At 36.5% G+C, this 72,089-nt stretch overlaps 4 protein-coding genes across 5 annotated transcripts; 2 read left to right on the plus strand and 2 right to left on the minus strand.

Annotated features, from left to right (window-relative positions):
* Window positions 1-23,096: 23,096 nt before the first annotated feature.
* Window positions 23,097-36,716, plus strand: LOC104107226 (heat shock 70 kDa protein 16). Its single transcript, XM_009615960.4, has 10 exons — window positions 23,097-23,298; window positions 23,484-24,784; window positions 26,354-26,566; window positions 28,700-28,795; window positions 28,911-28,979; window positions 33,293-33,493; window positions 34,053-34,199; window positions 34,295-34,423; window positions 34,506-34,636; window positions 36,253-36,716. The coding sequence occupies exons 2-10, from the start codon at window positions 23,615-23,617 to the stop codon at window positions 36,356-36,358; spliced, it is 2,262 nt and encodes a 753-aa protein (XP_009614255.1). The 5' UTR covers window positions 23,097-23,298; window positions 23,484-23,614; the 3' UTR covers window positions 36,359-36,716.
* Window positions 36,717-36,925: 209 nt separating this feature from the next.
* Window positions 36,926-40,949, minus strand: LOC104107227 (protein DETOXIFICATION 40). Its single transcript, XM_009615961.4, is given in 7 exon segments — window positions 36,926-37,247; window positions 37,331-37,417; window positions 37,554-37,672; window positions 39,107-39,345; window positions 39,479-39,535; window positions 39,829-40,460; window positions 40,551-40,949. Coding segments are annotated over 7 exon segments (1,512 nt in total). The 5' UTR covers window positions 40,863-40,949; the 3' UTR covers window positions 36,926-37,181.
* A 6,757-nt stretch (window positions 40,950-47,706) lies between these two features.
* LOC104107228 (protein DETOXIFICATION 40-like) lies at window positions 47,707-53,213 on the minus strand. Of its 2 annotated transcripts, XR_011414026.1 has the most exons (8): window positions 52,574-53,213; window positions 51,533-52,164; window positions 51,384-51,440; window positions 51,071-51,309; window positions 50,542-50,584; window positions 49,176-49,294; window positions 48,370-48,456; window positions 47,707-48,165 (listed from the first exon to the last, which is right to left on the minus strand). XR_011414026.1 is itself a non-coding variant. In XM_009615962.4 (7 exons), exons 1-7 carry the CDS (start codon window positions 52,895-52,897, stop codon window positions 48,094-48,096), a joined length of 1,530 nt encoding a protein of 509 aa, XP_009614257.1. In that variant the 5' UTR covers window positions 52,898-53,187; the 3' UTR covers window positions 47,707-48,093. The 2 variants fall into 2 exon arrangements, 1 of the variants encoding a protein (XP_009614257.1); XM_009615962.4 differs by lacking the exon at window positions 50,542-50,584 and having other exon boundaries at window positions 52,574-53,187.
* A 515-nt stretch (window positions 53,214-53,728) lies between these two features.
* LOC104107231 (uncharacterized) lies at window positions 53,729-54,469 on the plus strand. Its single transcript, XM_009615965.1, has 2 exons — window positions 53,729-53,920; window positions 54,032-54,469. The coding sequence occupies exons 1-2, from the start codon at window positions 53,729-53,731 to the stop codon at window positions 54,467-54,469; spliced, it is 630 nt and encodes a 209-aa protein (XP_009614260.1).
* The last annotated feature ends 17,620 nt before the right edge of the window (window positions 54,470-72,089 follow it).

The raw sequence follows: 72,089 nt of genomic DNA on the forward strand, positions 1-72,089 counted from the left end.
GCATGATTTCTGTTTGTCGAAACCTGCCTGTGCAGCAGCCAAGTCCCGCACTTGACTTCAGCCTTCTCACAACACTCGGCCAAAATTACAGAAACTTTGGACTTTGAATAATTTCGGGCAGCTTCAACGTAGTAAGCCTTTTTGAACTGATAGGCAACGAATTAAAAGTAAGGAAACGGTAAATTAACAAGAACACAAGGCACAATTTACATGAATCTTTTCCCAACTTTGTATTTAACTCGACCATATAAAGAAACCCAAACTCAAAGTACAACCGCGTACAAAAGAAGATCACTCTTGACCCTCAGGTTTTCTCTCAAAGACTACTCTGAGCCTTAGGTATTTTCACTCTTGAAAACAGACTTAGAAACTCTTTCCTAATTTAATCTTACATGTTTTTAGGTATCTCTTAAGACTACTCTTAGTCTTAGATCTCAAGACGGTTTCTGAGTGTTTCCAAAAGTGGGCTAAGGCTGGGCATTGGCAGGTCTTAGTGTGACAAGATCTATTTGTGATCTTGGCCAGACGAAGTGGGATGTGAACAGTTTGTGTTCATGGCAAAGAGAGGTCCTTTGTATATTTTGAAATTAATACAAAGGTTGCGTGTTAGACCCCTAACTTAACTGATCGGCATATTGCACGGTTGTGTCAAGGATTTGGCATGATGGCCTTGCCATTGGCGTATGTGCAGGAAAATCAACATGCAAGACAATGGGGGCGTTGTCAATAAGCAACAGATTGTTGCAAGGCTAAGGTGTGACAGACTACACCAAAGCATGAACGGGGCTATGTTCAAGCAAAGGCCAAGGTCTTTAAGGGCAAGACAAATTGGGCAGAAGCTTGACAAAGCAATCGAGGGAAAAGACCTAGGCGCTAAGACGAGGAGACTTGGTGCCGAGGCAATGGCATTGGAGACTTGGTGTTGCCTTGGCTTAGGTGAACGGACTAACACCTAAGTATTTTGTGGGCAAATGACTTAGCAACCGAAATGGCATCATAGCTTGGTGACTTGATGCTAATATCAGCTATGGTGTTGGCAATGGCAAATTTGATCAAGTAGGGGCGACTTGATCCTGAACAAGCGACTGTAGTAGCAGGAGCGTATGGCTAAGTCATGGAGACAAGCTGTACAAATGACATGGCGGAGTTGTGTCAAAAGGGAATGCAAGGCTGGGCGCAATGTCAGCCTTGGGTGCGTGACAACTGGGCACATGATAGTGCACATGATGGGACTACTAAGTGTGTTAAGCACATGGTTAAAGTGGCAGTCATATTTAGTGCGTGGGGCTCACAGTTGAGTGGAAGACAAGCTTAGTGTGTAGGGCACTACTAAGTGGTAGACAAACTTAGTGTGCGGGGCTCACGGCTAATTGGCAGACACATTGAGTGTGCGGGGCACACCATTAATCATGGATAGCAATGGGCAAAGTTGTATGCACGTTTTTAATATTATCTTATGAGTTGGGGTGTCAACTGAAATAGGATAGCTGATGGTGCTGACTGCACTATAAATATGTGTGCCAGCAGCTCCTAAGAAAGATGTCTAAGTACCTGGTGAGGGAAAAACGGGCAAGATGTAGGCATAGGGTTGTCTATGTCAAGACTTGAGCATAGAAAATTATGTTCCATTGCCTTGTCAAAATCTGAGGGTCGGGAATGATCTTCTTTAACTTAGGAAGGGGTTCCTAAGTGTGTTTTCAAGAGTGAAAACACCCGAAGGCTAATAGTTAGTCTTGAGGAAAAATCTGAGGGAAAATCTGAGGGCGATCTTCTTTCAGTGCATGTTCAACTTAGGAAGGGGTTCCTAAGTGTGTTTTCAAGAGTGAAAACACTTAAGACTAGGGGTATCCTTGCTTTTGTACACGAAATACTTAAAGAATGAGCTTCTTTGTATGCTCGAGTTAAATACAAAGTTTGAAAAAAATTCCTGTAAATGTCGTGTGTGCCTTTACTTTCCTTGTTGTCTAAATTCATCTTTAAAGACTAAAGCGTCCCTGAAATAATCTAACTGTTGGATAGGCTGAGGTCAAGACTGGGCTTGACTGCCGCACAAAGGGTGAAAACTCGGACGGGACTCGAGTTGCCGAAATTAACCCTTGGTCAGCTATTGCACGCCTCAAGGCATGGCATTGCGCCCAACCTTGGCTGATTTTGACATTGCTCCACGCCAATGCCTTGTCCGCAACCTTCTATCCATGATTTTACCACACACGCTCGACACCACTGTCGCCCACACATTGCCTTAACTGTATTTCTGCCTTGTCTTTGTCAACACTTGTTTCACCCGTGCCATTGCTTGTCTTTTGTCTCACATAGCCTCGTCTTAGGTATTAAAACCCTTTGCCATCATTCTGTACTGTCATGATTTAGCTTAGCTTGTACATCGCGCTACGGCCGTTGTATTTTTGTTATGACTTGTACCCATATATGTTTAGTGCTTGTAGCTAATATCATTTCGTGTAAGATAATGGCCTATGTAGTTGGGGGATGTCACCCTTGCTCGTATGATTGAACCCAAGCCATGCTCATAAGTCGACACATGATGCCCCTAAGATAGGTGTATTAAGTATCCAATCGGCATGGAGGTCTCCTTCCAACATTTTGGCAACCCGCAGGGTAAGTCGTCCCACACATCGAGCCTTCAGCGCCTACTTGATGCACAACGCTAGCCTGAAGGCGTCGCACCATCCATAGAGTTTCCTAACTCGTATGGATATCTAAGACACTCCTTTGAGTCATCCAGACATGCCTTTGAGGTTCCCCCTCAAGCTAGCTCATTCAATACGACTTGGTGGCAGCACGTATGGAGGAGGCAGGTCGGAGCTTTTATCACCTATCCCCCCTTACATATGCTTAAAATTTAAAAAGCCCAAGTTACCTGAGTAGTTGTCACGGGCATGGTTTCTGTCCGTCGAAAGCTGCATGTGCGGCAGCCAAGTCCCGCACTTGACTTCAGCCTTCTCACAACACTCGGCCAAAAATACAGGAACTTTGGACTTTGAATAATTTCGGGTAGCTTCAATGTAGTAAGCCTTTTTGAACTGATAGGCAACGAATTAAAAGTAAGGCAACGGTAAATTAACAAGAACACAAGGCACAATTTACATGAATCTTTTCCCAACTTTGTATTTAACTCGACCATATAAAGAAACCCAAACTCAAAGTACAACCGCGTACAAAAGAAGATCACTCTTGACCCTCAGGTTTTCTCTCAAAGACTACTCTTAGCCTTAGGTGTTTTCACTCTTGAAAACACACTTAGGAACTCTTTTCTAAGTTAAACATGCACTCTTACATGTTTTTCCCACTGTTGGGTCTCTCTTAAGACTACTCTTAGTCTTAGGTCTCAAAGACTACTCTCAGTCTTTGATCTTTGGAAGAATCACATCTGAGCTCCCTCTCAAGACTGCTCTTAGCCTTGATGCCCTTAATCACGAAATGCCCCCATATATATAGATATAGGGGCTGTCATTGGCAGATTTGAAGGGGCAACTTATAAAGGGGCAATTCCATCCTAGTGTTTTTCTCAGTCAAAGCACTAAGTAAGCACTTAACCATTTAATGGGGAACTCACCCACGAAATGGCCCTCTTCAGCACTTAGCTCTGTTTTGTGGAGCACTGGTCCCATCACCCACTGAAACAAGCCTTACATACAGCATTGCTAAATCTGTCCTAACTTGTAGTTGACATCCCCCAACTACTTAGGCCTTTTCCCACACGAAATGATATTAGATACAAGCACTACACAGACATGGGTACAAGTCATTACAAAAAGGTAAACGCCTACTACTTTGGCATATGCACTGCATGTGCCCTTTTCACTTGGTCAGTTGTTGCACACCCAAGGCTGGCATTACGCCCAACCTTGGTGACTTTTGACATTGCTCCGCACCAATGCCTTGTCTGCAACCTGCTGCCCATGATTTTGCCGCACATGCTCGACACTCTTGTCGCATGCACATTGCCTTAGCCGCGTTTTTGCCTTGTCTTTGGCAACACTTGTCTCACCCGTGCCATTGTTTGTCTTTTGCCTCACATAGCCTTGCCTTAGCTATTGAGACCCCTCGCTATCATACCGCGCTGTCTTGATTTAGCTTAGTATGTACTTGGTGCTACCACAAACCGAATCTCCCGCACCTTTGTATTTGGCGCGCATGTCGTGCCATGCCACACCAACTTGCCCACATTGCCTCGTCAAGCCTTTGCCAAGCCTATCTTTCCTGTCCCAAGACCTTGGCCATCGCTTGCCCATTTCTCTTTTGCCTTGGTGCTAGCAAACGCACCTTAGCTTGAAAACACTCTTGCTGCCTTGACAACGCTCTCGTTGCCAAATCTATCCCAAAGAGGCAGAGGTCGTCTATCAGAGCGGTTCTGCTAAGCTCTGATATTAGTTTATCAGAGCACTCCCTGCTAAGCTCTCTGCTTCGCTCTGATACCAGTTTATCAGAGCACTTCTGCTTAACTCTAAGCTCTGATACCAATTGTCACATGGTCAATTTGGGTCAAAAGTAATATTGGGACAGTAGAGCCATCATCCTTTCAATTCCTGGATGACCAGCCCATAAGGTATGTCATGGGCGGCTTTTCAACCATGCCCCATGACCCCTTGGACGCGCCCTGTGGCGTCCTGGCCAGCCTCCCAACGCCCGTCGCCACGGTCGGCCTCGTGGTCTCGGCAGCTCCAAGTGACAAGCGCGCATGTACCTCTATCGCCCCACCGATAGCCATCGCCAGCACCCAGCCACAGGCAGATGCCAACAGCGCCGCGCGCGTAGACAATGCCGCACGCGCAGACCCTGATGCTAAAGACAAAGTTGCTGCCAACGGACTTGTTGCTACTTTGTAGAAGACTAAGTCCTTTTCATTGTAAATATAGAGTAGTTTTGCTGCATTTTCTTTAAGTGTGATTTTTCAGCTTTCATAGGTCTAGTCATGTAACTTTGGTTTATTTTTTTAAGCATTATTAAGGGGGACCAAGCAATCAAAACTTTCAAGCAAGCAAACAATTCTTTGTACTGGTGTCTCTCCCCCCCGACACCGTCTTGTTTTCTGTAATAACTTTCATTCAATGCAATCAAGCTTTCTTTCATTCTCAATTCTCTTTTCTGCTCTCTTTCAATTGCTCATGACATTGGTTTTCCCGTACGGCACTGACAATCTAGTCTAGCGTACGGAGGGGACCTCAGTTGGCGGACAGCAACCGTACTGACATCGGTTGCTTAGCCTTACATCGCCCTTCCAAGGAACTTCAGGAAGGCGCCGCGTAACAGTTGGTATCAGAGCCTAGGCTCGACATCGGACGAGGGATTACATTGCAATTACCACCATTTCTGACCATGGTGAATTATGGGGATCGCATCGCGACCCTTGAGGGAACGGTTGACGCATTACGGCCCATCGTGGAAATGGTGCCTGATCTAAATACCAGCCTAGTGCAAAGGTTGGACGACCTGGACCGCAGACTCATCCAGGCCGAAGTTGACATAGAAAACATCAGTCGCGACTCTGAAGGAGACCGGCAAACAGCAGCCACAGAGGCAGCTGAAATTTTTGGTAAATTTGAGGTCCTCCAGCAGAAGCGTGCCGAGGATTTAGCCAACAGGGAATAAGAGGCAGACATGGTGACTGCCATGCAACAAACTATAGACAACTTGACAGGCCAGCTCAATGTTGTCAATGCTGCTTTACAAGGCCTACTTCGTGGAGGCGAAAACCAATTTGGGGGTGGTGTGAACCTCGCCCCTATGGAACAAAAGATAAAAATTCCTGAGCCAAAGCCATATAGTAGAGCTCGGAATGCCAAAGAAGTGGAAAATTTCATTTTCGATATCGAGCAATACTTCGATGTCGTGGGAGGCCTAGAAGAAGCTAAGAAGGTAGCAACTGCTGCCATGTATCTTCAGGGTGATGCCAAACTCTGGTGGCGGGTGAAGTACGAAGCCATCAAGGCTGGTGAAGATGCCCTCGAGACATGGGCGGAACTGAAGGCAGCCATACGCCTACAGTTCTTCCCCGAAAATGTTGAGTACAATGCCAGGAGAAAGTTGCGGGAGCTCCGCCAGACCAAATCAGTGCGAGATTACGTGCGGGAATTCTCCGCGCTCATGCTGAACATCCGTGACATGGGGGACAAAGACAAACTCTTCACCTTCCTGGAAGGGTTGAAACCTTATGCCCGGATGGAGTTGCAGAGACAAAGGGTAGACACGTTGCCTAAGGCAATCCAAGCAGCAGAGTGCCTTGGGGATTACCAAGTGGAAGCCCGGAAGGATAGGCCTCAACAGCCTGTCCGAGGAGGATACAAAGGGGGCCAACCAAACACTAGTGGCCCTAGCAGAAGTGGAGGAGACCGGAGTGCACCCAAATCCAAGACTCCCTCTTCCGGCAGTACTAGTGCTGCATCTAACAACAATGATCGGGGGAGGAAGCCCCCCTCAGGATGTCGCCATTGCGGCGGACCACATTGGAATAATGAATGTCCACATGCACAGATGAATGCCCATCAAGCTTTTGAGGATGGGACGGATGACGACGCCGATGATGCGGACCAGACCGAGCCAGTAGGTGCATTCAATGCAATTGTTGGCTCCATTTCTGAGCCCTTAGCGGGTACCAGTGCCGGTATCCGCAAGAAGAAGGACCCCTGTCCAATTGCCAGGAAAGGAAATAAGAAGGCGAATTTGAGGACTCCTCCTCATCAAGAGAGGACCCTAATGTTCGTTGACATGAAGGTAAATGGCAAGCCCATTCGGGCAATGATAGACACAGGTGCCACCCACAACTACTTAGCCTCGACTCAGGTGGAGCGTCTTGGACTAGTCGTAGGAAAGGGCAAAGGTCGTGTGAAGGCTATCAACTCACCACCTCAACCAGTGGGTGGAATAGCCAAAGAAGTACCAGTGAAGCTTGGCCCTTATGAAGGAAAGTTCAACCTGTGCGTAGTGATCATAGATGACTTTGAGTTAATAGTGGGGTTGGAATTCCTGAGACAGACCAATACCATGCCCGCATCGTATGCAGATATGCTACTGATGATGGGAGCAAATGGGGCCAAGCCCTGCATTATTCCGTGCATTCCCATGAAGATGGCAGCCGAGAACATCTCGGCCTTGCAGTTGAAGAAGGGGGTAAAAAGACATGAACCCACGTTCCTGGCTACCCTTTGCATGGAAGATATAGAACGCTCCTCGGGTCCCATTCCTGCACCCATGAAGGAGTTGCTTCTGGAATTTGAAGACATCATGCCACAAGACATGCCAAAGCGCCTTCTGCCTAGGCGAACTGTGGACCATGAGATTGAGTTGGTGCCGGGAGTGAAGCCACATGCCCGGGCGTCGTACAGAATGTCACAACCCAAACTCTCTGAGCTTCGGAGACAATTGACGGAAATTCTAGACACAGGGATCATCGTGCCCTCCAAGTCCCCATACGGGTCCCCTGTGCTATTCTAAAAGAAACATGATGGTAGTTTACGACTCTGTGTGGATTACCGGGCTCTAAACAAAATCACCGTGAAAAACAAGTATCCTATTCCGCTAATGGCAGACTTGTTTGATACACTGGGTGGTGCGACGGTATTCACCAAAATAGACCTGAGGACAGGTTATTGGCAAGTTCGGATTGCAGATGGTGATGAGCACAAGATAACCTGTGTGACAAGATATGGGTCGTACGACTTCCTGGTTATGCCCTTTGGCTTGACTAACGCGCCAGCCACATTTTGCACCTTGATGAACCAAGTCTTCCGAGAATACATTGATGAATTCGTCGTGGTTTATTTGGATGACATTGTGGTATATAGCCAGACACTGGAAGAACACCTGGAGCATTTGCGGAAGGTCCTAGCCCGATTGCGGGAGCACGAATTATATGCGAAGCTATCCAAGTGCTCCTTTGCTCAGAAACAAATTGACTTCCTCGGACATGTCATCGAGGAAGGGAGGATCAAGATGGACCAGCAGAAGATTCAGGCCATTACAGAATGGCCGCCTCCTAAGGATATACATGCCTTGAGGTCGTTCCTTGGCCTATGCAACTTCTATCGGCGGTTTGTGAAAAGTTACTCCCTCATTGCAGTGCCGCTGACAGAACTTCTCAAGAAGGCCACCCCGTGGGATTGGGGCCCCAAGTGGGCAGAGGCCTTCGACGCATTGAAGATGGCTATGTCTAGTAGCCCAATCTTGGCCCTCCCTGACTTGGCCAAGCCATTCGAAGTGCAAACGGATGCCTCCGACTATGCATTTGGTGGAGTATTGCTACAAGAAGGGCATCCCGTAGCGTACGAGAGCCGAAAACTGAAGGATGCAGAGCGGCGCTATGCCGCCCATGAGAAAGAATTATTGGCTGTCGTTCATTGCTTACGCCTTTGGAGGCATTATCTACTGGGAGACCCATTCGTGGTCAAGACAGACAACACAGCCGTTAGCCATTTCATGACCCAGCCAAAGCTGAATGGTCGACAGGCTAGGTGGCAGGAACTCCTAGCGAAATTTCACTTCAACCTGGAGTACCGAAGTGGAAAGACTAATCATGTTGCTGATGCACTCAGTCGGAGAGCTGATCTAGCATCGATGTGTGTACTCGCCACCCTAAAGGGAAGCGAAGTAACCACCACCATAAAAGACCAGATACAGGCTCTACTCATCAAGGATCCTGCTGCACAGTATTTGGTTGATTTGGTAGGACAGGGCAAGACTCGCCAGTTCTACACCGAAGATGGTTTCCTGAAGGTGAAAGGGAATTGACTTTATGTTCCTAAAGGAGGAGATCTGCGACGGGCTCTTCTTGCAGAATGCCACGATACTTTGTGGGCCGGTCATCCCGGCGAGGAACGCACCATGGCATTACTTCACCGTGCATATTATTGGCCTCAAATGGTCGATGACGTCGCTCAGTATGTGAAGACTTGTCTAGTATGCCAGAAAGATAAGTCAGACCGCTTGACGCAGACAGGGCTCTTAGAACCACTAGCTGTCCCAAAAAGACCTTGGGAAAGCGTTTCCCTGGACTTCATCACCGGATTGCCCAAGGTCGGAGATCTCACAACTATCTTGGTTGTGGTGGATCAGTTTTCCAAGTATGCTACCTTTATAGCAGCCCCACCATATATATCAGCAGAAGATATAGCTCGATTATTCTTCTCTCATGTCGTCAAATATTGGGGCTTACCTAAAGACATTGTTAGTGATCGCGACTCACGCTTCACTAGCAATTTTTGGACCTAACTCTTGGGTCAAAATTGAGTCATAGCTCAAGTTTTCATCTGCAATCTGATGGCCAGACGGAGCGATTCAATGGCATGCTAGAGGAATATCTCTGGCACTTTGTGACCGGATCGCAGAAGAATTGGGTGAAGCTTCTGGATGCTGCTCAACTGTGTTTCAATTCACAAAAGAGCTCAAGTACCAACAAAAGCGCTTTTGAAATTGTTACCGAACAGCAACCACTACTCCCACACACAGTGAATGCACCAAACATGTCAAAATCTCCTCGGGCTGCTAGCTTCTCAAAAGAATGGAAGCAAAATTTGGAGATAGTGTGGAGCTATCTTGTCAAAGCCCAAAAGCGGATGAAGAGGCATGCTGATCAGAATCGCCGCTTTGTTGAATACCAGGTGGGAGACAAAGTGATGGTCAAAATCCCAAAGCGGTACTTGTTTGCAGGGGTCCATGACCCTCGCCTATTGCAAAAATATATTGGACCCTTGTCCATTGAAAGGCGCATTGGGAAAGTTGCATACCGGGTGGATACCCCAGCTTGGTGGAAAATCCATCCTATTTTCCATGTCAGTCTCCTGAAACCTTTTCGGGAAGATATGGAGGACCCTTCACGAAGCCAACTCACAATACCAAGTATTCGAGGCCCCAATTCAACCGGGAAAAGGCGTGCTGAAGTTATTCTTAATGATTGAGTGATTCACGCCTCAAGAAAAGATCACCAGGAGATCTTGGTGAAATGACAGGGTTGTGATACAGAGGAGAATACTTGGGAGAGGGGAACAAACCTCAAAGCTTACAAGAGCCTGATTGATGATTACCTTGCAAAGAAGGCGCCGAGGACGTCGCTAACTCAGGTGGGGGAGAATGTCATGGGCGGCTTTCCAACCATGCCCTATGACCCCTTGGACGTGCCCCGTGGCGTCCTGGCCAGCCTCCCAACACCCGTCGCCACGGTCGGCCCCGTGGTCTCGGCAGCTCCAAGTGAAGAGCGCGCATGTGCCTCTGTCGCCCCACCGATAGCTATCGCCAGCGCCCAGCCACAGGCAGATGCCAACAGCGCCGCGCGCATAGACAATGCCGCGCGCACAGACCTTGATGCTAAAGACAAAGTTGCTGCCAACGGACTTGTTGCTGCTTTGTAGAAGACTAAGTCCTTTTCATTGTAAATATACAGTAGTTTTGCTGCATTTTCTTTAAGTGTGATTTTTCAGCTTTCATAGGTCTAGTCATGTAACTTTGGTTTATTTTTTTAAGCATTATTAAGGGAGACCAAGCAATCAAAACTTTCAAGCAAGCAAACAATTCTCTGTACTGGTGTCTCTCCCCCCTCCCCCCGACACCGTCTTGTTTTCTGTAATAGCTTTCATTCAATGCAATCAAGCTTTCTTTCATTCTCAATTCTCTTTTCTACTCTCTTTCAATTGCTCATGACATTGGTTTTCCCGTACGGTACTGACAATCTAGTCTAGCGTACGGAGGGGACCTCAGTTGGCGGACAGCAACCATACTGACATTGGTTGCTTAGCCTTACGTCGCCCTTCCAAGGAACTTCAGAAAGGCGTCGCGTAACAGGTATCATGCGTCTCTTTCAACAGCTCACGAAGTACCCCATCGCCAAGTGGTACTACGATTCTCCCCCCTTTGAAATAGAGAAGATCGTCCTTAGAAGGTCTTCAAAGAAGAAGAGGGTCTCCGAACAGAAGGAGAGGGTCTTCAAAGAAGAAGAGGTTCTCTGAGCAGAAGGAGGGGGTCTTCGAATGAAGAAGATGGTCTCCAAGATGAAAAGTTGGCTAAGTGTTGGGAAATGCTGAGTAGCTTGAGTGTCAGGCTGCTGCCGCGCAGTGTCAATCAATTGCGCAAAATTGACCCAGTGACAACTGGTATCAGAGCGAAGCAGAAAGCTTAGCAGGGAGTGCTATGATAAACTGGTATTAGAGTTTAGAGTTAAGCATTTCTCTGATAAACTGGTATCAGAGCGAAGCAGAGATCTTAGCAGGGAGTGCTCTAATAAACTGATATCAGAGCTTAGTAGAACTGCCCTAATAGATGAGTATCGGAGCAGAGCAAGATTCGTGGCGGTGGTAAGACAATCAGTAGCAGATTTGATATTGTTGTTTGAGAACATGGCTTGTGGAAAAAATGCTGAACTGCGCCAAGGATGGAACAGTTTGTGAGAGCAAGAAGTGCCAAAGCCCGGGAAAATTTCTTGTGGAATGGAGAGTTGTCACGGGCGCGGTTTCTGTCAGTCAAAACCTGCATGTGCGGCAACCAAGTCCCGCACTTGACTTCAGCCTTCTCACAACACTTGGCCAAAATTACAGGAACTTTGGACTTTGAATAATTTCAGGCAGCTTCAACGCAGTAAACCTTTTTGAACTGATAGGCAACGAATTAAAAGTAAGGCAGCGGTAAATTAACAAGAACACAAGGCACAATTTACAGGAAACTCTTTTCCCAACTCTGTATTTAACTCGAGCATACGAAGAAATTCAAACTCAAAGTACAGCCGCGTATAAAATAAGATCATTCTTGACCCTCAGGTTTTCTCTCAAAGACTACTTTTAGCCTTAGGTGTTTTCACTCTTGAAAACAGACTTAGGAACTCTTTCATAAGTTAAACATGCACTCTTACACATTTTTGGGTCTCTCTTAAGGCTACTCTTAGTCCTAGATCTCAATACTCCTCTCTCTTCTCTCTTGATCAGGAAATGCCCCCATATATATAGATATAGGGGCTGCCACTGGTAGATCTGAAGGGGCAACTTACAAATGGACAATTCCATTTTAGTGCTTTTCTCAGTCAAAGTACTAAATAAGCACTTAATAATTTAATGGGGCACTCACTCACGAAATGGTCCTCTTCATCACTTAGCTCTGTTTTGTGGAGCACTCAGCCCTCTTGGCGGAGCACTTAGCCCTTTGGTGGAGCACTGGTCCCACCATCCACTGAAACAAGCCTTGCATACAGCATTGTTAAATCTGTCCTAACTTGTAGTTGGCATCCCCCAACTACTTAGGCTGTTTCCCATACGAAATGTTATTAGATACAAGCACTACACAGACATGGGTACAAGTCATTACAAAAAAGTAAACGCTCACTACTTTGACATGTGCATTGCATGTGCCCTTTTCACTTGGTCAGTTGTTGCACGCCCATGGCTGGTATTGTGCCCAGCCTTGGCGCCTTTTGGTATTGCTCTGCACCAATGCCTTGTCCGCAACCTGCTGAGGGTACTGAACTATTTCTCCCTAATACGATCAGGAATTCAAGGCATATTGAATTGCATATTTTGAGATATCATAATCGTCAAATTTCAATCGGTAAGCCTTCACAAAAAATATTAAACCTATTAAGGATATTGGTCTTTGTTGCTTTTGCAGGATGATGAGGCACTTGTTGATGCTATTTATTGTGTCGACTGGGTAGTCATGATGCCAATCTTATCATAACTGTGTATGGCATTATATAGTAACTTCTTCTTGTATAAATCATCAGTAGTCACCCGCCAAAATAAAAATAAAAATCAAGGAAGCTGTCATGTAGAAACTTCTAACTTGAGCATGGTGTGTCACTCAAGTCTGATGATAATTCACTACGCTTGTTTGATTGGCGTCATTTAAGTCGGAATAGAGTTTTGTCACCAGTCAATTAGTTTAAACATCACACAGCCGTAGTTCTCTGTGTTTATCTGTCTCATTTGCTATGCTTTGTTCGTCCACGAAACTTTTATTACCGTGGATATCTGAGTGCTAAATAGATTGTTGTTATTGTATTTGGGATCTCTGCAGGGGATTGTATATATACATTTTGTATGTTATATACAAAAATTATATAAATTTTATATATTTTTCGGCTACCGAATATAAATAATTTCTGACGTGGAGTAAAAGTGATAATACCCCTAGCTTTATTCACGTTGGGCCCGGACTATCCCTACTAGTCCTAAAACGTTGGATATTTGGGGTTTAGGGGGGGAGGGAGCTCAGGAAACATAGGGATTTGGGGGAAGGGGCGGTAAAAAGAGTAGCATAAAAATTATTTTGTTAAAAAATATTATTTACTCTCTAAACAAACACTAAAATTTATTTTTCGAAAAATATTTTTCACTCACCAACCAAACAAGGAAAAATCACTCATTTTCTAGGAAAATATTTCCTAGGAGAAAATAGTGTTTAGGAAAACTTTGTACCAAAGTGCCCTATATCTTTCCCTATATGAAGAATGTACCAAAAGAGATTCCTCTATAAGCTAGAGAAGTCTTAATCAAGCCTTAAGCAAACAAAAGATTTTTCATTTGAGGAATTAAATTTGAATAGATTTTTCTCTTTATAAATAACTTCATGCTTGAATAGTATTGGCACATACCAATATTCAGAATAGCTATCTATTTTGACTATTGTTTTCGTAATTATATCAAGGGGAAAAGACATTCCTTGTTTCAGTGCTCATATGAAATTTAGAGTACTTTGTTTGCAAGAATCTTCACAAGCCAATAGTCCTCTAATTCTAGTTAGTTTGCATAGTAATCAATTCTCTTGCTCTAAATTTGAAAAAGGTCAAATAGAATATTGTCCTTTTATTTTCTCTGCCCCATTCCTCTACTCAGTGCCTTCACCAGTACTTGCCTAATGGAGAATAATACTTTATAAGTAATTATTTGCTTTAATTTTTCTAGTTCATCTTAAACTTTAAACTATGATATTCTTATCTGAAAATTATCATACATAATGATATACTAATATGGTGAAATAAATGTTTTTATATGTAATTATTGCCATGTCACTTGATCACCAACTCTCAATCATTCTATTTTAAAATTATATGATATATCATATGACTTACATCTTAGACAGTTATGCATTGTTAGTATTGTCAAATGACTAACATATTCAACCTTGTTCTCATTAAACTGAAAATGGAAATAATTAACTTGATAAATAAAGAATAATGATTTAGTCACTTTAGGTCACTTACCAATGTTAGTAACTACAATATAATTATTATATATATAAGTCAAGCAATTTTGAGTTCGTTCATTTTGAATTGCCTTTATTTTTTTTGGGATTGCTTTATTGACTTAACAGTATGACACGAGCGATATCATAATAAGAAAACCGTTCACTTACTCATTTTAAATAAGATTTGTAAAACATTATCATTGGAAGTATATATGGTTCATCATAAAGAAAGAGTATAACTACAGTACACGGATAGTATAAAAGAATTTTTAATTATTAGATCAGATAAAGAATAACTAGTCCATAAAAGGACTAGTAACCTGAAAAGAAGACAGATAATCAATTTGTTACAACAATGAGATTGCATTAATAATATTAATACAAATTCTACACTATTAATATATAAAAATTAAATCTATAAAAAAAAAACGAGACACCATTGTGATAATAACAATAATACGACTACAAAATTAACAATTTGGAATAATAAATATTTTTACCATACCATAAAGTTCTCCGACACAATTGGTTGACTTGCCTTTTTAAAAAAAGTAAAAGGGGCTAACTCTTGAATAACTTCAAGAAACACAGACATTGGAGAAAATTAGAAGAAAAAGCCAGCAGACATAGTCGTTGACTCGTGGGAAAATTAAAAAGTTGGCCTTGGACTTGCCCCCTCTATATTTGCTGATGCTAACTGTATAGTATATACTTTTCTGATCCAATTATTGAACCTCGCCGGTGGAATATTATTTTCTGTGACACTTTCCCACTACTCTATAGTTCATAGCCAGACATTTATGTTTTTTTTTTTAAATCACAGAAAGACGAGTGTTCCATGTTTCACCCTTTGACGTCGAGCTCATTGACAAGCCATGATTTACAATTTTCAGGATATTATCTAGAGCGAAGGTGTTGATAATTTTATGTACCAAAAATTGAAGAGAGATTCAGAATTTAAATTTATTTTAAATCAAAACAATAGATGCATGATATGTGTTTGCACATAAACTTCTTCCACTTAATTATGATATATATAATTATATATATTCACCTCATTAAATTACCTAATTAATCATGATAAGTTTATTATACACACTTACTATTATGAGTTTCTCAAAATTATGATTCAAAGTAATTAACATATTTAATACTTTTCCGACACACACTCACATGCATATATACATCATTTCTGTCTCATTTTATATGATATATTTTTTTTTAATCTGTGCCAAATAAAATTATAAATTTTTATATTAAGAAATAATTGACATGTCTTAGACCATAAAAATTCACAAGTCTTTTTTCTTTCCTAAACTCGACTTCTAAGTTAAACACGTCACATAAATTAGGATGACCGAAAGCATATATTATAAGTAAAATACGTCAGTTGAAACTGAACCCATTTTAAAATTATATAATAGGTTTGCCCCTTGCAAGCACTAGTGCCATTTTTCAGTTTGGTTTAAAAGAATTATTGATAAAAACAATTACTATATATTTTCTTATTTAATTAACTAGGTAAACATGGGACTTATATTGCACGTAAGATGTGACTAAGTGTGTGTGTATATATATATATAACATTCTTTATTTACCTAAATAAGTCTACCAGACTACCACTATAATTATAAATAATGAATTCTTTCTACCACTTTAATTAATTTTCTAAACCATGCTGCAATTTTTGTAGCTTACAATTATTTTTGTTAACCATTTAACTTATTATGTTTCTCATGGTTCATGATGTCCTAAAAACAATATTCATGCTCAAGAACCCAATTCTTAAAGGGTGCTAGCTAGGTGTTGCTTTCAGATAATAACCCTAAACTTAAATAGTACTCCACTAAAAATTATTTCATTTGAGAAAAATGGAAACTTTTTGTGTTTATTCTACTATATATATATATATATATATATATATATATATATATATATATATATATATATATATATATATATATATATATATATGTTGCCCTTCCGGTAGAAGCGTTCATGCAGGAATCATGATTATCATGAATTTCCTATAATCGGAGGATAATATTTTGGAACAAGAAATAATGTTATATGCTTAGCTTTCGCATATCTAAAAGAAGGAACAAGTGACAAATCTTTGGAACAAAAAAATAATACAGCCAAGTGTATATTTCTATAAACTTTTTAGAATTTGAGTTGGCCATTAGACACCAAATACCACAAAAGCATGGAACACACTTATGTCAAGGAGGTTTTATTTTTTAACCATTTTCCAAGTGTAGAAATTTCATGCCAGAAGAGGAAGGTAATGGAAAGAAGCCAAATACTCCTACTAAATAGAGTATAACTAAACTGCTGATTTTCGCAAAATTAGTATCTTGTTGAGAAACAATTTTACTACTTGTATGCTAAATTTATACAGTAAAATTACGCAACTTTGTAAAAATTATCTTCAAAATTTGAAGTTTCTAATATACCAAATCAGTACTTTAAAAAAAATAAATCACAATTCTTGAACATTTCTGACAAAAATGAAACGTCTAATTCAACCACGTTCCAGAAAGCATGGTAACACAACTACACAAGCTTCATCCAAGGCCAGTTAGTATACATCTCCATCATCTATTGTGTATTACTTGTGGCAGAGACAAGACGCTAAGTAATTTTTTTTCATTTGTTTAATTTTTTATGGACAATTTTACCTGATGAATATATTGATGGGAGGTAACAAAAATAAAGATAATGGAGTATTACTATCCTTTTTATAGTTTCGGGCCTTATTTACTAGTTATTGTTATTACTTTTCATCTATTTTCTGGTATGCTATTATTATTTTTATGATTTTTGTCGCTGTATCGGTATATTGTCTCTTTCCGTTTTCTATAGTCGATGGTCTATCAGAAACAGTATCTTTACTCCCTCAGGGTAGGGTCTGCGTACAAACTATCCTCCCCAAACTACAGTTGTGAAATTTTATCGGGTTGGTATTGTTGTTATTGGGGTATTACTACCCTATGCAATATCTGCATAGGGAAAAGGATCTTATTTATTTTTTACTCAGTCTTATTGGGTTGACAAAAGAGGCAATACTAATTTCCTGCACCTCCATGATGCTATTCCTAGGCCAGCTCAGTCCATGTTTTCTAAATCCTCATTAATTAAATTTCAAAGAAATCTTCCATGGCACATGCAACTGTTTCATCACCTTACATTATTTCTTTCTTGACCCTACCAGAAAAAACAATTTTTCCACTATATAAATATTTCCTCATTTCAGTTTCACTTCACATCTCCAACAATTTCTCATTTTCTCTCAATTTTTTCTACACCCTTAGGGAAAACCATGAACAGTATTTTGAGTAAACAACATGCTTACTCAAAGATAGAAATGGAGGACCCTGAGGAGATGCAACATAGAAGAGCACAGTTCTTGATTTACAAGGCATTACAGAAAGCAGATTCTGCTGTGTCACAGAGAAAGCAGCAGCCCTGGCTAAAAGTGAGAGTATGTAAGTTGAAGATCAAGATTGGAAGGAGATTAAAGAGATTTAGGAAGAGCATATTGTTGACATTCTCTGTTGCTAGAGGTGGTGTTTACAAGCAATTTATGTCCCAATTGAAATCTTGGAAACGTTTGCTTAAGGGTAGAGATGCTATGGTTAGTACTCTTCCACCAATATTCAGTACTTGAAGTTCTATCCGTATTTCACGACAACAACAACAACAACAACAAATACACCTCAATCTGAAACAAATTGAGGTCGATATATGAATTCAAATGTCCACGTTGCTCCATTCATTACAAAAAAAAAAAAGAGAGAGAGAGAGAGAGTTTTTTTATTTTTATTTCTTAGCTATATGATTTTGGTTTATGTTTGTTCACAAGTGAATGGTGAGACATGATTATACATATATACAAATACATGGTTTCACCCTTTCTGAAAATATAGATTTTCAATACAATCAATTTCCTGATGTTCTTTCAGAAATCTAATTCCATTAATCTGTTTTGTTGATTTATGTTTGAATTGAAGTTTAATATGTCAAACTAGTTCTTTCTTCTCGCCCCCACCCTCCTCTTTTTGATGGAGAAAACGGATGAATGACCATAATTCAGAGTATTTCATAGTAGTACATACCAAGAAAAGAAACAGCAGCAAATGAAACAGCAGTGGACTATTTCTTTTTCTTACCCCACAAATGGGTTGCCCAATCAATTTTTGGTGCCTTCGAATTTGATATCTTTAATTAGGTAAATAAATTCTCGGGCATGTTGAGTTTTTGACTATTTTGGTAAGAAAAAGAATAAATTAGTGTGAATATATAAGCTGTTGTTGGTGCCTTAGTTTGTTAAATTGTACCATAAGCTTTTGCCTCGGATTTTCTTTTCCAGTTTGTTGTACATGGGATAGGAAAATGGACCATTGGTTGGTTCCTTTTTCTTTTATTTATTTCAGGGTGGGAAGTCCGGTTACTTTGGTACAGGAGAAGGTAAAGAAAAGAGTGAAGTGAGAATCAAATTTTATATCTGTAGGATATATATTAGTGTACCAATGAACTACCACTCAATTCTTAATTAATTGTTTAGTTCTTACTTCTTAGCTAGACTAACATTGGAATTATTTGGTCAAATTAATTTGTATTTAATAGTGTAATATTTAATATCGTTAGATTTGCCATCTATTAATAAATCCTCACTCAAGTTAATCTGCACCTGGTATATTATCAGCTTATGAAAAGAATATGGTGAAAATTTCTAGCTATTTCGTGCCGTGACAGTAAGGTTTGGGCAGTTGGTCGATCTATTGACTATCTTCTTTGAATATCTAGCCTTAGTACTAGTATAACTAAAAGAGAAACAAGAACATGACCTGCATGATTAATTCCAACTTGTGAATACACATGTACCTATGTTGGCTTTCCCTATTCTCCAAAGCTGTTTTCCCCATTGTTTTTTTCTCAAACCAAAATCTTGGACCTACAATTAAAGAAAAGAAAACGAAAAAGCTTTTCCAAATTAGCGCGGTCAACTAATTAACTTTTTCTGTTAAATATACTCATTTTCCCTAATTTGAGAGTGTACGAGTATTTGAGTTCTCATATGATCTTGTTAAAGAGGATGTAAGAAAAATTAGGAGTGAAATTACTTGACAAACGGTGAAATTACTTGACAAACGGTAAACATAATCCTCCTAGCTAGCACATCATCTAACTATGACGTAACACGTTTGTACCCAAAAAAGAGAATGCAACATGCTAAACATGTATGGCAAGTCTCTAATTGCAAGAGAAAAAGAAGCAAAAGCATTAGCAAATGCCTAGCATGTTTGTCCACAAAACGTACAATGTCTGGAGTTGGTGAAGACGTGTAGAAACCTATTCTTCTCATATTTTGAATATATAGTATAGTCCTCATTTTTTTTGTCTTTCTGAGTACTAGCCAATTTGTGCAACTATTTTATCTAATACCTAAAATATTATCCACAAGAGAGTATTCTTTTAAGTTAGTGGGTTTTAAATTAGTAATAATTTGTACATATTCAATAAACTTTTAAAGATAAATATATGGTTTGAATTAAAGTTATTGAGTTCGACCGAACCCTTTTACCTACTAGCATTAATTAATGAAATAAAATCACCTAAATGTTTTTATGGTGAGGCACTTATAGTTCAAGTGATCATGGCTTCACAAATCATCCTTTGGTTGATCACCTTAATTAGCTTAACAATGACGGTGGGGTGCCCTGTCGGAGGTGGCTTTCAACACCTCTTTCCTTTGCATAATTAGATCAACAACGTACGTGGCCTTGCAATAAGAGTTGATATATAGATCAAGTTCACATTATCAGCGGAAGCAAAAGCTGCAACTGCAACAAGTTTTTCCAGCTAGGTTTTGGCCATACAATCAGTTCTCTTCCAACACAATTGGGGCTGGGACTGTCCCCTTACATTAATTTTGCCCTAGTGGGTACAGCCGTACAGATTTATAACATCACCTACCCTTACCCATTTATTATCCAACCTATTAATACTTTCTTTTCTTTTTAATAGAAAAAGTTCTTTAGACCCTTTGCCAATACTATCCATAATCCATGTTCTAAAATCCTCCGTCATGTGCAATAAATAGAACTTATTTTCTTCTTAATTAAAATAAAATCATGTGCCACATGGGTTTGGTGTGGTTTCAATATTAACGTTAAAACTGACACTAAACCTTAATTTTCATTGTCTAATAAATTTTCTATTTTTTTCTTTAATATGTTGAATTATTGAAGTCTCACTCGGAGAAAATCTTGTCTCTAAATTATTTACTCGTTTCTCTCTTTTTGAACACAAACAGCTTCCCATGAGTACGTGCTTGTAGGGTTTTGTTAATTAAATTGGGCAGCCTCTGTTTGTGAGTTGTGGCTTGTGACCGTGTAAAGCTACTTCATCAATTTACTCGTTTAGTTCAATTATTGATGAAATGCAAACGGGGACACGGCAATTAGCTTTATATGTAATTTTCTGAAGATTACCAAGATAATGTGTTGTGTTAAACCAAAATTTTATGGTAAAAGATAACAAGTAAAAGGTATGTGAAGAAATTTTGGTGAGGTTAATAAAAAGTGAGAAGATGATGAGGATTTTTTTGGGTAAATAAACACTTTTATTACCAAAATTGAGAACATACAGCTCCAAAAAACAGAAAAAAGAGGCACTTCACACTAACAATATTTTTTTAATAAAAACTTCTAACGACTAGAAGTATTAAATGGACTTCTTGGCCACGAAACTACTTTTCCAATGTTTGATTTGTGGCTACACAATGGAGCTGCTAAAAAAATGACTCTGCAATAAATCATATTTTACAGTTTCGTTTGAAGTTTCATGTAACAACAAACTGGATATTCTTGCACATGATTTAGAAGATTGGCTAAACTTTAAATAACAAGGTTACAAAAGTGGCCAGCCCATGACATTTCTACTGGGGAAACTACCAGCTATGTCTATTTATAAGTAACTTATTATAAAAATTGGTCAATTCATAAAATATTACTAATATTAGCCAATTAGCTATTTGTAGCAAAAATAATATCAATTTTTGCTTTTTCTAAATAGGTATTATTATAATAGATTGGGTATATCATGTAGCTGACTACTTTCTAGCCTGAAAACTTTCATTGGGCCTCGAGGATTCGTAATACAATCTTCAAATGGGCTTTAGTTTATAAGTAATTGGCCAGATTCAATGTTTATTTTTTGGGAGAAATGCACAGTTAGCCACTAATTAGAGATGTCTTTACTCTTTACCATTGTTTAAAATGTAGTTACTTTTTAGCCGGTGCTTAATAAACTTTTACCCGCCCAGACGAAGATACCCATGTGCTAGACATGGGTGCTGTGTAAATATTAAGGACGTGGCGTCCTTAACTTCATGAATGTTATGTAAATATTAAGGACAAAGTATCTTGTATTTGCACCTTCCGCTGTTAAACTTTAGGACATCATATCCTTAACTTCATATGTGCAGTGTAAATATTAAGGACACGACGTCCTTAACTTCATGTGTGCAGTGTAAATATTAATGACATAATATCCTTAACTTGTATTTGCACCTTTTGTTGTTAAACTTTAGGACCTCATATCCTTAACTTTATATGTGTAGTGTAAATGTTAAGGACATAGTGTCCCTAACTTCATGTGTGCAGTGTAAATATTAAGGACATAGTGTCCTTAACTTCATGAATACTTTGTAAATATTAAGGACAAAGTGTCCTGTATTTGCACATTCCGTTGTTAAACTTTAGGATATCATATCCTTGACTTCATATGTGCAGTGTAAATGTTAAGGACACCATGTTCTTAATATTTACACATCACTCATGAAGAAATGGTAAAAACGTCTTTTCGTATTAATTTTAATAGAGTAGTGGCTATTTTTGCTAAGTATTAAAAATACTGGATAAAAACAAAATACCATGTTAAAAAGTGGCTATCCCACGTCATTTCTACAATTTCTAGTCGGTATACATATATTATACATGGATTAAACACAATTATACATATATTATACGTCCGCAAGCTATTTTTAATTTAAAAGTTTAGATCGACTGATATTTGGGTAAATTCTTCAATGATGTTTCCTTCTTAAGTTTCATTTTCCAATGTTTTTTCCGTTCTTTTTGTCACGACAATGGATCTCTAGTGTAAAGAACGATGAAAATAAGAAGCTTAGAGTATGTAAGATTGAGTATGCCTCAAATAATAAGATTTGATAGTTTGAACTAATTAATTCTCACAATAATAATATCAAGATTTAGTTATTTTGAAATCAAACTTTTAAAGAATGGTAACTTGTCATTCTAAATAATGTTTATAATTATTGCTACTATAGACCAAACAATTTAAAAATAAAAGTATTCAGATATAATAATATCTGAATACTTTATATAAATTAGATGATGAATCTAATTCAATATAATATTAAATAAATTAGAGAATTTGTGGTCGAGTCTCATTATTATTTATCAATAAAATATTTATATTCTTACTAAATTAAATAAATAGACCAGACGTAAATTTAGACAAGACAATCACACCACTTCAGATGGGACAATTTACACAATTCAATTATGTTTTCTTGCCTTCTTAAATCTTTTTTTCACCTTCAGCTTCCCACTAAAGAAAAGGGAAAAGAATGGGAAACAAAAGAAGAAGAGGGAAATTAAAGTAAAGGGTCAGAAAAAGGAAAATGAAATAATTAATACTACTTCTAAGTTCTAACACAAACGCAAAATAAAATATACGTTGTACAATTTCGAGTTTTTCTTCCTTTCTTTTCCCCCCCAAGGTTTAAGTAAAGGATCAGAAAAAGGAAAATGAGAATAATTAATACTTCTGACTCAAATGCAAAATAAAATATACGTTGTACAATTTTCGGAGTTTTTCTTCTTTTCTTTTTCCCCCGAAGGTTATTTTCGGAGTTATTGTAAAAATAAGAATGTAATGCTGTAGACAACGAATAATGGAATATATTTTCAAAAAAGTTCTGCTTTCTTTCATCTGACAAACAATTCGGAGACTTTCGCTTTTTTGCATCCATAGACGACCATCAACTTCTTCCTTGTTAGGGTTTCCTCTGTTTCCCTCTCAAATCAGGTACTTTCAATTCATATACTTCCTCATTCTTAGCTTCCGTATCCATGTATTTCGTATAAATTCGAATGCACGTATTCTAACAAGTAATACGTATTATGCTTATTGATTTTCATGGCATCACGTAATTTCGGTGAATTTCACGTTGAATTTTGGTATTTATGTTCTTTTGTCAATTTTTTTTCCAGGTTTGATTGGTTCAATTTGAAAATTTTTGTGTTCTGCTATCTGTGATGATTTGACATTAGGTATTAGGTCTGGTTCAATTTGTGTATAGAGCTTTGTTTTTGGAAGGATATATAGCTAAGTTTGGCTGAAAATGAGTGTAGTTGGGTTTGATGTTGGAAATGAAAACTGTGTTATAGCATTTGCAAAGCAACGTGGCATTGATGTAATATTAAACGATGAATCGAAACGAGAGACGCCGGCAGTGGTGTCATTTGGTGAGAAGCAAAGGTTCATTGGCTCGGCTGGAGCTGCATCGGCCACTATGAACCCGAAATCAACTATTTCGCAGGTTAAGAGGTTGATTGGTAGGAAATATAGGGAGCCTGCTGTTCAGATGGACCTGAAATTGCTTCCATTCGCGACCTCTGAGGGACCAGATGGTGGCATTTTGATTCATTTGCAGTACATGAATGAGAAGCAGAGTTTCACTCCTGTTCAGATTATGGCAATGCTATTTGCACATTTGAAGCAGATTGCTGAGAAGAATCTTGAAATGGATGTTTCGGATTGCGTTATTGGCATACCTTCGTACTTCACTGATTTACAGAGACGTGCTTATCTGTATGCAGCGGAAATCGCAGGGTTGAAGCCGTTGAGATTGATGCATGACGGCACTGCCACTGCACTGGGTTACGGAATATACAAGACTGATTTTTCAGCTGGGGGTCCAACAAATGTTGTGTTTGTTGATGTTGGCCATTGTGATACACAAGTTGTTGTAGCATCTTTTGAACCTGGTCATATGAAGATATTGTCTCATGCTTTTGATAGTGACTTGGGAGGGAGAGACTTTGATGAGGTTTTATTTAGACATTTTGCTGCAAATTTCAAGGAACAGTACAATATTGATGTTTATTCAAATGCTCGAGCTTCTATAAGATTGAGGGCTGCATGTGAGAAACTGAAGAAAGTTTTAAGTGCAAATGCAGAGGCTCCGCTTAATATTGAGTGCTTGATGGATGAGAAAGATGTAAAAGGTTTCATCAAAAGAGAGGACTTTGAGAAGCTTTCATCAGATTTATTGGAGAAGATAAGCATTCCTTGTCGTAAAGCTTTGCTTGATTCTGGTTTGACTGCTGACAGGATTCATACTCTTGAGCTTGTAGGATCAGGCTCTAGAATTCCAGCTGTAGGAAGAATTTTAAATTCGCTATTCAGAAAAGAACCTGGGCGGACAATAAATGCTAGTGAGTGTGTTGCACGTGGATGTGCTCTTCAATGTGCAATGCTCAGCCCTATATTTCGTGTTAGAGAATACGAGGTTTGTGATGTAATCTAATATTTATGATCAGTATGGCTGTGAATTGCTTTCTGTTTCCTGTTAGCATTTGATTTGCCCAAATTAGATTAGAAGCTCTATATGGATAAGATTGCTCCTTCGTCAAAAGGGGGTGTTTAGTTTTAATGGCCCAAGAAACAAAAATTTCTATACTCTCATGGGCTGGTTTTACTTAAGTTTCTCAATTAATGTGATGAATATGGTAATGATGTTAGATGTCTCAAGTTTTTTTCTCTCTTTCTCTCTTTGTTTTTTAATTCAATTCTCTTTTTCTGCGGGAGTTTGAAGTTGTATGATGTAAAAACCTCTATTTGTATAAACAACCTCTTTCGTGGCTATAGACCATTCTAGAAGATTCATCACTGAAATAGTATTCCAGCAGTTAATAGAACAAATATCAGAAAAACATACTTGAGTAATGAATGAAGACATGAAGAAAATGAAAAATTCATTAGACGATGAAGAACATGGATAAATTAAGCGACTTTAGTATCGCAATGGCCACTCCAGCAGATCATGTTGCTAATTCACTACTTCAGAAGATACGAAGGAATGAAAAATTCATTAGACTACAAAGACCATGGAGAAATTAAGCGACTTTCGAAATACCTGCTCTAATACACTACTTCAGAAAGCCAAAATATTACGCCGGGGAGCAATATAGTTAGCTGTTAAAAGACACATAAAACCAAAAGAAATAATTTATTGAGTTATGAGAACCATACCTGTTAAGAATTGATAAGTCAGAGTTTGTAATACTCATCGTGGCAGAGAGCATTTTAGGGAGATTAAAATGCAGGTAAGAGATCGTGACCTAGCACATCTTTTGACTTAGTCTTGTTTGGAAGTTGGAACCAGGCAGAGTGACCACCGAAGGCTTTGAGTAGGGAAAGATGAATAGCTAGATCAAGCATATGAGTGAAACTTGTTGATATTGAAGCATTTTAGGGAGATTAAAATGCAGGTAAGAGATCGTGATCTAGCACATCTTTTGACTTAGTCTTGTTTGGAAGTTGGAACCAGGCAGAGTGACCACCGAAGGCTTTGAGTAGGGAAAGATGAATAGCTAGATCAAGCATATGAGTGAAACTTGTTGATATTGAATTTGTAGAATACACTCCTTATTATTTTTTAAAAAAACTCTTTTACTTTACTACAAGCATTTTGTTACTAATTCTAGTATTTTTTTTAATTTTTTTTTGTAATAAATCAGAAGTACATTTGAAATAACTAAAAGGAGGATTTTTTTTTATAAGTACTAAAAAGAGAAAAAAGTTATTATGCATTAGGGACAGTTTATTACATCTGCATCATAATGATGCTTTTTAATGCTTAAGGCCCATCATGAATAGGTTCCTAAAACCTAAAATTCATCTCACAACCACTACTTTTGCAAAGCAACAATAAAAAAAGATGTCCAGAGAATTACAGTAACAGAACATAAGTGTACCGAGTCGTAGATTTGGCACAACCAATTGTGAAGTGCATGAAATATTTTCGTCTGATTATTGGTTTCATCATATTGTAAGTTCAAAAATCTTTCATTTGCAGGTTCAGGATTCATTTCCTTTCTCCATTGGATTTGCATCTGATGAGGGCCCAGTTTGCACCCTATCAAATGGCATATTGTTTCCAAAGGGCCATAGTTTTCCAAGCATGAAAGTGCTCACATTGCATAGGAGCAGCTGTTTCAACTTGGAGGCTTTCTACACTAACCAGAATGAGTTGCCACCAGGTGTATCCGATAAAATAAGCAAATCTACGGTACAGTTTACTTTGCCCATACTAATAGAAACACTTTTATTTCCCAAGCTTTATTTGGGAGTTCAAGACGTATTATATCACATTTGATTTCGTCATTAAAAAAAATCACATTTGATCTAATTTTCTTGATTATGTTAGGAATGATTTTGGATAGTTGGATTACTCTAAACTAGTTAGTTCTAGTTGCTGAGGTTACAACTTAAAGATCTCTCAGAATCCGAGTTTGGTACAGCCCATCAAACCACCTTTGAGAACTTATATACAGCAGAACATTGTTTGTTACGGGTTCTTGACTTCTTGTAACCCAAATTAGTTGTTCACTTTCCTTCTTGGTTTTCTCCCAATAATGCATCCCTTGAAAGAGGAGTCTTCTCCTGATGGATTTTTCTATATATCTGTTATATTATATTTCTGAAAAGGTAAGTAGATTGCAAAAGAAAAGGTAAGTAGATTGCAAAAGAAAAGGTAAGTAGATTTCAATAAGTCAACTAAATGTCTACAGGAATTATTAGATTATATAACGTTTCATTGTGAGTTTAAAATCTACATGCACTACCCAGTAGCTTAGCATCTTTATATGGCAAAATCTTGGTGATCTTCTCTATCTAATGAATGAGGAGCCCGCTTTAAAAACGTCCTCTCTGTACCAGTCCCAGAAGCAGTTTTGCTCGGCAATGTGCCCCCAGAAAAGTAAGACATAAAATCTAACTTAATCTGTTGGCTAAATTTGAACAGTCTAGGGTAGAGGGCGGGCCCATTGTCCACTGAGTTTCGAACCGTGCGCCATTGGCTATCTGGACTTCTCAGCTATAAACAAATAATAATAAAGGATTGCGCGTGTTCATAGCTAATGTACATCAGCCAACTTTTGAGATTCAAGATTTAATAGCTAGACATTGCTGGTGAGCCACTACATAAACCCCTGGTCCCCGTCACAATTTGTACTACAAATTCAGTTATGGCATTGAAGCTAAGCTAGGAGTCAACTACAATTTGTAGGATTTCAGTTTCTCCAATGACCTATTCCTTTAGGAGTTTAGTTGCCCTCATTTACCCTTTCAAATATCAGTCAAATTCTCGCTGTCTAACTTGGATAAATCTTCAAGGTATAAAATAAGAGAAGGGAAGTATCTTTCAGGGCCTAAATCTTTTTTTCTTTGGTAAGGTCATTTGGGGTTTAAGTCTCTAGGAAAACTTTCTAGACATCTGAGATTAATTTGGAGGTTACAATGATTTTTGTTGTAACTATTTAAAAGTTATGGTCGATGTTTGTGCTAGTTTTTTAAGCATGTTAAGAAAATGGACCCCGGGTCTAACTCAATCCCCAAAAGGTAGCTCATGCAGTGAAGATGCCCAAAACCATATAATGAGAAGACAACCTATTCTCTCAACCAATGTGGGACACTTTAACACCCTTCCACAGCCAGGCCTAGACATATCAAGCATGCATAACATAACATAGGGTTCTAATATTCGGTAAACCAAGAATAAAGATGCATCTGGCTCTGCAACCAGGCTGAATTTTGTGACCACCTTATCTGAAAGCTTAATTTGTTAGAGAGCATACTTTTACTTAATTATATTATTTCTGAACACAGAGACGATAATTGTTATGAAGATTTCAAAATTCCAGTTAGAGGATAGGAAGATGGCTTTCTGCTAGCCTATTTCCCTAAGAGCTCACCAACATGTTGCATGTTTAATGTTAATACTCATGTTGAATATGAACAAAGGACACCTTTTAATTATGTCTTTTATGCGATCATGCATCTATCAGGATCTAATCATATGCTGTAAAAGGAGTTATCAAACACCTGTGTCTTTCCAAATCTCTGTGGTTGGCGAATCTAGAAGCTGAGGAAAATTGTAGCATTAAGTCTTTTCTTTCATTGCTTAAGAAGGCAGGTTATCCATTTACTGCTTCCTTGCCGAATCTTGATATGCATCATTTTGAGGAGAATACTTACCTATAAAATTAATCTTGTTTGGGCAGTTCAAGTAATTAAAATTGATGCCAGAGACATGCCTTTGCTAAGTGTCTAAGAATTTGATATTGATGCACTCATTCTTAATGTCAGGGTTGACTCCCCAATTTGTCAGTTAAGCTTACGCTGTATCTTTTTCTTATGTCAGATTGGCCCATTCCAGGTTCCTCATTCTGAAAAAGCAAAGATTAAAGTCAAAATTCAATTGAACCTCCATGGAATTGTTACGGTAGAATCGGCCTGGGTAAGTATCAATTTCATAGTATGGAAATTCATTACCGCATTTGTCATCCCTTCACCTGATCAAAATACTTGAAGATGTAAACCCGAGTTGTTACTGCATTTTGTCATCTCTTCAGCTGATCAAAGATCAAACAAGTCATTCTACTTCGGAAAATAATACTGATACTCATGCAGAAGATATGGAGGTAAGTAATTGTGAAACTTCTGGTGTTATATGGTACTGATGATAGTTACTCTGCACATTCTGCTTTAAGGTTAGTTAAATTATCATCTGGTACTTCTTGAAATCACTGCTTAAATTTGCTTCTTTTCTGGTTCTGTTTGGACCACTGTGTTAAGAGAACTAGTGGTTTGGCGGGCATTCGAAGTTATTAGTCCCTTATCTCCAAAAAGAATGACAGAATTACTATATCGTGGTTCAAGCATTTCTTTCTTTTATTACATTTTTGTCAAGCAATTTTTATATTTATAACTATAAAAATTGAAAATGATAATACCTTTTTATGTAGCTTTTAAAATATGTAATTTTATTGAAAAGAGAAAATTAAGAGAGATTTACCTTGTACTTTGTCCCATAGAGATGGTTGATTGAATTGTTGAGGCATGAGTAAGAACCTGAAGATTCTAGATTTGACTTCAAGCTGTAACACTCGCATGAGCCCATCTGTTCTAGCCCGAGTGACCACTGACCATGATTACCCAATACTTATAGGCTGTCGTAGGTTGTTCAATGGATCACATGAGGTATGAAGCTGGTCTGGGCACCTCTCCCATTTAAGTTAGAGTAGTATATACGAGAGATATTCATCTCGTTCTTTGCTTTTCCTAGTCAAGCGAAGTGGTCCTCCTCTAGGACCTTAGCCTTGTGTGATTTCAAATGGTCGACAACAGTTGGGACCTGAGAGGGCACGATTCTTCATAAGATAAAAACATTAGGAGAATTGATCCCCCTAACATAAGCGCCCTATTATTTATGAAAGCAGCCAGAGCTTACATGGTGAAAACAAAACAAGTAGCTCAATCAATTTTCTATCTAGTACTTGACTTTGCATTCTTTTAATAATACTTACAAATTTGAGAACTACATACAAAGTGACTCGTTATATTTTGTCAAATATATTTGGGAAGTTAAAATCATATTCTATGGTCTTGATTGTTTGACTCCGTGAATAGAGATCAGGTCAAATAGAATAAGACAGTATTAATCATGGTCAATATGATAAACAAACAGATGATATATGTGATATTCCATGAATAATTCGACACGGTCTCCAAATTGATATATCAAAGTTCATGTTGAAATCCTAGCTTTTGCTGCTATCAAGTGAAGTTTTAACTCTATAGTCATTACTCCTAGCGAGTAAATTTCAAAAAGTAGTAGAATGAATTAAGCAAAAGACTTGCTTAATGATGAATGTAAATGGCAGTGAAATAACCGAGTTACAGACTTACAGTAAATCAACACTTTGAGAAATGATTAGAGTTTTGATTTTACTTTTCAATTGATAAATTTTAAATACTCAATGTTCAAGTTGCAAATATTCCATTTCTTTACAAATGAAACTCTTGTCTATCCCAAAGATATGATTATATTTTAATGCTTGAATTTGCTGAAGATTTGCTTAGATAGTCAGTTAAATGTGAAGAAACTATATATGCTGTGGATCTAAATAAATAAACAAATAATGCGTCCCCTCTCTAATAGTTCAAGCTTTTAAATGAGGCGGTTCACATAATTCAACTTGCCATTAGATATAGAGTGGTAAGTAATCTCGCCATACATCAAGAATTGGAAGGCAGGTACGATTTTACTAGTTCCACGCACAACTTTGGCTTAAATCACAAGTTGGAGTCTCACCGGCATCCATCAAGGAAGAAATTTCTATGTGCTTGACTCACTTAGAAGAATCAGATCTGACACGTGAGGAGGTGTGTTATAGACCTAAATAAATAAATAGTTAAACAAATTAATTTTTTCTTTATCCATTTGGACTTTTAGATGACGTTGTCGCATAATTCAAAGAATAGTACTTAAAACTCAAAATAATATGAACTATTATAATGGTGTTAGTTACCTCTTTAGAGCTCGTAGACTTTTCTGTTAAAAGAAAAAGTCCTTAAAATTTGATTGACTGACTTTAGATTTGGAACGAAATAGAGGTAGGAAGGGAGTATTCAACAACGTGGCATAACTTTATTTATTGTTTTTTTCTCAAAAAATTATTTAATGAATACCAGAATTCAATTTGTTTTAAGCATATTTTGTCAGAATACAACCAGGCCTAAAATTGAAACATTCCCATCTCCGAGATTGATTTAGAGAGGCACTATCCGAGTACAGAGATCCCCAAAGGTCGCATGTTTATCAATTTACAGTCGTTAGTGCAAATATGTTTTTATGCTTCCTATAACTAGTTATAAAATGTTGATCCATTTAAATGGTATATTTGACATTTTTATCTTCTTTGGGGAAATGCAATATGTTTTTTTTTTGGATGAGGAATACAACAACAAAAAACCCAGTGGGATCCCACAAGTGGGGTCTGTGGAGGGTAATGTGCACGCAAACCTTACCCCTACCCCGGGGAGGTAGAGAGGCTATTTCCGAAAGATCCTCGGCTCGAGATGATGAATAGAAAACAATCAAATATCAACAACAATAGCCAGAAAAATGATAACAACAATATAAGAACTAGAAAAAAAAAATAGATGGAAGAAAGCAATAGCACTAGCAATAGCAACAAACAGTAACCACGACAAGATACTAGAAAACCAAAGCAGAAGATAGTAAGAAATAGCCGTAATACTAGCAATCTAGGAACAACGACAAGGTACTAGCAGACTAGTCCTAATCTAAGTTGCTCGGGCACGGGTGCGGGTGTCCGACACCGGTGCAGATCTAGAGGTCGGATCCTTCGTGATGTGAATTCTAAGATTGGGGGATACAGATCCTAGTACGGATACGGGTGCCAGGATTTGGCTAAAAATAATTCAAAAAAAAAATTAATATAAAAATATCTCTAAACTATGAGAAATTTTGTGGAATACTTACGGATAGTTTGTAAAACGTGAATTTCTTTTTTATTCTCAAGTTGTAGTTAAGTAAAAGATTGATTTTCTAGATAAGGTATGCTATTTTCTTCAAATTTACCCTATTTTTGGTTCTGATTTCGGGAATCAAATTGTATCTCGTCTCGAATTTTTCCGTCCGTCGTGGTCAAAGTACCCAAAATTGTTTGAATAGATCCGATACGGATCCCATACCCACACCCATACTAGTGTCATGTCGACACGAGTGCGGCTAATAAATTGTCGTGTCGGAGCAACTTAGGTCCTAATAAACCCGGAACGGACCAGAGAAACATACTACGACCTATTACCCCTCCATTCTAATCCTCGACCTCCCTACCCTCCTATCAAGGGTCATGTCCTTGGTAAGTTGAAGTCGTGCCATTTTCTGCATGATCACCTCTGCCCAATACTTCTTAGGCCGCCCTCTACCACTTCTCATACCCGCCAGAGCCAATCGTACACACCTCCTCACTGGGGCATCTAAGCTTCTCCTTCTCACATGCCCGAACCATCTAAGCCTCGCTTTTCGCATCTTATCCTCCGTGGGGGCCACGCCCACCTTCTCCCGAATGTCTTCATTCCTAATCCTATCCAACGTAGTGTGCTCGCCATCCATTGCAACATCCTCATTTCAGCTACGTTCATCTTCTGGATATGGGAGTACAATATCCAGGTTGGATATTGTATAAGGAATACAATATGATTTTTATGAAGATACTGATTTTAAAATATGAAAACAAAAGGATTCAAGATATTGCATTTCTTGAATAATATATATATTAGTCATTTGATTGGCCATTGTACTCGATTTAGTAGTCCATGTTTACATGGAAGCATTTGACCTTTTATGACTAAATTATTTACACGGTAGACACACGTTGTGTTTAATTTTAGTCATATTGCATGCCAGATTCTTTTTTTAGATTATTTTAGAACGAAGGGATCATTGTGATTCATTTTGCTTCTTCTAATCTATAGTAATTAATTCTCTTGGAGTTTGAACAACTAGGCCTGACTGAATCAAGTGAAAAAAGTTTCCATGAGCTTTTGTGGTGGTCCTGTTTGTTAACCTCTGAAGACATGTCTTTGAGTTCATGTAGGAATCATGTGGTGAATTTGCATTAATGGAAGTGAAGAAACTGCATAGTTACTCTTCTCTCTTTTGCATTGATGTTGCAATCTCGCTATTACTTTAGTTAGGGAGTACTCTAGGGTAATTGATTATTTATTTTCCTCCGAAAAGTAGTATACTTAGCCGTTGTCAGCTAATTAGATAAGTTGGTCATAAACTAGTACCTGAGGCTAGGATGTCAGTGAGATGTTATTCCATTTGTGTGCCATTTATTATTCTTTGGTTGGAAACATTTTGGCTGTGTAAATGTGTAGTTGGCTATTTGTAAATGGAACCATGTGATTCTTTATGCAGGGAGATGATACAAGAAAAAGTAAGGCCGTTAAGAGGCAGGATATACCTGTCAGTGAAAGTGTCAATGGTGGAATGACCTTGGCGGAGCTATCCCAAGCTCAGGAAAAGGAATGCCAGTTAGCTGAGCAAGACATAAAGGTGGAGCGAACTAAAGATAAGAAAAACACCCTGGAGGCATACGTCTATGAAACTCGTAATAAGGTATAACATCAAATTTTAAGTCTCGTAACGATCTTTTCTTCAAAAGCTGCCAGGGAAGTAGGTTAAGTTGTGCTAATGTATTCAACTGATTTGTTTCACACTTCTAAGTTAAGAATGCACCTTGAAAGAATGTAACATTTTCATATTTAAATTAAAGTTTCACACTGAAGCGGAAGGTTGAGGAGTGATAATGCGTCAATACATATATGTAAAATTTTACTTTCTCATTATCCTTACCTTGACAAGTCGCCTTTTTCCAATTTTTGATGGACTGTTGAATTTGCAGTACTACTAGCAATTTTTAATTCTTCCTCCTGAGTAAGGTTGTTTTGCAAATACCAGTATGTGACACTCATAACTTATAAACGTATGTTGGACTTGATGCATAGTAGTTTTTTGTCACTATTTATTACCTTGTCATTTTGTTATGGACGTTTGTGTCCAAATGTCAATTTTGATATATGCCATTTGCTAATTTGGTTTTTGTTTAGTTAATTGTTATCAGTATCTTGGTCCACTTCCTTTACTTTTTGCATCTACTTGAATATCTTTTTAATAGCTTTTGAATACATACCGGAGCTTTGCTACGGATTCGGAGAGGGAGGGTATCTCATGTAATCTACAACAGACTGAAGAATGGCTCTATGAAGATGGAGATGATGAGTCTGAACATGTCTATGCGGAGAAGCTAGATGATCTTAAAAAGGTTCTTGTCATTTGGTATTAGTTGTAGAGTTTAGTTTTGCTTTTCCTATGCCTATTAACTGTTTGGAAGTGACACAATCAACCATTTGTTATTAGATGGTGGATCCCGTGGAGAATCGATACAAGGAAGAAGAGGCGCGGGCACAAGCAACACGAAATCTATTAAATAGCATTGTGGAATACCGGATGGCTGCAGGATCACTTGCAGCCAGTGAGAAAGACGCCGTATGACTTTGTTTATATAACATGTACAGGTCACTGGAACTTCCTTGTGACATTGTGATTTAACTGAACTTTTTCTTTGCAGGTCATTAACGAATGCCATAAAGCAGAGCAATGGCTCCGAGAGAAATCCCATCAGCAGGAGGCACTGCCAAGAAATGCTGATCCAGTACTGTGGTCTAGTGAAATCAAAAGAAAGACAGAGGCTTTTGAAGCGTATGTTCTTCGTCTTACCAAACATGGCTAATGAACATATGATACATCAACAATCTTGTTTTTCACATCACGGTTGTTAGACATCTTATGGTTGCATGGGGTCGGTACCCGCAAGATTGTTCTGAAAACTTGATTTACTCTTTTTCCGCCCTTCAGTGAGTGATTTGCTCTTTTTTCTGCCTTCAGTTAGTCCATGCTTAACTGACACATTCACATGGTTATGATGTTTCAAATTGCATTCTTGGCTGTGCATTATGTGCAATGTTTTAGTTTGCTGGTCATCACAGTGGTGGAAAGTTTTGATTGACCAGTCTTCATATAGGGGTTTAAATAACTAGGTTGCATTCTTGACGCGATAAGTTTTCAAATTTTAAGTATCGGCAAAACTCACCTACTTTGTTCAATCTTGAAACTTCTTCTTTATATAGTTATTCATCTTAAAAATTGTAATGAATCAACTCAGGAAATAGCAAATTGTTATTTAATACATTCTGTTTGCTTACAAGAAGATGAGGATAAAATTCTGAGTAAATTTACATTTATTTCATTTCCTGAAATGGAGCAGAGTTGAAAGTTATCCCTTTTCTTATATCTGCAATTAATTATTTTAAAGAAACGTCTGTTTCTTCATAGTTTAGGGGTATAAATTACTAGGTTGCATTCTTGACACGATCAGTAACCATCTCATTAAGTTAATTTGCCTAAGTTATTCCATCTATCTGTTTTTTTTTCTTTTGTCCAATTTTCAAGTTTTTAAGAATGACTCGGCCAAAGTTACCTATTTTATTCAATCTTGAAAATTCTTCTTTTTATGATTACTCATCTTAAATATTGTAGTGAATCAACTCAGGAAACAGCAAATTGTTATTTAGTACATTCTGTATACTTGCAGAAGATAAGGAAATATTTTATGAGTAATTTTACATTATTTCCATTCTTGAAATGGAGCAGATTTGAAAGTTATCCTTTTTTCTTAAATCTGCAATTAGTTATTTAAAATAAATCTGTTTCTTTTGATAAGAAAAAACCACATCTGTTTCTAGGTGCAATTCTTTCCTGTCAAGCTGTTATCCTTTTGTACTCATATTTGTGTGATATTCTTTTACTGGGTAAGCAAAATATTAATTTTTGAAATTTGGGTGGACAGGCAGTTAGATTGTTTTATAAAGATGATGATATTTGAAGAGAAGATATAATTTTGCGTTAGCACCTGTTTCATGCTCTTTGGCTGGAGTTGTACCCTAGTTGTGTTCGTTTTGAAAATCCAGGGAAAATTCTTTTATGATACTAATTAGTATGTATCTAGGTATACCACACACCCACAGGCACACATGTACGCCATCACTCTTTTTCAGACTTTGAGAAGGCGTCATCATTCTGCCTACACTTATCACATACATAAAAGAGTCGCTTCCCTGAAAGCAAAGCCACTTTACTCTTACTTCTTAACTAATTAGTTAGAATTTTAAGATTGATTGGTTAGGAGTTATGGTTAAGACCCAATTAGGAAGAGCCTAGCAAGTACTCTTGAGAGATATGCAGCTTATTGATTTCTGCTGCATCTTTTGTGTTTTCTCCTTGCCTATTGTGCAATAATATTGTGAAACACATTTCAGGATGTGCAAGCATGTAATGAGGCACAAGTCATCTCCCCAAAAAACTGAAGATGGTTCAGGCTCGGATCCCAGAAGTAAAAGGGAGGATGACATGGATGTTGATTAAGCTGCACGAGTAACAAATATGGGAGCAGGCATGACAAATGATCAGATTATTTGTGATTGAGGCTTGAGTACATCTCACCCACCAGAGGCTTATTGAGAGTTATCTCTGGTACTTAAAATCAAGTCATTCTCTATTTTGGGTAGCATTATTTTGTTGTCTATGCAAATTTTGTGTTCTTTATAATATGGATCCCCAAGTCACCGTGTTACCTTAGTCGCCTCAAAATATAAATTGATTATATGCAGAGTTTCTGCTGCTTTTGTTGATTTTAACCGCTCATAGGAGGGAGCATACGCTGGATATGAGAAACATTTTGTACTTGGACATTAAGAAACAAACTAAAGATTTTTTTTGTAAACAGTTGTTATTGTTCTCTGTTGTGAGTAGTGCAAATACTCTTCATATGCAATGTAGTTGCCTTTCTTAATCTATCTAGGCTTACATGAGTGTTAGAGCAAAATTGTAAGCATAGGGCGTTACTGCGTTCAGTGTGTTCATTTGTTCCCTGTTTAGATGCTCATATTATCAATTTGATTGCACGTTGTTGGCCTAATTTCAGAATTGGAGTTGATTTAACGCTCTTTATAACACAATCAAATAAGAAATCGGCAGATCCAGACAATGGTTTTGACAGATTTGATGTGATTAATTGATGGGAATTGATTGAATGGAATGATAAGTGAAACTTTCTTTTGTCAGATACACCAGAACAATTGGTTAATCTGAACTGTAGATCACTTCGTTGCCCTTGCAGGTTACTGCAAGAATTACTTGGAACTTCTTCTCCCCGTTTTATTCTTAGTCATAATGTTCTTCACCGCCTTCATTCCTTGTTTAGAGGTTCTTTTACGTTTTCCCATTTGTCCAGACGTGTTCTAGCTTTCTCTACCTGGAAAAGAAAAAAGAATCCCAAATTCAGTACAAACTTTACCACTTTCTTGTGCAATTTTGTAACTATTGACTGTAAGTTACCTCTTTATTCCAATCTGTACGGTATGTGAACCAAAGCAAAATGATGGTTTGCATCACAGTCCCTCCAATCATCCCAGTCCAAATTCCCTGCCATTAATCCAGTTACCCTGTCACGCAAGCCAGGCTATGGACATACACATACTCATAACTCATATGTGTTTGTTTTAAAATATGTATAAAAATAGAAGGCTTCTAGAATTATGAATTGTGTGCATTGAAAAACCTTAGCACCAAGGTCAAATTTGAATCCAAGAAGACATCCCACTGGAATTCCTACACCATAATAACACCCTACATTCACGTAGGCAACAAACGCTTGCCAGCCACAGCCAACAGCAACACCTGAAAAATATAGAAAATTCAACTTTTTTATGAAGTGGGACGATACGGTTTTTATTAGTTTAATTAATAGTAACGTTGGTACGCTTATAGGGTGAAACAAAATTGTAAAAGAACAAGTACAAATTTCGTTTGAGATAATTATGGTTAACTTGCAGCTAAACACGTGAATCTACAGAAACTAAAATATGCTCAAGTCCATGGACTTGTCAAAGGAAAACATTAGTTGGTAGGGGACCAATGGACAGGTGCGCAAGATGGAGGTACACCTAACAATTTGATCTACCTATGTAACAGTATGGACATAGATGAAATATTTTCCATATGCAATGTTCGTTATGCAAGCCAAACAAACTGTTGAATTCCAAATGAAAACAAATTAGGATTAAAAAGGTTTGTATTAGAGGGGCATGATAAATTGATAATCTTTCACCCACTGCATAATTTTGACACGTGATGGGTGGATAGAGGGCAAGAAGAAAACAAGAAAATTTGAAAGTCCTTTAGGTACGTCTACTACACTATCTCATCGCACTAAGTCCAGATTATGGACCTCAACTTAAGAATATATATATTGAGACAACTTAGATGGCACCTTTTACATTCTTATCTCAAAAGGAGTACATGAGTCGCTGTACTGAAAGATGGATTCAATAAGAAGGCCTGTGATATCACTTTTTTGTCAAGTCAAATTGTCTACCTTATTTGTTGTGCTTATGGTGTCTTTTTCTCATATTTGTCACTCTCATCCGAGAAAGTGATGACAAGCTTATTGAGCACTTAAGAACGAAAAACAAAAAAAGTTCATTGGACCATTTAAGACCAAATTGGGAAAGCAAAGTTCCTTCCAACTACTCCATATGCGTAGGAGATCGAGTAAAGATGAAATCAACATATTAGATCAGCTAAGCACCTTGCTCTTCTTTGAATAGAAAGCAACATTAGAAAAAGAAAAAACTTCAGAAAACTTTTATTTCTAATTTTTAATTTTAGTCTAACTTTCCCCCCTCGATGGTGGGAGAGGGAGCAGGAAAGTTGAGTAAAGATCCAGGAGAGGTGGATTTAGAGTAGAGAGGATTTTGTAGATTATAAAGTAATTCATTTTTCGACTCGAACAATGTATATATTTAACGATCAGTTCCAGACAATGGGCTCTACCCTCCCATGCAACATGTAATTAATATTGACATGGCATATCTGGTATAAAGCGAGAAGAAGCAGTGACTTAAAGAGTTTAATTATTGTGTAAAAGAATATTTAACGACATATAACTAACTACTCATGAATATATTCATGAGATTAATAACCTAAAGAACAAGACATGCAATCTGCTATAATAGGTTAAATTATACTGATAACGAGAAAATTCTTTACAATGTCAGTGTATATAAATAAATCTTATAATTAATGAGATTAACGACAAGACATGTATCTTACCAGATAACACTGGCTGGACACCATTGAGAATGAGGGTGACAGCTAAAAATGGACAAATCAGATACTGCGCATTGGCCACAGTTTCACCCTTAGTGAATGCATAGCTGATAACATTGCGCAAACACAGCACAATTATGGCTTCCACCACAGCTATGAGAAATGAAATGAATGTCACCACAAACACTGAGAATGCTGCTGACTTTGGATGTGCTGCTCCTAACTCATTGCTCACCCTTACACTGATTCAGTTTGCCAATTTTTACAACAAGTAAGATGAAAGTCATTTGCTAAAATACCACCTAATATTTTTATCTAGAAATGGATATTACACAAAAAGATTAATTGGTTCAAATATTAATCAAGAAAACTTACCTAGCAGCAGCATTGAACCCCACTGAAACCATTAACATCAGCCCATTCACTGCCATGCTACAAAATTAAAACAAAGACAATCTTTGGCTCATTAGCAACTAGCAAGTCACTGAAACTTTGCAAGATAACAGAAGCGGATCCAAAATTCAAAAAACAGTGGACACTTAGGGTACCACTGCTAAATGTTGGCCAAGAAGATCAAGCCACAATTGATTAACAACAAATTAGCCTTTTACTGTAGTGGAAGTTCTTGATGTTGCCACTCTGACAACTAACTGGTCTTATGGGATCATGAACAGATATGCTGTTTTTGGTAGCATACAAATAAATAGAAGGCTACAAAATCTCACCAAACAGAGATAGAATCCAAGGCAAGCTGAGGATTCTTGAGTAAACCAGAAAGCAACAATAGAATCTGAAAATACCAAGTCTCCAAACACAACATAACAGCTGAAGCAGCCGATAACTTCACAAATTGCCATAATCCACTAAAGGCCTCCCATCGAAAACCTGTCCAAGTAGCTTTACACCTTTCACTTCTCAATATGTATATAAATTGAGCCACCACAACAATCCACCAAGAAAAACTCAGCACAAGTGACGCTCCTATTAATCCCAGTCCACTTTTGTACACAACAATCCAACTGAGCAATAAGTGCACAAACAAAGTCCCAAGAGAAATAAAGGCACTAGGGGCTACAATACTCTGAGATTGCAAGAATTTCTGTATAGGGAAGTTGACGGCGTAAGCAAATATTTGAGGAATTAGGCCATACACAAATACTGATGTTGCTGATGCCACTGGTTTTGCTTCGCCAAGAGCGAGCAGTAAATTCTTGGAAAACAAATACACAACTGCTAGTGGAATCCCTGTTAAGGAAAGTACTACTGTTGATCTTTGCAGATAAACTCCTAGCATTTCATGTCTGTGAGCTCAATATGCTTGTCCACAAAGTGTTTCCACTGCACTCCCCATTCCTAGCTGCAATCAATAAGGGAAAAAAAATAGTTTAGAATATTTATACATGTGATCAATTGAGAAAGAAAATCAGAGATAATAAAAATACACTACCATAAGGCCATAAGCAAATAATTGGATGCCTTGATCGCCAAGAGAGGCTGCTGCAAGTTGAAGGTTCCCAAGTTGTCCTGAAAATATCCGAGTAGATATGGACATAGCATTGTTGATCATGTAAACAGCTACTGCAGGGGCTGCAAGTCGAAAAAGAAGCTGGAATTCGATCCAAGAGGCGGACCTAAGGCGTTGAAAGTAAGGTAATTGGGAGTCGGAGAGAACCTCCTCAAGCTCGGAGCTTGCTCCATGACCAGCCAACAGAGGCTGCTCAGCTTCAGACTCCATGATTTTCCCCATGCTAATGAGCATGTAGAATGAAATGAAAGTAACTTAATTTCAAGCATATAAATAATAGATGAGGTTGTCATCTTGAGGTTTTATGTGAGTTAGTGAATTACGCAATCCAATCTCAATTCAATCACATGGTTTACAATAACCTCTCATATGGTCATTTACGAAATCAAATATATCATTAGGCTTAAGTTGATATAATTATGTGGTGATACTAATATTGTCTCCTTTTGTCTTTTTGTTTTCTTGAGCCGAGGATCTTTTGAAAACAGCCTCTTTACAGGTCTGCGTACACACTACCCTCCCCAGACCCCATTAGTGAGATTTTACTGGGTTGTTGTTGTTGTTGCTGCTGCTTAAGTTGATATAATCTTACGTAAAAATAAAGGCGTGAATCTACGTGTTAATTCAAGATTTTAAGTTAATTAGTACATCTGGAACACAACGTAACTACACTCGCTACATCATTGTGATAGATTTTTTTTAACAACAGTTTTCAACTATATGAACTCTTTACTCCACATCTCTCATTTCTTTTAATTTTTTAAAAACAGAACTGGAATATATCAAACTTCTCCATAAATATATCATGAATGGCACAATTAAAAAAAAAATATCATAATGCCCGTGCGGTAGAAAATTCGCCCCTCCCAATGAAGCTTCGATTGCTAGCTGTGTAATAGTACTGTGTTTGGCCGTGCTTCTAAAATTAACTTATTTTTAAAAAATAAATTTTTCAAAAATGCTTTTCAAAAAAATAATTTTAGTGAAAAACATCTTATGTTTGGCTAATCAATTTAAAAACACTTTTGAGCACCAATTAATATTTGGTCAAACTTTTAAAAAGTACTTCTAAGTGTATTTTTTTCAAAAGTGTATTTAGAAAAAGTATTTTTAAAAGAAACTATTTTTTTCTTCTTCTCAAATATTGCCTCTGCTTCTACTTAGAAATACTTTTTTCCCTTAGCCAAACACCTTGACTTTAGAAAAAAGGGAATCTACGCGGCATACTCATTGAAAACACCAGTTAACTTCATATACATTTAAAATATTTGTTTTACATTCTATACCTACTTTATTAAACTTTATTTACTTTTTACATCCTTAATATCATTATATGCCATTAAACAAATCTCACCTTTTAAGGGATTAGATTATCTCTCACTCCAACTTGATAAATCCCTTAAAACACTCCATCATCCCCAGGAATTAGGATTATACATTTCCACCGAAACATCTGATCCCCAATGATTTCTTGTTCCAAATAAACAACCCTCTTGAAACCTTTCCTATGACCCATGGGTGCAGAAGGAGGAAGAATTTGAAAATGGAGCATTTATTTTATACAAGACAATATCTCTTTATCATTTATTTGTTAGATGAAGTGTTTCATCTTTTTTGTTTTTCTCTTACATCTATGTAATCAAAAGAAAAGTTAAAATAAGGTAAAAATATTTTAATTTGTGATACAATATCTAAACTACAGAAATATTAGAATTTACTATTCAAACCAATACACCACAATATTCTAATTAAAATTACAATATTTAAATCAAACATGCCATAATATTCTAATTTGAAATATAATATTCAAACCAAACAGACCATAGTTTTCTAATAGAATACAATATTCAAACCAAACATACCAAAATATTTTAATGTGCGATACATTATCCAAACCAAACATACCAAATTACAATTGATTAATGAAGAATATAGTATTCAAACCAACACACCATAATATTCTAATAAAGAATACAATATTCAAAACCAAACATATCACAATATTCTAATTTGGAATACAATATTCAAATCAAATATACCATAATATTCTAATTTGGAATACAATATTCAAACCAAACATACCACATTATTATAATTTGGAATATAATATTCAAATCAAACATATTTTTATTTATATTTATTGTGTATATATTATTTTACTTAGAATATTAACATTCTTTAATAGTATACAATGGTTAGTTTACTGTATTTTTTTAATATTGTATAGAAGAAGATAAACTTCTATAACGACAAAGGTTCCCATAGTAAGAAAAATTGTTTAATAGATAATCCTTTTTTATTCTTTAATTTTGGTCCAAGTTTGAAACGGATGGAGTAAGATTTTGAGTGGATTTGCTTTGCATATATAGATTTCTTTAACTAAGGGGATATATTTATTAGGTAGTTATTGTCCATTAACTAAATAGGTATGTGGGGTAATTAATTGATGTGTACTACATGTAATTTTATAATTGAAGTATAGTGTGTTAAGGGTTCTTTAAAGGGGGTATATGATGTAACTTCCCCTAGAAAAAAAATGCTCTTTTGGCCAAACAAGCTATAAGTAATTGGAGATTTGATGAAGGGATTTTTATCTTCCTATACAATATCTGAAACTTTATTACTCTTCCTACACAAGTTTCAATTTAATTACATAAGCACATACAATTTACCAATTATATACACTTTAGGAATTAAATGAGTATCCATTTATATTATGAATTGAATAAGGAATCAATTATTTCCCATCCTTATTCTCTCTCCCTCCCGTTCTTTCTCTCTCTCTCTCTCTCCGTCTCTCTGTCTCTCACCTGCGCTCTCCCTCTCCCCCCCCCCCTCTCTCTCTCTCTCTCCCCGTCTCTGTCTCTCTCTCTCTCTCTCTCTCTCTCTCTCTCTCACTTGCGCTCTCTCTCTCTCTCCGTCACTCTCTGTCTCTCAATCTCTCATTCTCTATTCTTTCCCCAATTTTTCTTCCTCTGATATCCTCTATTTTTTATCCTTTCATGTTGTATATATTTTAATGGAATTCATCAATGGATTTCAATCGTTTTACTATAGAGTTTTAACTTAGCAATTTCCTTTCATGTTGCACAATTGGTGTTCAAATTGAAATTGTCAATCAATAAATTTTGAAGGTGTTTGACTCTCTACCATTGACAGCCATTAAAAAGCTTTGAATTCGAATTTGGGTTTTAAAAAATCATTATTTATTTAGATTGGGTGTTGTTGCAAATAATTGAAATATTGTTTGAAGTTTATATTTCAATTTTGAGGGTGTTTGGTGAAGATTAGACTTGATTTTGGCTAAATTTTATATTGAAATTCGAAAAAGAAGAAGAAGGTTCACATGACATACCATATACTTACGAAATTGTAGTATAATTGTATGTAAATTGTATTCTGTTGTAGTTATATATATATTTTTATTTGAATGTTGTATGAAAGTTGAAAAATAATTGTATAATGTATGAATCGTTGTATAAAATTTGTATTTAAGTTATCAATACAATCTTTTTACATAAAGTTATTGATATGTATCAAAATTGTATTAAGAGAGAAAGTTTTGATTGGAATTTTAGAGAGGAAGAAACACACACCACATACAAAATATATACAAATCAGATACAAAATATACAAAAAGACATATTGTATAAAATTTGTATGAAAATTGTATTTAAGTTGTATGATATTGTAGATGTATTTTAACTGGGTAAAAATAATGTATGAAAGTTGTAGATAAGTTGTAAATAAGTGTATACTATATAATTAGTTGTATGAAATTTATTTTTAGTATGTATGTTATTGTAGATATATCAATTTGTATTAAATTTGTATGAAATTTATTGTTAATTTTGTATGTTGTTGTACCATCAAATTGTATAATATTAATTGTAAGTACGATGTCTCCATTTTAGTGCTGATTTAAATATGTTTCGTTAATTTGTGATATATTAGTGTATTTGGTAAGTTAACCAATCAAGTGAAACAAAATACTTTACTAGCCCCGCACGATAGTTATTAACCTCGTAAAATCTTTGGACAAATTTTGATACATATCAACAACTTTATGCAAAAAGATAGTATTGATAACTTAAATACAAATTTTATACAACGATTCATACATTATACAACTATTTTTTTTTTAACTTTCATACAACATTCAAATAAAAAATATATATATATATAACTACAACAGAATATAATTTACATACAATTATACTACAACTTTATTACAAATTCGAAAGTATATGGTATGTCATGTGTTCTTCTTCTTCGAATTTCAACATGAAATTTAGCCAAAATCAAGTCTAATCTTCACCAAACACCCTCAAAATTGAGATATAAACTCCAAATAATATTCCCAATTATTTGCAACAACACCCAATCCAAACAAATAATGATTTTTAAAAACCCAAATTCGAATTCAAACTTTCAAAGCTTTTTAATGGCTGTCAATGGTGGAGAGTCAAACACCTGAATACTAAAAACTCTTTACTGCTCATCGTCGAGGAGGATTTTCATCCAACTCATTTCATCCAATTTTGGACAGCAGTACAATGCTTCAACACAGCCATTCAATGAAAAATCCAATCACCTTCAAATAGTTCAATACCAATTTTCACTTATCACTTGTACAGACAATTTCTTGAAATGTTTGGAGATGTGGTAAATATTCTCATCAATGTCTTTACCTGTTCTAATATTTCTTTCTTTTTTCAATTTTTCCTACATTTCTTGAAAGGGGAACATACTGATGGTCAAAATCTATTAGTAGATTTTATCTCATATGATTCTCGCGGTCTTCTGTTTGATTGAATTTGGAAAGGAAAATGCTTATTGAAAGAGGTGTGGAGAGAAAATAGGAAAATGATGTAACTAAATCCCCTAATTTAAGGCATTAATAATGGATTGTATATAATTTGTAAGTAATCCTTGTTTAGGACGGGTAATATACAAAATTAGGACAATTTTGGTAAATAAGTTTCAAATATTGTATAGGAAGGAAAAAATCCCTTTGATGAATGGGATGGTTATATGCTTACGACTTGGATTGGGCTCGACTCTTCGGATTCGTGTGCTTGGCCCATTTTAAGTGGAGGCCCAATTCACTTTCGACACTCACCTTGAAAGTTGGAAATGAAGTCCAGATTACTCTTAAGTAAAACGGGCTCACAACCACAAGGGGTAGAAATGGCAGCATGTAGCCACTTTTAAGTATACTATTTAAAATATACTCCATCTAGAGTTTACAATGTATTTAAAGATTAACCAATTCACTCAAACTTCAAGACACGACGTTCTAAAGTTTAAACCTCAAAGTTCAAACTTCAGGACATCATGTCCTAAAGTTCGAAATTGTATCTAGAAACTCAAATCTTATGTGCTGAATTTTAAATTAGCAGTTCAAAAGTGTCCTGCATTTCAAATTAGCAGCTCAAAATTTAGGACACTATGTTCTGAATTTTGAATTAGCAGCTCAACAATTCAAGATACTTAGTCTTGAAGTTCAGATCAATTGGCTAATTTTTAAATATATTATAGATTATGGACATATTTTAAATAATGGGCTTAAAAGTAGCTACTGGTGCACTTCGCCCCTCACAAGGGTTACTCCATTGCTTTCTTTTTCTCATAAGATTAAGTGAAAGAAGAAAGAAACGAGAAAGTAACACAACATGAAGAAGAGAAAAAGAAGCATTAACATTAAGTAGCTTAAAGCTAGAATCTGTTTCTTTGGTGATACGTTGATTAGCTAGATTGTGTGGGTAGGGTATCACTCCTTTATATATTCTTATTCCAAAAGGTTTTGATGGCTATCTTTGAATGCTAATAGAATACTTTGGTCATGGAAAAGTAGGCGTGCATCAATCCTTGTAAAGATACACTTAACCTACAGATACACTTGTAAAGATAAAATCAATAATTTAAGTACTTAAAAGGAATATTTAGTCGGAGTCCACTATTATTGTTTGCTCGTTCCTGTTAAATGAATCTTCTCCATTTGATATATGACATCTTCTGGTCTGGTTATTAAAATTTGCTTCGTTTAAAGGGCAAATATCCCAACTTTTTTAAAGAAGTGTTCAAAATGTGATTAATTCCAAACTATACTCCGCGCAAAATGCTTCTGAGTATGAGTGTTATTCTTGTAAAATTTCTATAACCAAGTAGGATTCTAGGAATATTATGTTATTTATATCTCAGTTCCGTTTCTCAAAACTTTTCTGTCAATAAGAAGGTTCCTCTTATTCTCCTTCAATCAACAAAATGAGAAATTGGGAGAAAGAAAAAAAAAGAGGTCTTTATTGAAGAGGCTTTGCACCTGAAATAGGACTAATGCAGATCCGGAAGAATCGTTTGGGCTTTCGAAAAGATGAAGATGCAAGGGGTAAAGAGACAGTCTTTTGAACAAGTAAGCTGACATAAGGATTCTAGCTCGCGCCCACTTAGAGCAGATGGAGATTCCCAGACGGGGAAAAGCGGCACTCGACATCTATTAAACAAGACCAAGAACAAAGCCACATAATTTTTTTCTTTCTTTTCCTTGGACACTTGCCTAAACGTTATGCCAGAAAGAAATGCAGTTGACAGCATAATGGTTCTAACATTCTTCTTTGATATCTTAATAGTAAAATTAAACTCACTTGTAGTCTACACAGAGGCGGAGCCAAGATTTTAACTTAATGGGTTCTAAATTTGGGACCACGACTTCAAATATTAAGGACTGAGTTCTAGATTTTGGAACCACGACTTCAAGTGTTAATGACTAGATTCTAAATTTAATGTTTATACATATTTCATGAATTCAAAACACCAAATACAGAGTTTCAGCAAAAGCTACCGGGTTCGGTCGAACCCGAAGGGTGGCTTGTGCCTCCGCCCCTGTACATATGGTCGGTTCCCTTCATGTCTGTAAAAGAGTTTGAGTGCATTCATCCCAAAACATTAATACAATAGATGATATACCTCAACAACAACATACCCAATATGATCCCACAGGTGAGGTCCGGGGAGAGTTGGGTATACACATATCTTACCCCTACCTTGTGTGAGGTAAATGGGCCGTCTCTGATAAACCTTCAGCTCAAAAAATAGATAATATAACTCAAAACCGTTATAAACTCCTTTGAAACGTATATACAACCAATGTGGTAAGTTGTATATCTCTAACACATAAGTGTAATCGGATTACAGGATTTACATGAATGTGAAACTTTATATTTCACTGGTTATTTATGTTTTTTGTTTTTCTTCTATGGGCTTAATTGTAAGGAGATGAGAAGTGGACTGAAAAAGAGAAAGTAGGCTCAACAGGTTGACACAATTAGTGGTTCAGTGAACTAAATTGAGATAGAAGCCAAGAATGATAAAGGAGGTAGAGACGACATATATGCCCATTTTAACTCATAAAACCAATCGGACATACTTGAAATCTAATGCAAAAATTAGGCAAAAATGGTCGTTCTCATGATTCGTTCAACAATGGCGTTTTACTGCTGTCTTGCCACTTAACTAATCGATTTTTCGCTTTCTCCACCTGAAAACAGAAAGCGAGCTAGAGTGGTCAGAACCGATTTTTATACACACTATCTCGGTTCAATAAATGAGTAGTATATTTCAAGTATGAGGATCGACTCATTTAATTCTTTAAATTTAAAAATCAACCTTTTTTCATAATTTCAGAAATTAAAATGTTGTAGGAGTATATAATTGACTACATTTAGTGGTGGAGAAAACGTACCTCATCGTCCCAATTGGTTCGAAAAGTGGCCCATAGTAAGATAAGAGTTTGTATGGCTGTTCCTCCAAACATGCCCAGCCATAATCCCTACACATTTACCGAAAATTAAGTAAACAAGCTTGTTTTAATCACAAAAGAAATTACTAAAACACAATAGTCATTGAAATAGATGATAAGATTAAAGTGCTGAAAAGTATTTTTAAGCGTTGGAATTGATTTTTTAAATAAATATTTACGTGTTTGAATAGAAGTGTTGAAACTGATTATAAGCAATTGATGTGTTTGGTAAAAAAGTACTGATAAGATAACCTTAAAAATTTTACACAAGATTATAAGTTTTAAAAAAAATCTGTGAAGAAAAGGATGAACAACGAATATGGAATAAAGAGAGTTAGGAAATTTGTTTTGGGAAAAATATTTTGTGAATTAAAGAATATTATCAAGGATAAACTAGTAAAAACTTTGATCAAACTAAAAGTGTATATAAGCTGAAAAACTATAAGTTGAGGGTGACCAACTTATGACTTAACAGATTTTAGCTTCTAAGCACTTTAAATATTTATCAAACGCGTAGATAAGTTAAAAGCTGCTTATAAACCAGTTTGACCAGCTTATAAGCTTAGCCAACCATCCTCTTTGTCCATTCTTTCATATATTTTCAAATGATTCTATTAGACGAGCTTTTTTCGGCCCAGTCTAGCATTTTGCTTGCGATTACACCAAATTGAAGACACAAAACCTGCTTATTAAGGAAAATAAAAGGAAAGAAGGGTTTAATTGTGGGGAAAATGGTGATAATAATATACCTTAGCTCCGAGTTTGAATTTGAAACCAAGAAGAACACCCAATGGAATGCCAACAACGTAGTAACATCCGACATTAACGTAAGCCACAAAACCTTGCCATCCACACCCAACAGCCACCCCTTCAATCAAACAAAATATATGTTCATATCATTAATTAAGGAAAAGTCATGCATTTATGCCGACTTCTATTTGCATTATCCCTGATAGTGAAATTCATAGTTGTCAGCATCAATAATCCTAAAGTACAAATCATTCTCCATTTTATAACTATACATTACTCCCTCCAGTCCACAATAAGTCACCTGGAGAAAAAAGATGTATTCACTAAATTAACCTTAATTAGTTATTACCTTGACACATTGAAATATGTAAATAAGGGTAAATTTTGAAAAAAATAAATTAATTCCTTCTTGATTATGTAAATGAACACTTATTTTGGACCAAAATAAAGTAAAATGATCACTTATTGTGGACCTTTGGAGTAATATTTTCTTTTTGCACAAGTTTTCTTAATGCAACTAATACCAATCCCACTCCATTATTTAATTTGTCTCGTTCTAAATAGTCTAAAGAAAATACATAGCACGGTATTTAATGTCTATTGTCCTGACGTTCTTGTCAAATCAAACTTCTAAAACTGTTTTTACGCATTTGCAAACAAAAGTCACATGCGTGTTCTTATTGAATTTCTCCTTTCTATAGAGGACTTCAATTTTAGATACAAGAGCTGGTCTTCGGTGTGGGTATACCTTTGTCCTTCATGTGTGTGCAAACAACATCCAAGGTAGTTTTTGTTTGAAATTTTGCAAAGATGTGCAAGTTCTATTTGTTTGAATTGTTTTCGCAAAATAAGTTATTCCCTCCCGTCCACTTTAAGTAATTTTTTGGTCTTTTTTTGTGATCCATAATATTTGATTTTTTCAGATATCAAGAAGGAATCTAGTAGGGGTGTTCGTCGGTCGGTACGGTATTTAGACATTTCAGTTTGGTATTTTCGATATTCAGCTTCTTAAAATGCTATACCAATACCGTACCTAATTATATTCGTTATGAAACCCAACTTTGGTTTGTTGGGTTTCAACATTAACTGGTGCATAAAGCCATAGACCATAATATTCTTAATTAAAATACTCACAAATATAAAAATAAAAATGTTCTAAGCTGACATGACTATTGACAAAAACAATCAAGTATCAATCCATAGAGAGAAAAGATACATAAAGGAATAAATTTAATTATTAAAAATGTCTTGTTACTTGGTTAGAGCTATTTGTTGAAGTTAGAGAACAAACATCCTAAAACCGTAAAAGTATTAGGTTAAGATGCTTGGCATCCTAAAGAAAAAGAGTCAAAATCTACGGTCTACCTTGTTCCTCCATTTTCCTTAAAAAGTACATGGACTCTACTGCCTGCTTCAACATGCATACCAAAGAAAAGTATTATATAACTTAGTATGTTATAATCAATAATGTGTGTATTGTAAATACCAAATACCATACCTAATACTATTTTTTTAAAACTTAAACCAAACACCAAAATATCGAATACCAAATACCAAAATTTTCGGTTTCGGTACTGTAATTCGGTATTTACCAAATTATGCACAACCCTACCTAGGAGTAGTTTGTTATATTTCCAATGAGCAAATTAAGGTTAATATGGTCAATTTAATTGTTAATTAATGTTAAAAGGTGAATTCCTTAGTATGTGTGAAAAGAGCCAAAAAATCACTTAAAGTGGACAAAAGTAATGTTTTAAGATTAAAGAAAGTTTCCTAATTACCGAGATATTCCAATTTCAAAACAATGTTAAAGATATTCCAATTAATAGTCTATTCCATTAATTCTCTTGATTTTCAGCAGAATCCTAAGATACAAAGTTGATGGAAGACTCACCAGATAAAACAGGTTGAATACCATTGAGAACTACAGAGGCAGCCAAGAGTGGTGCAAGTTCTGAGGATGCTTTAGCAATAGTTTCCCCGCCCGTGAATGCATAACTCATCACATCGCGAAGCAACATTACTACTATGGCGATGACTACAGCAATCACGAACGAGCTTAATGTCACCACCACAACTGAAAATGCAGCTGATTTTGGATGTCCAGCGCCCAATTCATTGCTCACCCTTACACTGACATTTCCAAAATTCAGAGTTTTGTAAAGAGACTGAATGATGTAGAATTTCAGTACTAGTCGATCACTAACCTTGCTGCCGCATTAAAACCAACAGATATCATGAACACCCATCCAAGAATTGTGTTGCTGCAAGCAAATTCTATGATCATCAACTACACATTGACACGGGTGGAACACAATGCAGAGGTAACTAATTTACAACAAGATATCCCACTCACCAAACAGCTAGAGAGTCCAATGCCACTTCAGGATTTGGTAGCAAACCAGCAACTAAAACCAAAATCTGAAAGTACCACGTCTCCAAACACAACATCACAGATGAAGCAGCTGACAACTTAAAGAAATCCCACAGCCCAGAAAATGCTTGCAGACTAAATCCGCTCCACGTTTTCTTGCATTTATCACTCCACAATATGTACATAAATTGTGCAATGACTACTATCCACCATGAAATACTTAGAACCAAGGCTCCTCCAAACAATCCCCACTCAAATACATAAAGCACAATCCATGTTAAGAAAAGATGGAGGACTAATGTCGCTGCAGCTATATACGCGCTAGGATTTACAATACTTTGGGCTTGCAAGTACTTTTGGATAGGAAAATTGGCAGCATAAGCAAATATTTGGGGAATTAAACCATAAACGAATAATGCAGCTGCTGATGCAACTTTCTCTGATTCTCCTAATAAGATTAAAATTGGCTTTGAGAATAAGTAAGCCACCATTATCGGTATTCCGGATAACATCAAGAGAATAGTTGATCTTTGAAGATATATTCCAAGACTTTCATACTTGTGAGCTCCATATGCCTGCCCACATAGTGTCTCCACTGCACTCCCCATCCCTAACTGCTCCAATAAAATTGTTTATTCAGTAAAAAAAAAAAGCAGTCTGGTGCAAGCTTCCGTTAAGCGCGGGTCCGGGAAATGGCCGGACCACAAGGGTCTATTGTATGCAGCATTAGCAGAAGCTGTTTCCACGGCTCGAACTCGTGACCTCCTAGTCATATGGCCAGCAAAGAAAGCGCCATTGCCGGGAAAAGAAGCTCTGCTTATATGGTAGGTCGATTAACAACAAGGAATGGCAAGTCTACAACACTTGTATATTAACCTTAATTAGTCAATCAAGTTATTAAAATAATACTACTCCACTCCAAAAAAGAATACTAATAGCAATTGATTCAGTTTGTAGCAAATTAGTTATACTAGTGCCATGATACAAATATGTTAATTAATAGGGTAGGTGATAGAAAATTACCATGACGCCATAAGCCAAGAGTTGAATACCTTCATTGCCAAGGGAAGCAGCTGCGAGTTCAAGATTACCGAGATGGCCACAGAATATTTGGGTAGACATAGAAGTGATATTGTTGAGCAAATAAACAATGATTGATGGAGCTGCTAGTCGGAATAGATTTTTCAATTCAACGACAGAGGCCCGGCCAAGCTGCTCGAAATTGGACAAGCTTGTGTCAGACAATATGTTTTCAAGCTCAGAGCTTACATGCTCTACAGCCACCACTGGTTCTTTGGGTTCTAATAAAGGTTCCTTTGACCCTTTTTCTTGAAAATATTCATCCATGGTTTCTCTTCAGTAGACTCTTAGCCCCAATCTCAGATTTGTTTTTGCAGAAATTAGAGCTTTTGCCTGGACATCACTTTTAATCTTGAAAGAACAGAAGCTACTGAATAACAATACCGACATTAAAATAGTTTTACATTAAATTAAAGTCAAAAGGAAAATCATTGACGTAACAAATCACAATTACAAAAACTTTGTTTTTATCGAGCAGATGGTGGACAAGTTTTTCTACACGGTGGCTGTTAAGGGAATGTGAGAAGAGGGAAACATACCAAAAGAATAACGACAATCATGCCTTATCAAAAGTTACCCCACTTTGAAGCCACCTTTTAATTTTAATTCCAAGTAATATATGTTATCCCCTCGTTAACTTTTAATTTCAAAATCATTGTCTCCTCCTTCATTTTCTCCCTTGTACCCCACCACCCATATCTATGTTAAAATGTGAAAATAATAAACTTGTTTCTGTTTGTTTAGATTAGGTCATGAACTAGAATATTAATTTAGTAGTGTATTACTAACGCTTTATAACTTTTCTCTCTCTTAAAAATATTGCTCTCTGTACCTCAATACCTTAACCTACTACGGTAACTAAAATAGCCCTCTTTTGGGTGATTGGTGCTTACACGCCTCATTATGGAGACGTCGACGGGAAATGTTCCGGCGCGTCTGAATGAAAATCCACCGACTCCAGACATAACTAGTATGTGCGAAGGAATTCCGATCTCATCCAACTATGTTGTAGCTTTGAAAGATTCGAAAGAACCAAGCCCTAACATAAGTCAATTTGGTAATCCATAAGTTAAAGCTCGATACTCCACCCACAACGGAATGCCGGCGGTTATCTTCAAGGCCAGCGACTACTATGGAATCATGGCAGAAGAATGCAGATTGACCATTGTCGGTAAGTTTCTAAGAACTCGACCTCAAATAGAGAGAATTCGATCCAAATTTGCTGAAAAAGTTATTGTCAAGGGCAATGTCAAGATTGGGTATAGACGCTCCATAGAAATAGAGGGGCAAGTTATGTGGCTGCAAAAATGACCTCCGGATTTCAAGCTGGAGGAAGACTCTCCTATTGTTCTGGTTTGGGTACTCCTTCCTGAATTGCCATTCCATTGCCACACTTGGCAGTACGTTAAGCAGATTGTTGGACCTATTGTCACTCCATTATCTATGGATTTGGCTACTGATCATACAACGAGACCAAGTATGGCTAAGGTAATGGTGGAGGTAGACCTTACTAAACCTAAGCTAGAGTCGGTGTTTGTTGGTCAGGAATATGAGACCAATCCGCTGAAAAGTTTTACCCAAAAGCTGGAGTATGAAAATGTCCCCAAGTACTATCGACATTGTAAGTTGTTAGGGCACTCAATTCTGCAATGTAGGAAATTTATAAAGCTGCCAGATGGATATGAAAATAACAAAGGAAAAAACATCACTGACGATAAGGATACTAACTCTAATCAGATTGAAGGGGGGAAGGAGACACGACAAACAACATGCAAAAATCTAGAAAAAATTCAACAAAAGTCTGAAGAGAAGGAACAAACTCTTGCCAAGATTCTTTAGGGCATTAAGGAAAAGAATGCTCAAAAAGTTACTAAAGAGAAATAGGGAGATCAAGCTACAGTCAATGACGAAGAAGAGGGACAAATAGTTGTTGTTGTTACTAACAAGAAAAAGAACAAGAAGACCAAAACCAAGAAGATGCCAAAAAATAAGAACAAAGTGATATTCAAACCTGCAACATCACAAGGAGCAGCCAAGAAAAAGACACAACAAAGTCACTCATTGATCCAATAGAACAACAATGATTCCAGAATTGAAGATTTGCAGCCCATCGATAGTCAATTAGATTAGGAAAGTACTTATGACACCTTGAACAATTTTAAAGAGAAGAACAACAGAGAACCTACTAATGTTAGCAGCACTGAACAAGATAAGGAAAATAAGGGGAATATATGAACAGAAGATGAGGAATCCAAAAACAATGACATAAAGGATGGGATGGAAAATAATCAAATGGTTGACAATAGAATGGAAAACAAAGAGGAGAACACCATCACTAATAGCGATGCATCAGATACCAATATCCCTAAAGAAGCTACAGAATCCAACTCCATGGGAAATAGTGAGAATGCCTAGGAGAACACAGAAGGTAACCAGATTCCAGACAACCCTCCAAAGGATCCTCTTGAGGTCACATCAGAAAAACACAAAGAAGTTATATAAGAAGATGAAAATGACAGTGATAAAGATTTACCTGGTGGCAGAGGAAGAAGCAGAACCAAAAAGACAGGAAAAAGGAGCAAAGCAAGAACTACACACTTTGTGAAAATGAGTACCCCCCAATTGTTCTAATGATCAGTGCAATCTACTGGAATATAAGGGGAGTTAGATCCAAAAAATAAATCCACAGATTAAATTATCTTATTTGTATCAACAAAGCACAATTTGTTGCCGTCTTTGAACCTTTTGTGAATAAGAACAAAATTTACAGCTACAGGAAGTTCTTGGACTTTCATAATTGCATCTCTAATGATAACGACAAAATTTGGTGTTTCTGGAGTAGCAACCTTAATGCCACTATTTGTGATAGTGAGGAAAAACATGTTACTATTAAGTTTGACAATGGGATTGACGATAATGTGGTCTTTATCACATCTATTTATGCTAAATGCACTTTTGCAGAAAGAATGGTTCTTTGGGACAACTTAGAATGCTTAAGCTATAACATTAATGCTCCATAGTGTATCAGTGGGGATTTCAACATCATTTCAGGTATCAGTAAAAAAGTTGGAGGTAAACCACAGAGAATTCATAGAAGTTTTGATTTCATCAACTGTATGGATACTTGTGAGGTCACTGGCACTGGCTTCTCTGGTCCCAAATTTACATGGTGTAACAATATGAGACCTAGTAAGAGAATATAAAAAAGGTTGGACAGGGTTCTTACAAATAATATTTGGAATCAAACATTTTAGAATTGCTCCATAATATATCTTGTCAGAACAGGGTCTGATCATAGACCTATCCTCATGAAATATTGGGACACCAATCAATCTGCATTCAAGTACTTTAGATTTTTTAATTGCTGGGTGGATCAACATGGTTTATTTGATGTAGTAAAACAAGTTTGGGAGGTTCAGGTTAATGGTAATCCCATGTGGAGGCTCCAAACTAAGCTCAAAAATCTCAGCGAAAAACTTAGTCATTGGTCCAAAAATGAGTTGGGTCATATTAATGATGAAGTGATCAAATGGGAGGAAAAGGTTCAAGAAATGGAAGATATGGACTTACCCAACGCTTCAGATCAGACTAGAGAAGAGTCTAACAGAGTTCATGCGAATACATCAAGTGGCTTAACATGCAAGAATCTATGCTTAAACAGAAATCTCATACCAAATGGTATGAAAGGGGGTTAGTAACTCTAAGTACTTTCATTATTTTCTTAGAGAGAAGAGGAGAAAACTTCAGCTGAATGGAATTAAGAATGATAGAGGAAGATGGATCAAAGGGAATGATAAGATATCCAGAGCTGCACTGAAGCATTTTGAATCTATGTTTAATCTTCCTAAGTGTATTCTTAACCCCAACATCTTAGACTGCATTCCTAGTTGCATTTCTGAAGAAGACAATGATATACTGATAGCTTTGCCCAATGAAGAAGAAGTAAAAGAAGTTGTCTTTAGTCTTAGTACTTCGAGTACAGCAGGTCCGGATGAGTATAATGGTACCTTCTTTCAAAAATGTTGGAGCATCATCAAAACTGATATCTTGGATTGTGTCTTGTATTTTTTCAATGGTAAAAACCTTACCAAATTCTTCTCACATACTTGTCTTGCCTTAATTCCCAAAGTAAATGCTCCTACTACTTTCTTTGAATTCATGCCAATTAGTCTATCTAACTTCACCAACAAGATATTATCTAAAGTTATTTCTCTTAGACTCAATCCCCTATTACCCAAATCAATTTCTAAATGTCAAAGTGGCTTTGTCAAAGATAGACTTATCACAAAGAATATTTTATTGGCCCAAGAAATAATTCATGGCATTAATCAGCATAACAAAGGGGGCAATGTAGTGATTAAACTTGATATGGCCAAGGCTTATGATCGAATGTCATGGCCTTTTTTCACGGTTGATCTAAGAAAATTTGGATTCTCTGAGCCTTGGATTGATTTAATTTACAATCTCATCTCTAGGGTATGGTATTCAGTCAATATTAATGGCTCAAGAAATGATTTCTTCACCTCCTCACAAGGGCTTAAATAGGGGGATCCTCCGTCTTCCTCCTTATTTATCATTGCTGTCGAAGTTATTTCCTGGTCGCTTAATGACTTGCTTCTTAATGACTATTTTATACCTTTCTCTATGCCACAAAAGGGTCCTCAAATCAATCACTTGACCAATGTTGATGATATTGTAATCTTCAGTAGTGGCAAGAGTAGTTCAATCAATCTCATCATGAAGTCAATCAGGAATTATGAGCTTAACTCTGGGCAAAAAGTCAACAAGAACAAAAGCTTTTTCCTGACTTCTCCTAAAACCACTGCCACCAGAATTAACAGAATCAGAGTCTGCACCGGCATGTTGGATAAACAGTTTTCCTTCACTTATCTTGGATGCCCTTTATATGTGGGAAGAAAGAAAATTCAATATTTTGATAGTATGGTCAATAATGTGGTTCAGAGACTCAATGGATGGCATGGTAAAATGTTATCGCATGGAGGTAAAATTATTCTTATCAAACATATGCTTCAGTCCCTTCCTACCTATAATCTCTCTGCTATGTGTCCCCTTAAGGGCAGTTTGAAATAACTAGAGAGGCATTTTGCTAACTTCTTCTGGGGTTTAGTGGTGAGCACAATAAGTATCATTGGATTGCATTCAAGAAAATATGTTTCCCTAAGGAAGAAGGAGGAATTGAGATTAGAAGCATGAAAGAAATCAGTGATACACTGGCCACCAAGAGATGGTAGAGATTCAGAGCCACTCCATATTTATGGGCAGACTTTATTAGATATAAATACTGTATCAGGGCTCATCCTAGCACCAAAGTGTGGACCTCTAAGGATTATTATTAATGGAAAAGATTACTGCAGTCAAGAAAGAAGGCAGAAACCAATATGGTCTAGTAGATTAATTCAGGAAACAGTAGTTTCTGGTTTGATAATTGGACAAAAAAAGGAATGATTCAGCCAATCAATTCAGAAGTGAGAAAAAGTACTAAAATTATGGTAGCCACTTTATCACCAATGGGAATTGGAATATCCAAAAGCTCAGTGAAGTTACTTCCCCTAGTGACATCCACCATGTTAAAAGCATTATCATAGGAAATCCAGATGAGAAGGATCATATTATTTGGAATTTGACTGAACATGGAAGACATTCTAACTCCTCAGCTTGGCATATGAATAAGATCAGAAGACCAAAGGATCACCTACTTAACAATGCGTGGCATACTAGTATCCCTTTTAAAATTTCCTTTCTTTCATGGAGACTGTGGAACAAGAAACTTCCTTTTGATGAAACCATGAATAGATTTGAGAGAAACACAGTTTCTAGATGTAATTGTTGTATCAACCACTGGGTATCAAGTATCACAACTGGCCTATCAGGTATCTTCTAAACTCATCGTGGCAATGTAAAGCTACTAATACAATTCATAAATTTATTTTGCAGGCACTTCCAATTATAATTTGTTGGGAGATTTGGAAGGAAAATTGTGCTTGCAAGTATGGTGATCAAAAACGGTTTAAGCTTTTCATAATGGAACAACAAATTAGTTGGACTCTACAACTAGCTATCAATAAGGAATTCCCTAATTGCAACCTGCATTACCATGTATCAACCTGTGTGATAAAATGATGAGAATGCAACCTATCCCAAAGTGTATTGTTTTTTGGTGGCTAAAACCTGAAACATGTACTCTCAAATTGAATACTAATGGCAGCTATATCATTCAAACTGGCAAGGCTGGAATAGGTGGTATTTTAAGAGATGAAAGTGAGGTGTGTATCATGGCCTTCTGTTGTCCAATCACCTGTAGCAGTAACAATGTCGCTGAAGCTTTAGCTGCCGAGTTTGGTGTCAATTGGTGACTGCATAATGGATACATGAACTTTGCTTTGGAGATGGACTCTCTAATTATTATTAATATGCTCAAAAAGGAGACTACCAACAACTACAAAATGAAGAGGATAGTTGATGTAACTTCACAGAAGTTGAAACATACTAATGTCAAGTTCACCCACTGCTTTAGGGAGGCCAATTATGTGGCGGATTACTTAGCAAAGCATGCAAGTAATGGTGATGAAGCTTCTCTATATCTCTCTGTTATGCAACTTCCGAGAGGAGCCATAGGATCTTACTAATTGGATAAATGGTAGATGCTAAGCTTAAGATCAAGATTCGACAAGGCCAACCTTTTTGTTAGCTAAATCGCATTACCGATTCGCAGGGTATAGTTACTTTTGCCTACCACTACCCTATTTTTTGTAGGATAAATTTTTTATCCTATTTGTTATATTTTTGGAGGTAAGGTCTAGTCCCCCTCTTGTACACTTCTTCCAATTAATACAACTCCCCATACAGCTGGAAAATTTTATTAAAAAATAAATAAATTAGTACATGTATTAGAGCATGGACACATTGATGTACTTTGAAAGATACAATGTCTAATAGTACCATCTATGTACCTTGAAAGATGTAAGATGTGGACTTAGTTACTATATTTACGTATAGTGTAGGCTAGATACATGAAAGATTTCTCCTATAAATAGTCACGTATTCCTAGCCATATGGTGCAAGTCAAGTTGAATAGAAATTATCCTTTCGTGTACTTTCTTCTTTGTGAGTTTTAAGTATTTTTTTGTGTTGTCTTGCTCTCCCAAATATTCTAACATTGTGGTATCAGAGCCAGTGTCTTTGAGGGGCATCCAAACTTGGAGAGAAAATGACAAATAGTAATGGAACTCCATTTCAAGTTCATATGCTCACAAAAGAGAACTATGGAAATTGGTGTATCCGGATGAAAGTCTTGCTTGGTACCTATGATGTTTGGGAATCGGTGAAAGTCGGAGGTGATGGAGTGGAAGATGATGATTCCTTTAAAAATAAAGATCAAAAGACGCTCACTCTCATCCATCAAAGTTTGAATGACAAGATGTTTGAGAAGGTTGCAAATGCAACCACCTCAAAGTAAGCATGGGAGATTCTTTAAAGTTTTGAATAAAGTGAAGAGTTCGTCTCCAAACCTTAAGAGGAGAGTTTGAATCATTGCATATGAGGGAATCCGAATCCGTTTCGGATTTTATTTTAAGAGTTTCGGCTATTGTCAATCAAATGAAGAGATATGCTGAAGATTTGAGTGATGATAGGGACGTTGCAATAATACTACGATCCCTTGATTTAAAATTTAATTATATTATTGTGGCTATTGAAGAGTCCAAAGATTTGGATACCATGACCATTGAAGAACTCACGGGTTCTTTGCAAGCATATGAAGAAAAGTTGAAGAAACCGAAAGAATAATCGGTTGAACAAGCATTGTAAGCAAAACTTTATTTCGACGAGAAAGATGAAAGGCGTGGCTCGTAACAAAGAGGTCGTAGACGTGGACGTGGACGTAGACATGGGAAAGGTCGTGGCGGAAAAGAAAGAGGTGGTAGCCAACCACCAAATAAAGAAAATAGGAGCCAAGACTCTAATGAAGGAAAAGGTTATGGAAGATATGATAAGTCTATTATTGAATGTTGTACTTGTCATAAATTTGGTCATTTTTTCTGGGAATATAAAAATAATGTGGAAGAAAAAAATAATTTTGTGGAGAGAAAAATGAAGATGGAGATGACACTTTACTTCTCTCTTGCAAAGAAGAAGAAAGTGTAGAGAAAAGTCAATGATACCTTGACTCTGGTGCAAGTAACCATATTTGTGGAAAGAAGAATTTATTTGTGGAGCTTGAAGAATTGAATGGTGAAAATATCACTTTTGGAGACTCTTCGCGGATTAAAATTAAAGAGAAAAGTACGATTTTAATTTAAATTTCTAATATTTGTATGTACCGGAGATGAAAAGTAATATTTTAAGTTTGGGACAACTTTTGGAGAAAGATTATGATATTCATTTGAAAGATAAAAGTTGTCCGTGAGAGATGAATATGGGAGATTGTTAGCCAAAGTTCCTATGAATAATAATAATAATTTATTTGTTTTAAACCTTCAAAGTGATGTTCCAAGGTGTTTGCATTCATGTGGCAAAGATTCATCTAGGCTTTGGCATGTGACATTTGGTCATGTGAATTTTGATAGTCTAAGGTTGATGAAGAAAGAAAGTATGGTGAATGGATTGCCAACTATTGATCATCCGAGTCAACTTTGCAAAGGATGTCTCTTTGGAAAGCAAGCAAGCAAAAGCTTTCCTAAAGAGTCTTTGATTAGAGCCCGATGCCCATTGGAGTTGATTCACATAGATGTGTGCGGACCAATCAAGCCATCTTCACTTGGTAAAAGTAATTATTTTTTACTTGTCATTGATGATTTTTCTAGAAAACTTGGGTGTATTTTTTGAAAGTGAAATCGGAGGTGTTTGATACTTTTAAAAAATTCAAGAGCATGATGGAGAAACAAAGCAACTATCAAGTTAAGTCATTGCGTCCGATAATGGTGGAGAATTCACTTAAAATGAATTCAAGATTTTTTGTGAAAATAATAGAATTAGTCACTTTTTGACTGTTCCAAGATCACCACAACAAAATGGCATTGTGAAAAAAAAAATCATACTACTCTCAATATGGAACAGAGTATGTTGAAGAGCAAAAATATGCCAAAGGAGTTTTGGGCTGAAACTACTATTTGTACAGTCTATTTATCACATCGGTGTCACACCAAGAGTATCCGTGACAAAATACCTCAAGAGGCTTGGAGTGGTTTCAAGCCAAAAGTTGCTCATTTGTGAGTTTTTGGGAGAATTTCCTATGCATATGTGCCGGATGAGAAGAGGTCTAAGCTTGATGATAAAAGTGAGAGGTATGTTTTCATTAGCTATGATCAAAGTTCTAAAGGTTATAAATTATATAACCCAAAGAATGGCAAGGTCACCACAAGCAGAGATGTTGAGTTTGATGAAGATAATGCTTCGGAATGGAAAACTAAAGAGCAAGATTACTCTTTTAGTCCTTTCTTTGATGAAGATGATAACGAAGAAGTTGTGGAGCAGCCTATCACACCACCTTAACCACCTCTAGTACAAACACAAGTTCAAGAAGAAGATGAGTCAAAATTCAAGTTCTTCAAGTGAAGTACTCAGAAAACTAAAAGTCTTCATGAGTTGTATGAAAATGCGGAAGTGGTAAGAAAAAAATTATATGATTTGACTCACTTTTGTTTGTTGGTAGATAGAGAGTCTTTAACTTATGAAGATGTCGCCCAAAATGCCAAATGGAGAGATGCCATGGATGAATAAATCAAGAAATTCAAGAAGAATGATACTTGGGAATTAGCCATTCTAAAAGACAAAAACACCATCGGTGTCAAATGGTGTACAAGTTGAAGAAAAATTCGAAGGGTGAGGTGGAAAGGTGCAAAGCAAGATTGGTTGCCAAGGGATACAAGCAAAAGACCGGTATTGACTTTGATGAGGTATTAGCACCGGTTAGTCGTTTGGAAACAATTTGTTTTATTATTTCTTTGGCAGCTCAAAATCAATGAAAAATTCATCAAATGGATGTGAAGCTGGCTTTCTTGAATGGTATTTTGGAGGAAGAGGTTTACATTGATCAACCTTGGACTACAAGGTTGAAGGACATGAAAATAAAGTTATGGAGCTTGAGCACGTGAAGTCATAAGACCAAATTGCGAATCTTTTTCAAAAGCTAAGGAAGGCTCTTGGAGTGATGAAACAAGTTTAAGGGGGGATGTTGAAATGTGAAAATAATAAACTTGTTTCCATTTGTTTACATTTGTTTATATTTATTTACGTTAGTTCATGAACTAGAATATTAATTTAGTACATATGTTAGAGTATGAACACATTGATGTACTTTGGAAGATACACTGTCTAGTAGTGTCATCCAAGTACCTTGAAAGATGTGAGGTGTGGACTTAGTTATTATATTTACACGTAGTATAGGTTAGTTACATGAAAGATTTCTCCTATAAATTGCCATTTATTCCTAGCCATTGCAAGTCAAGTTGAATAGAAATCATCATTTTTTCCACTTTCTTCTTTGTAAGTTTTGAGTGTTCTTTTGTGTTGTCTTGCTCTCCCAAATTTTCGAACAATCTCAAATTCTAAAACGCTAAGTTGGAAAAAGAGAGAGAGAGAGAGAGAGAGAGAGAGAGAGAGAGAGAGAGAGAGAGAGAGAGAGAGAGAGAGAGAGAGAGGGTGGAAAGGGGTTAGAGAAAGCCATCTCTACAATGTGGCTTATGTGGGTACAGGGGCAGATTCAGCTCAATAGCTACGGATTCCCGTCAACTCAGTAGCTTTTGTCTAGAGCCTGTATTTGTATTGAAAAATTCATTAAATGTATAAGAATATTTAGCTTGAAATTCAGTCCATTCATCCAGTTAGTATTGTATATTAACTCGAGATTTTTGTAGGAACCCATAAACCTAAAATCTTGGATCAGCCTCTGTGTGGGTAAGTACACTTTGCATTTTTTTGCATAATATTTCTCTCCCATTGGTGCTGTTTAAAACATGTAATTATTGAAAACATACAAGGAAAAGAAAATTAAAAGGATTATGCAAAAAATTGTCAAGCTCATTGTTCCAATGAGAAAAAAATTATATAGTAGCAAAGTCGAGAAGGAGATGAATGCAAAGGAAGAAAGAAAAACATTATTTTTAATCATAGTTTAGTTGAAATCGACTATATAAATCGTTCGTAGAAAAAACAAGATATGAATAGAAGATCAGTACCGCTTATTGGTTTCTGCAGTTCAACTTGCAACAGTATCGATCGAGTTGAGAAATGGCATTTTTCCTATTCGAAAAGAAGAAGACGCGGAGGAAACTGTGAAACGAAGCAATTCTAGCTCGTGGCTCACAATCTCTGTGAGCCCTAACACATGTAGAATGAGAGGAGACGAACCTAGAAAGAAAAGGAAGCTAAGAGCTCTATACTCTGATTTAGAAAATGAGCAATTGATTATCTCAGATACTGTACATCATCATTTATATATGCGCCACTATTAAATAACCAACCGACCTTCTTAACCACTTTCTAATTGTGGTTATAACTAGCTAGCCAGCTATACTACTTCTTCTAACTATGGTTATAACACTCTAGTCAACTAACCAATCTGATTCTCAATATTTTCCCTCAAGCTGGAGGGTGCAAACACATTGAGCACTCCCAGCTTGGACATCAAATATTCATGTTGTGGTCTCCCTAGAACTTTTGTAAAAATATGTGCTATCTGGTTCTTTGTGTTAACATGAACTGTCTTCACCATCCCTTGTTGGATTTTTTTCTCTAATGAAATGGCAATCTATCTCGATATGTTTTGTCCTTTCATGATATACTGGATTTGCTGTTATTTGTAGAGCTGCCTTGTTGTCACAATGCAACTCGACTGGTACTTCAATCTGAGCTCCAAGTTCTTTGAATAACCCAATTACCCAAACTGATTCTGATACAGTAGTGGCCATGCTTCTATACTCAGACTCTGCTGAGCTTCGCTTCTTGACACCGTGTTCTATTTTTTTGATTTCCAAGAGACTAGTGAATCACCATGCTTTATTATGAACCCTGTTACAGATCTTCTAGTATTTGGACATGATGCCCAATCTGCATTACAATATGCAGTCACCTTAGTGCATCTTCTACTGCTCATCAAAATGCCTAATCCTGGCTCCTTCTTAATGTACTTTACAATTCTCAGTGCTGCTTCCCAATGAGATTTTTTTGGTTATTACATGAATTGGTTGAGTGTCTGCACAAAAAAGGCTATGTCAAGTCTAGTAAGTGTTAGATACAACAGTTTGCTAATTAATCTTTTGTATTGCTCTTTATCTTCAAATGGCTCATCAGTGTTCTCTCCTGCTATGTCATCTGATTCCTTACTGGTGAACTTCTGGCTGCTATCAAGAGGTGTGTTGACTATTTTAGATGCACTCAATACCACATCTGAGATGAGTTCCAAAGAGTACTTTCTTTGGTTCATCAAAATACCTTCTAGTGATCTGCAAAATTCAATCCCCAAAAAGTATTTTAACTCACCAAGGTCCTTTATTTTGAAGGCTTCTTGTAAGTTCACTTTTGTGCCCTGAATTAGCTCTAGGTTATTTCCTGTCAACAACATGTCATCCACGTAGACTAGAATGATCACTATGTTGCTTTCTTATTTTTTAGTAAATAGAGAATAGTCCAGAGTACTCTCCACAAAGCCCTGCTTTACCAATGCTTCTGTGAGCTTCACATTCTATTATCTGATAGCTTACTTGAGACCATATAAGGATTTGACAAGTCTATACACTGCTCCTTTATTCTCCCTGGCTTGCAAAACCTTCTGGAAGTTTCATATATACTTCCTCATAAAGATCACACTGCAAGAATGCATTGTAAATATCCATTTGGTGAAGAAGCCATCCTTCAGCAGTTGCTATTGAAATGACTTCCCTTACAGTCACTATTTTCACCACATGTGAAAAGGTTTCCTGATAATCGATCCCCTCATGATGATTGTATCCTTTGGACACTAGTCTGGCCTTGAACCTCTCCACATCACCATTGGCCTTGTATTTGACTTTGAAGACCCACTTGAGCCCTATAGGAGATTTCTCTGGTGGCAGTTGAACAACTTCCCACGTCTTATTTTCTTCAAGTGCCTGAATCTCTGCTCTCATTTCTTCTACCCAGCGTGGGTCTTGTGAAGCCTCAGAGAAGATTGTTTGCTCTGAGATTGAAGTGAGGGCTGCTAAATAAAGCTAATAATGGGGCTTCAGTCTGGCATAGGTGAGGTAGTTCTGCATGGTAACTGTTGTTGTTACTGTGATATAATCACTCATCCATACAGGATTTTTCTTGTCTCTCTCTGATCTTCTTAAAGGCTCCATAGGTGGAATAGAAGGTGGTGGTGCAGAAGGTAAGGTAGCCTCTTGGGGATATGTGTGACTCGTTATCCTGTGTTGGCATAGCCTCTTGCACATCTAGTTCAGCTGCTGGTGATGGTTGATCAGCAGTTGGCATAGCTTCAGAAAGTGGAGAAGATGCATCTGCTACCTCTTCAATAGGAACTTCTACATCATAAAGCATGTCACCAGGATTTTCTAGTTCCAGGAATAGATGGTACTGAGATTGCTTCCTATTTTTAAAAGGAAATATCTTCTCCCTAAAACAACATCCCTATTTACAAAAAATGTATGATTAGTTAGATCAAACAACACATAGACTTTTGTTACTACTGAACAACCCATCAGAATAACTGATATTGCTCTTGTATCAAACTTGTCATGAATGTTCATCCTTTTTGCATAACAAAGGCACCCAAATTCCCTCAAATGTTGTAAGTTAGCCTTATGTTTATGAAATACTTCATAGGGACTTTTACCATTCAGAACTGCTGATGGCAATTGTTGATGATATAGACTGCAGTCAGGAAATATTGGCCCCAATACCTCAAAGGATTTTCCCCTTGAAATCTCAAGGCTCTTGTTACCTCCAATATGTGTCTATTCTTCCCCTCAGCTATTCCATTCTGTTGAGGAGTATAGACACAAGTTCTCTGATGCTTAATCCCATGATTCTGGAAAAAAGCACTACACTCACCGTGTAAAAATTCTCCTTCATTGTCAGATCTGAATGCTTTGATTATTCTATTAAACTGGTTCTGTACCAATTTGATGAAGTTTTTCAGCACAACTATTACATCACTCTTTAGTTTCAACAAGTATTACCAAGTCAATCTAGAATGGTCATCCATTATAGTAAGAAAAAGTTTATTGCCATCAAAGGTTTATACATTATATGGCCCCCATACATCAATATGTAGTAAGCTGAAGACTTCATCAGTTCTGCTAGTACTGTGTGGGAAGAGCAGCCTGATGTGTCTAAAGGATATACAATACATTGTTCCAGCTGACTCTTACAACTACTCTGAGAAAAATGAAAAAGTTGACTTAATGTCTTTATTGAAGCATGACCCAGCCTAGTATGCCAAAGTTTAATATCTTGTTTCTCCTTGCTTGCAATCAAGCTAGTTATTTCAGCAGTACTACCTTTAGCATAGGCTTGAGTAAGCAGATAGAGTCCTCCTATCTCTTTACCAATCCTCCTCACCTTCCCACTATAAAGTTCCTGGAACACATAAAATTCAGAAAAGAATAAAGCTGAGCATATCAGTTCCTTTGTGAGTTTTGATACTGATAGCAGATTATATTTAAAATCTGGGATATATAACACATTGCTCACTATTTTCTTATCATTCAATTTACAAGATCCTTTGTGAGTTACATATGTGAATGATCCATTAGGCAGACTGACCTTTTTTTCTTTTGGATCACCTATTTTAACTGTGTTATCCAATAAGTTCATATCAGAATTCATGTGATCTGTTGCTCCCGTATCTATGATCCATTCCTTGTTGCTAGATTCTACCAAAAAAATAGTGATATCATCATTACCTGCCATATTAACTGAACTGTCAGTTACATTTTCCTTGCCAAGCACCTTCAAAATCTGCTCATATTATTCTGGTGTAAAGTAGGGTCTTCTGGTCCCTTCAGAGTTCATCACTCCCTCAGCTGTATTGACGTACCTGCTACCATGTGTATCATGTTTCCTGTTATCATTCACAATAACATTGTTAGCTGCATTTCCTCCATATTTCTTCTTAGGTTTAAAATTAGTAGGATATCCAATTATTTTGTAGCATTCTGCACGAGTGTGTCCCTTCATGTGGAAAAAGTCACATTGAACATTAAAGCTCCTTTTAGTTTGCTGTATATTCCTTCCCTTAATTGTCATTAAGGCATTTATCTCAACATTATCCATTGTTCCCAAGGTGTTTGTCATGCTTCTCTGGCTTTCTCTTTCTATCAACATTGAGTAAGCTTTATTCACTGTTGGTATAGGAATCATCATTAAGATTTGACTACGAGCTTGCTCATACGACTCATTTAATCCCATAAAAAGCTGCAACAACTTTTGCCTTTTCATGAATTCCACATAATCACGAGATCTAGGACAATCACACGGAGATGGAGCTAGGGCATCAAACTCATCCCATAGCAAACACAACTTTGAAAAATAAGCAGCAATACTATTTGTTCCCTGAGTCACAATAGCAATTTGTTTATGAAGTTGAAAAATGCGAGATCCGTCAATTTTATCAAATCTCTCCTTCAAATCACTCCAAATTGCACTGACACTCGATGAATACACTATTCCGCTGAGTAATTGACTTGATACACAATTCATTATTCACGATAATACAATCGCATTACACCTCTCCCAAAGATCAGTCAAATTCGGATCAAACTTCTCCTTTTTACATGTTCCGTCGATGAATCCTAGCATATTGCGACCTAGGATTGCAATTCTCATCGCACGTCTCCACACCGAGTAGTTCTCCGATCCTGACAATTGCAGAGAGATCAACACGGTTCCTGAATTATCTGTAGAATTTAGGAATGAAGGATGATTGTGGTTCAATTTCTCTGGTACTTCATTGTCTACTTCTATCGCCATGTTTCTTACAGATTTCGACTGTAATCAAGCTTCGATTGAAGGTTTCACCCACATTAATGGCCGCTAGGGCTCTAATACCATGTGAAACGAAGCAATTCTAGCTCGTGACTCACAATCTCTGTGAGCCCTAACACATGCACAATGAGAGGAGACGAACTTAGAAAGAAAAGGAAGCTAAGAGCTCTGTACTCTAATTTAGAAAATGAGCATCTAATTATCTCAGATACTATACATCATCATTTATACACGTGCCACTATTAAATAACCAACCGACCTTCTTAACTACTTTCTAATTGTGGTTATAACTAACTAGCTAGCTATACTACTACTTCTAACTATGTTTACAACACTTTAGTCAATTAACCAATCCCACTCTCAATAAAAACCTAGCTAATATTAGCCAAATATGCTGCAGTCATTTGCTCTTTAAAACTGCTTTGCACCTCGATATTCTTCTTTTCCTTGTAAAAAAGTGATGGTAAGAATTTTGTTATCATTTATAAATCTTTTATACTTCTGACGCAGCGATAGTGAATGTAATCATTTATAAATCATTTGTACTTCCAAATAATGACAATTTAGGATAGAATCACGGTTTTATTAATGTTTTAAACAATTGTACTCAAGAAAAAAATTATTTTACACCATAAATAGTGGTCATATAGAATGATAGAGGGTAGCATCTTTATTACTCCTATTATTTAACGAGTGTTAATATACGTTGCTTGAAATTTCAATTTAAATTGATATTTTCCTTGTTGCTTGAATTGTTATTTAAGGATTTTTTTCATATCCATATGATTTGTGATAATTTATGCAAAACAAATTGTTAAGATCAGGAAATCCTTCTGCCCAAAGGATCCCAGCTTAGAAGACAACAACATGAGACATGGAATTCGGTTTCTGTAAATGTGCAGTGCTGTAAAATAACATTATCATGGTCAGTTCCCTATGAACTTAGGCTTTTGAGTTTTGTCTTAATCAACTGGTCTTCTACTTAGCTTATCCAAACAGTGAGACACATACATGTCGCATTACAATGTACTCTCATTTAGCATGATTAATTAAAAACATGGTAGCACAGATTCTTTTTCAATAACTAATGCTTACTTTCCAGATTAAAAATAAAGTAACAAATTACCCGTGATAAATCAATATAACTTATACTATTTAATGGTGTGTTTGGTACGAAGGAAAATGTTTTCCATGGATTTTATGGAAAATGAGTAGTTTTATCACTTATTTTCCCTTGCTTGGTTGGTAAGTCGAAAATATTTTTCGAAAAATATTTTCTAGTATTTGGTTAGAGAGTAGAAAATATTTTTTTTGGAAAATATTGTTTTATGCTACTCTCCTCACTCTCTCCCCTCCCCCAAGTCTCTAAAAATTCACACAAACCCAAAGAAACTAATGTGTTGGTTTACTTTTTACGCAAAAATAACGTTGAAATTTGTGCTCCATAACTAAAAAGAAATACTCTTTTTTGGTTGAAAAAGAAAATACTCTTTCTACAACATGAAAATAAAATACTCATTTTATTGAAATAAAAGAAAATACTTTTTCTACATAAAAAATACTTTTTTTACATCATGAAAAGAAAATACCTTTTTGTTAAAATGAAAAAAAAAATACTTTTTCTACATAAAAAGAAAATATTTTTTTTGTTAAAATGAAAAAAATATTTTTTTATATCATGAAAAAAAAAACTCATTTGTTGAAATGATTTTTTTTTTTATCTATAACATGAAAAGAACGTACTATTAATATTTTTTTTTATTTAGGGTGGGGTGGGGTGGTGGGGGTTGGTGGGGATGGAGAATAGGGTAGGGAAGGTTGAGAAGGAGTTTTGGAAAATATTTTACCTTCTCTTGATAGAGAAAATATTTTTCTCCAATTTAGAGGAAAATGAGTTCATGAGAAAAATGTTATCCAAAATATTTAGGCCAATCAAACATAAAAAAATCAAAAAATATTTTCCGAAAAATATTTTCATTCGTACCAAACACACCCTAAGTGTAAGATATATCCAATTGCTTAACAAGACTAACCATAAAAAGCTCAGGAATGCCAGAATGTAGTCTTTAATTAGTACCGAAAGTAGTCCACTTTGGCAATCTCATCGTAGCGTCCAAAATAAGTAAATCAATTTTCATGTATCAAACACAATAATCAACTTAACATGCTAGAGAAATTCCAATTTCTTGCTTGCCAAAAAACACAGTTGAAATCCAATGCACTAACGGTATAAAAAATATTTATAAAATCAATCACTTAAAATGTTATTATAAATTTTATGATGAGTTTTAATTAACGAGCTAACATAATGGTAACTGATATTTTATCGCGCAAGCTAAATTACACAGATAATGTAATACATATCTTGAGATTGTTAATATTCAGAGAAATTCATTCCTTGTATCATCATTTCATTAGATTTGCTCAGCACAAAGGTTACTAGCAAGAATTTATCTTACTGAAAAGTACACCAACCTTAATAAAAGATAAGCTATCACTCTTTAGTCCGTAGCTGACAAATTCAAGTGAATCTACACTAATTGGTTCATTTAAAGTAAATATAAATATAATTAGATGGCATTTGAAGTCTTATTTATTTGTTAAACCTTTTCTCATGATCCTCATAGTAGCTTTTAATTTCATTTTAGGACAACACAACAGTGCTCAGTAAATGAAAGAATTTCAATGGAATGGAGGTTTTGTGTATTTTCCATAATTAATTAAAATGGTGATGCTTCAAGATGTTGTCCATCGGCATCCTTCTTCCCGGGTATAACCAGGGTAAGAAGTTATTTTATTTTTTTCTTTACGGAACACGTGCAAGATAATGAATTATCCACTTTGGTATAACCAAAAATGTTTTTGGTTACCTTAAATGTGGTCGAAAACATTTTCACCACCATTTATAGAACAAGTTTGAGATCAACTAAGAAATTTTCAACATGAGTTTTGTCCAAAAAATTAGATATACCTCATTCAGATGCATATATAGTATCGGAGGGGGAAATTGTATGCTCCAAAAGAACAAAGAACAAAGATAGGATTTCCCAGTTGCATGTTAATTTTCTCTCTTTACAATAAGGAACTGCTGCAGCTTTTCAACCATGTCTAGGACATCCCAAACTTTTGGTTCATTCATAGTAATTGATAGTTCTTCACCAAAATGAACGATTCCTCCCGTCTGGTGGCATATCCACCACAAAATGTAACCACTAATAGATGTACAATATATGGTTTTTACACATCCACTAACATTGTATAGTGTTACTCTAACTTAAACAACTATAACAAACAACTGATCTTTTTTTGCATTTATCAACCTTTGTTTACTGTAGTATAGTTTAAGCCCATCTCCAATAGGGTTTTTTAACTACGTTGATGTTATGTTCTCAATCAATCAACTATTTCTTTATCTTAAACTAATTGAATCAATGTAACATATGTTTAAGTGATAGCATGTTCTAACATATTCAATGTT

Source organism: Nicotiana tomentosiformis, chromosome 2 (assembly GCF_000390325.3).
Source record: "Nicotiana tomentosiformis chromosome 2, ASM39032v3, whole genome shotgun sequence".
Lineage (NCBI taxonomy): Eukaryota > Viridiplantae > Streptophyta > Magnoliopsida > Solanales > Solanaceae > Nicotiana > Nicotiana tomentosiformis.

Bases quoted from the DNA above. Each gene is read 5' to 3' on its own strand.
- LOC104107231 (XM_009615965.1), top strand. From the start codon at position 53,729: ATGCCGGCGGTTATCTTCAAGGCCAGCGACTACTATGGAATCATGGCA. The intron at 53,921-54,031 runs GTTATGTGGCTG...CACACTTGGCAG, and splicing joins CCATAGAAATAGAGGGGCAA to TACGTTAAGCAGATTGTTGG.
- LOC104107226 (XM_009615960.4), top strand. From the start codon at position 23,615: ATGAGTGTAGTTGGGTTTGATGTTGGAAATGAAAACTGTGTTATAGCA. The intron at 28,980-33,292 runs GTAAGTAATTGT...TTCTTTATGCAG, and splicing joins CTCATGCAGAAGATATGGAG to GGAGATGATACAAGAAAAAG. The intron at 34,200-34,294 runs GTTCTTGTCATT...ATTTGTTATTAG, and splicing joins AGCTAGATGATCTTAAAAAG to ATGGTGGATCCCGTGGAGAA.
- LOC104107228 (XM_009615962.4), bottom strand. From the start codon at position 52,897: ATGGATGAATATTTTCAAGAAAAAGGGTCAAAGGAACCTTTATTAGAA. The intron at 51,310-51,383 runs GTTAGTGATCGA...TGGAAATGTCAG, and splicing joins GGTTTTAATGCGGCAGCAAG to TGTAAGGGTGAGCAATGAAT. The intron at 49,295-51,070 runs GTGAGTCTTCCA...GTTTGATTGAAG, and splicing joins TATTCAACCTGTTTTATCTG to GGGTGGCTGTTGGGTGTGGA.